Consider the following 72,089-nt stretch of genomic DNA (forward strand, 5'->3'; position numbering starts at 1 on the left):
TGAGAGTAACTCAATAAGATTCCCATTTTGATTTTATGCTGCTAAGTTTTATGATATAAAAGCATTACGGTTTTATAAACCATGGATGAATGACCTATTGGAATGCTTCTAAAATATTTCCATCATAAGGAACTTTTGAAATGCCTCTACATGTTTCATTACAAGTATGTAACATATAGACATCGGCTTATAGCCTTATATACTGATTGGGAATGGAAATGCTAGAGTTTCTTGATTAACTCGGAATTAGATGAAATATTGTTGATAACAATAAGAAAAAAGTCTTTGATATCAAATAGAACCGCACATGGTTTGATTGTGGACGCCAGCTGCAATGGGCAATACCAACTATGAAACCTTTTTTCAAGGATTAACCAAAGTACTTTATAATCAAATTGCTTAATTTTCATAGTAAACCACAATGAAAGATCTAACAACCCATATGTGGTCGTATTGCAATCTTCTTTTATTTGAAGCCTTGTTATCTGTTTCAAAAGTTTAACATGATCTATTTAAAGAATTTAATTAGTTACATTATATAGCAGTTGCAATATTATGTTCCTATCATTGTTTGTTGGCTTTCTTAGCCATAAAAAGATGTACAGACCTCTGCTAACTGCTGGAACTTCTTTCAAATAGCAGTGACAATCGCACTGTTAGAGAAACATAACTGACATTTTTTTAACTTTATGCACTTGAAGGTTCTTAACAGGGACATACCATGGGAAACTAACGAGTCTACTAAGCTCATTACGGGCACACATCTTCAGTTGTTGAGATGGTATGACAAAAGATTATGAAGCCAAAATGCTTCTTTACTTGATGATGTAAGTAAGTTTGTTTCCTTCTTCTTATACTGTTTTACTACTGTCAAAATTTGTGTTTGTGTTTGTGTTGTAGTACTATGTTTCACCATCAACCTTAGCCTTTTTGGACTCAATGCAGTGACAATTCTTTTTTTCACATTTGATTGTTTCATGTGTTGAATTTTGTTTTAAAATTCAAAGCATTTTTTTTTTTTTTGGTAGTGTTTTTAGTCCCACATTGTTAATTGGAAAAGCTTGGAAGGGCTTATATAGGAAGCCCTTTCATCCTTGCTTAGCAATGATAAGGGGACCTACATGCATGCGCGGGCCAAGCCCAAATCGAGTGGATTTGGGGGGTTCGAGCCGGAAATCCATAAATCGGACGTCACAGGGGAGGGTGCAAATCCCCAGCCCGTGGGCCTTGCGCTCACGGGCGGCCCGGTCTGTTTTTGCTGATTTGGTTCATTCTGAACCAAACCAGTTTCTGTTCCGGTTCGGTCTGAACCAAACCAGAGTTTGGTTTTTGTTCCGGGCGTGAGGGGAAGGACGCGTTTCCTCGCTAGCGAAGCAGTGCTTCGTACCTTCTCGGAGTGAATAAAAGGGGAGCAGCAGCGCCTCTATTACTCACTCAAGCCTCGAGCTCTCTCCTTCTTTCTCCCTTCTCTGTGCGATACATTTTCTGCACAGTTTTTCTGCCTTTCTTCTCGTCGAGTTTTTCGCTGCTTTCTTGTCCTGAGGCTTAGTCTTTCGGCGATCTGAGGTTGGGTCCGAGTGTCGCGTCCGTTTTGGAGTGCACCTACGGACGAGACGAGCGGTTATCGGATCTTGGGGGAGTTTTTGCCAGGGAGCCTTTGCACCGAGAGGCGGCAATAAATTCTCTAAGGACAGTCGGCGTGCCAACGCTTCAACCGGATAACTATATTCTAAACCCGACTCCTTTATTTATCAGTCTATTGCATGCTATTTTTTGTGCAAATATAATACTGCTTTTATTGCTTTGTTTTAAACATTCATAGAGAATTTATTGCTTGTATCAATAGACATGATGAATGATAGGGTAATAGGATCTGATGAGGCTAGTGCTAGACCCGAGAAATTTTACGGGCAAAACTTCAGACGTTGGCAACAACGGATGAAATTTTGGCTTACTACCCTAGGGCTATTCTCCGTTATAGAAACAGACCCTCCTTCACCTACTGAAGAGGAACCTGCCCGTAGTGCTGCCTTAGAGAGGTTTAAGCAAAGGGATTATCTCTGCCATGGGAGAATCCTGTCTGCCCTCTCAGACGCACTATTTGATGTATACTGCTCAACCTCTTCAGCTAAAGAGCTGTGGAAATCTTTGGATAAAAAATATAACTCCGAAGATTCTGGTTTAGAAAAGTATACTGTGGCAAAATTCCTGAACTTCAATATGGTTGAAGGCAAATCTGTGGTTGAGCAGACACATGAATTCCAAGTTCAAATTCATGGTCTTGCTAAAGGAGATATGCCATTACCTGAAAATTTTCAGGTCTTGTCTATCATCGAAAAATTGCCTCCGAGTTGGGAAGATTTTGGCATGACTCTTAAACATCGGAGAGGTAAAATCTCTCTAGAAGATTTGATGATTGCCTTAAATATCGAAGAAGAACATCGGAAGCAACATAAAAATGATGATACAAGAATGCCTATGGATTTTATTCCAAAGGCAAATGTAGTAGTCTCATCTGACAAGAAGAAATTCAAAAATCAGAAAATGAAGAACAAGATGAAACCTAACCCAAAGGTTCAAAAGAAAACTGGAACTAAACCTAAGCCTTGCTGGGCATGTGGACAGGTTGGACATTATGCCAAATTCTGCCCTAAGCGAAAGGACAAGAACCAAAGCAATACGTCCAACACCAAGGCACAAGTAAATGTCGTGACTGCTAGTGACGACACCAGCGATAGGTTTGTTACCTTCAAACCCGAACTAAACTTGATCTATCAACCCAATGAATGGTTAGTTGATACAGGTGCTAATGTACACTGTTGTGCTGATCGATCTGCCTTCCTTACTTATCAGGTAATTGAAGGCACTTCAGTGACCATGGGGAACCATTCTGCAGCCAGGGTGTTTGGGATAGGACAAGTTGACCTGAGGTTCACCTCTGGAAAAGTCCTGTCACTGCATGAGGTGCATCATGTTCCAGCGGTCCGTCGGAATTTGATTAGCGGATCAAAGTTAGTTCGTGCTGGTTATGAGTTGAACTTCAAATGTAATAAAGTTGTAATATTACATTTAGGAACTTTTATTGGAAAAGGTTACCTTAATGAAGGTTTATTTAAACTCAATGTAGAAAATGCTACTTTAAATAAAACTTCTAATATTGGTTGTTCATATAACATTGAGTCTTATGATATATGCCATGACAGATTAGGACATGTCAATTTTAATACCGTAAAAAGGATGATGAATCTTAACATGATCCCTAAGCATGTTATAAATGATAAGAAAAAATGTGAAATTTGTGTGCAATATAAACAACCCCATAAACCCTTCAAATCAGTTGATAGAAATTCTGATATTTTAGAATTGATTCATACTGACTGTTATGAGTTTAACGGTGTAATAACGAGAGACCATAAAAGGTATTTCATTACCTTCATTGATGACTACTCTCGTTATTGTTATGTTTATTTGCTAAAAACCAAGGATGAAGCTTTAGATAAATTTATGATTTTTAAATCTGAAGCTGAGAATCAAACCGATAAAACTATTAAGAGGTTAAGGTCTGATAGGGGTGGAGAATTTACCTCGAACCTGTTTCAAAAATTTTGTCAAGATACAGGTATAATCCACGAGGTAACTGCTCCATATAGTCCTCAATCCAACGGTATAGTAGAACGAAAAAATCGAACCCTTGAAGATATGATTAATTCCATGGGCAGTTCTGGGTTACCCAACTTTATGTGGGGGGAGGCTCTATACACTGCATGCCATGTGCTAAATAGAGTCCCAATGAAGTCAAGGGATAAAACCTCATATGAGCTTTGGAAAGGCTGAAGGACAAGTTTGAAATACCTTAAAGTGTGGGGGTGCCTGGCAAAGGTACTAGTACCTGAACATAGAAGAAAAAAACTTGGTCCAAAGACCGTAGATGGTATCTTCTTAGGTTATGCTCAAAATAGTGTTGCATATAGGTTCCTGATTATTAAATTAGAAATTCCTGGAATAGATGCAAATACTATTGTAGAACTTCGCGATGCTATATTTTTTGAGGATATATTTCCTATGAAGACGAGAACACCTCAATCTAATATTTCTACTAGAAATGAGCCTTCTTCCGTGGAGGTCCCATTATCCGTAGTAGGTACACCTTCCTCAAGTCACTCTAGACTAGATGAATCTAGTGAGTCTACAGAACCGAGAAGGAGCAAGCGGCAACGTGTGTCTACGGATTTAGGCCAGGACTTTATCACCTATAATATAGAAGGTGACCCTGTGACATATAGAGATGCTATGGCTTCTCCTGAAGCTAAGCACTGGAAAAAGGCCATTAAAAGTGAAATGGACTCTATTATCTCTAATGCCACTTGGGAGTTGGTAGATTTACCTCCTGGGTGTACCACTATAGGATGTAAATGGGTGTTTAAGAGAAAACTAAAGCCTGATGGGTCAGTAGATAAATTCAAAGCCCGCCTAGTTGCTAAGGGATTCAAACAAAAAGAAGGGATTGACTATTTTGACACTTATTCTCCTGTTACCAGAATTACTATAATCCGAGTGTTAATCGCATTAGCATCCATATATCATCTTGAGGTCCATCAAATGGATGTCAAAACGGCATTCCTAAATGGAGATTTAGAAGAAGAGATATATATGGATCAGCCTGAGGGATATGTAGTCTCTGGAAATGAGAATAAAGTCTGTAGGTTAGTCAAATCTCTTTATGGTTTGAAGTAAGCCCCAAAGCAGTGGTACGAAAAATTTGATAGAGCTATGCTATCGTTTGGCTTTGAAGTAAATGACTCTGATAAATGTGTGTATGCTAAAATGAAAAGTAATAATTGTATTATCCTATGTTTATATGTAGATGATATTCTACTATTTGGAACTAACCTTTCTATTATTAATGAGACTAAGGCCCTCTTAAGTGGTAAGTTTGATATGAAGGATATGGGTTGTGCTGATATGATTTTAGGGCTGAAGTTGACTCGTTCAACTGATGGAATAACAATTTCTCAGTCACTCTATGTTGAGAGAGTATTAGAGAAATATGGTTATAGCCAAGTTAAATCTGTTGTCACACCATATGACCCTTCAAAAACTCTCCACAAGAATAATAGTGGTGTGGCAGTGTCTCAATTAAGATACTCACAAATAATAGGTAGTCTAATGTATTTAGCTAATTGTTCTAGACCTGATATTTCTTTTGCTATAACGAAATTGAGCAGGTTTACCAGTTGTCCGGACAGAACGCATTGGGATGCATTAGACAGAGTACTCAAATACCTGAAAGGTACTATATCCTTGGGCTTGTGGTATGGGAGATTCCTTGCAGTCCTGGAGGGATATAGTGATGCTAGTTGGATAGCAGACACTGCTGAGTGTAAAGGCGTTACTGGTTATGTCTTTACACTTGGAGGCGGTGCAGTTGCTTTGAGGTCTGTTAAACAAACGATTATATCTCGTTCTACATCTGAGGCAGAATTGTGTGCTTTAGATACCACAGTAACTGAAGTTGATTGGCTTAAGGGTCTTCTTTCAGAAATTCCCTTGATGGTAAAGCCAATACCTTCTATTTCAGTACACTGTGATAATCAAACAACATTAGCTCAGATTAGAAGCTCCAAGTATAACCAGAAACAGAAGAGACATGTACGAATAAGATTGAAGTCTATTCGTGAGTTAGTGTCGCTTGGAGTGGTATCATTAGACTTCGTAAGTTCAAAAGACAATATTGCTGATCCACTCACAAAAGGACTTGATTCTGAGAAAATCAAGAGATCCAGTAAGGGAATGGGACTGAGGCCTATCCTGGTTTCATCTATAACGGCAACCCAACCTATCTGATTGGAGATCCCAAGAAGTAGGTTCATTGTGGTATAAACAAGTTATAAGGGTGAACCGTAAGCATCAAATTGATTGAGATGTAATCTCATAGTTTCTTCCCTGGATAGATGATTGACTGCTAGTAAGGATGAGCTTGGAGGCTCTTAATGAGTTCAAGGTCTTATTGACAGGTGGCTCGCAGTACATCCTTGGAGAACTCACCTATGTAAGTGTAACTGTGTGACCGCAGTGTGGGGGGTCTAGGCAACTTTCCTTAGCACTTATGAAACAAGATTCGGTGGCATGGCCGTAATGCACCAACCCAGAAGGACTCAACCGTCGCCCGTGATGAGTTGTTACCAATTGAATTCACATATAAAAAGGTTTAAGTTCAAGACCTAGTTCACTTCAAACCTATGTGAATAAGATTGGTATACTTAGGTGAAAATTCAAACTGGAAGGTATTTTCACTAAAAGCTCATTGCAACCTAGCCTCAGGACATATTTTTTTTTGTTTTGTTTTTTTTTTGTTTATAACCGAAATGATTTGAATTTGTGGGGGATTGTTGAATTTTGTTTTAAAATTCAAAGCATTTTTTTTTTTTAGTGTTTTTAGTCCCACATTGCTAATTGGAAAAGCTTGGAAGGGCTTATATAGGAAGCCCTTTCATTCTTGCTTAGCAATGATAAGGGGACCTACACGCATGCGCGGGCTAAGCCCAAATCGAGTGGATTTGGGGGGTTCGAGCCAGAAATCCATAAACCGGGCGTCACGTACGCGATTAACGCGCGCAGGGGGGGTGCAAATCCCCAGCCCGTGGGCCTTGCGCTCACGGGGGGCCCGGTCTGTTTTTGCTGGTTTGGTTCATTCTGAACCAAACCAGTTTCTGTTCCGGTTCGGTCTGAACCAAACCAGAGTTTGGTTTTTGTTCCGTGCGTGAGGGCGTGAGGGGAAGGGGGACGCGACGCGACACTGAGACGCGTTTCCTCGCTAGCGAAGCAGTGCTTCGTACCTTCTCGGAGTGAATAAAAGGGGAGCAGCAGCGCCTCTATTACTCACTCAAGCCTCGAGCTCTCTCCTTCTTTCTCCCTTCTCTGTGCGATACATTTTCTGCACAGTTTTTCTGCCTTTTTTCTCGTCGAGTTTTTCGCTGCTTTCTTGTCCTGAGGCTTAGTCTTTCGGCGATCTGAGGTTGGGTCCGAGTGTCGCGTCCGTTTTGGAGTGCACCTACGGACGAGACGAGCGGTTGTCGGATCTCGGGGGAGTTTTTGCCAGGGAGCCTTTGCACCGAGAGGCGGTAATAAATTCTCTAAGGACAGTCGGCGTGCCGACGCTTCAACCGGATAACTATATTTTAAACCCGACTCCTTTATTTATCAGTCTATTGCATGCTATTTTTTGTGCAAATATAATACTGCTTTTATTGCTTTGTTTTAAACATCATGCATATATATTTCATGGTTTTTATATCATATAATCTTGCTTACTTGAGTGATGTTTATTCTAGACTTGTTATTCATGTCTGTCTGTGATGTTTACTACAGCTTTTTGTCTCAGTTTTGTATCTTTCCTTCTGAAAGATTTAAATGTCGAAGAAGTAGTGTTTTTTAGATAAGTTGCTGCCTACCTCTTTTTCCAAATGATGGTTTGTCATTTTTTATTTACAAATGACAATCATGAAAATTTTAAAGCTAGGCATTGATAAAATTTAAACATCATCATATGTGTGTTAATGTTTATGGGCATTGATGTGAGAAGGAAATTTTATCCATACCTCTGCATCTATGTAACTGAATATGTTTCTTGCTTCTAATGAAGAGGAAAGAAAAACTGCACTTCTCCCACTCCTAAAACTAACAGAAAAAAAAACCACTTCTGAAATTGCCTAATTCCAACAGGCATATTCCAATAGTACGAAATATCTATGAGTTTCCATATTCTATATTTGAAAGGTGATTCACCATGCCTTAGCCTAATCTAATTTAACTGAATCAAAACTACAAATATATAATATGAAAATCATGACTTCTGAATTGCCTAATTCCAACATCCATGCTCCAATAGTACGAAACGTCTATGAGTTTCCATATTCCATATTGTAAAGGTGTTTCGCCATGCCTTATCCTAAATTTAACTTATCTGAACCAAAACTTCTCATTCAGCATCTCAGTTCCAGTTCAATCTACTTCATCATCAGATTTTTTGGGTATAGAGCCACTTCTCCTTTTAACATGAGTTTAGCTAGCATTATATTTAAATCTCCAACTGTTGGAACTCAGAAGCCATTGTGCATGTGAAAAATTTTCATTGATTTATGTTGCATAGTTTCCTGTATTTCTGCCATTGAATAATTGTTCTCCACCTCTCTTTTTCATTTATTGGACCTTATTTATGCATCTACATATCTAATTGAAATTTGTTATTAATATTGTTCTTGCTTTCTTGTGTATTTAACTAGTTCTAGGTAGGGCTGACAGGGTTACGCGTAAGTTGTTTTCACAGGGTGTAACTTCAGAATTTTTCATGTCTATTCACTATTTTAATTTACAACACCTAAAATTGTACTGAACTGTAGAAAACTTAGGGTGCGTTTGATTTATGTATGTTCCATTTTCATTTTATGGAAAACGCGCGTTTTCTAGAAAATAGAAAATGACTTTTCGTTATTCTCTATTTTTTCAGAAAATATTATCTATTTTTTTTAGAAAACAGACATGGAAAATACAAACTAAACACCACTTTTCAGAAATGCGCATTTTTCAAAAAATGAAAATGAAAAACGTGCAAATCAAACGCACCCTTATGTTGTGCGAATAATTTTGTGCACTTTCCATTCAAATCTTCAAAATTTACAGGATGGACCAGCTTATCTGCTTGTGTTCACAAACATTTTATGTGATATATCAAAGGAAGAGACAGTGGAGTATGTGCTTGCTCTTATTGATGAAATGCTTACAGGTAAGAAAAGTGTATTTTGAGTTTTTGACCTCTCATGTTAATTATCCTAATAAATTTCATTCTCTTCATTGAAGCAAATCCAAAGTGGGTCAGACTTTTTCACCAAGCAAGTGAAGATAGTTACCATGCTTTCATAAGTTATGTTTTTGATAACATTTTGCTATCACCAGTCATTGAATAGGAAAATGGTGATTTATGCTTCTCTTAAGTTGTCGGAACTACTTATATCCTTTTGTAATCCTGTTGGATGAATCTTTGAGGATCCTTTGAGGGAGCAGGAATTTATCTAATCAGCAGGGTATTTTTTGAAGTAAATGTGTCTTTATTTAGTGGTTGTAGTAGTTTAATGGTGAAAATTATATCTAGCAGTGCAGTTAGTGGACTTAATGGTTTCTTGTGTCTAGTTCCTATTTAAAGACATCTTATGTAAATACAAATTGAATTTTGAATGATATGATGCTTCTGGCTTCATTTGTTGCTTTGTTACTGACATTGATATGTTCAAATGTTTTTATATTGTTTTATTCTTCCTTCCCTGAAAAGAAATTCCGCCTTCTATTTCCCTACAGAGCCGATTCTTGTTTATAGAGAGTCTGTTTTTCTTTAATGATATCAATCTTATTTTATTCACACAATGCTCTTCCAATCTTTCAGATGGCTTCAGGAAGGAAATTGGTTCATACAAGAGAAGTGTTGTAAAATATTGACTCTTGTAGTAAGGTACTCTCAAACTCAATTTGCACAAATACTAAATTGATAGTTTAAAGTTCAATGGAGGTCTTTAGTTAATTTTCCTTTAGTGTTTGACCGAAAGCTCTAGATAGCCTCACTACAATAGGAACACCCTCATTCAAAAAGTCAGATCTCAACTATTAAAGATGTTTTAAAGGGACTACTTGATTGGCTCTGTTTTGACAATGTGACAGAATGTGCTTTCCAAGACTCACATGATTTATTTATTTTTATTTGAAGTGTTTTTTTTTTTGTGGTTCATGTCCATTGACAATGTTAGCTTATATCATTTTTTTCCTTAATCAGTAGCTGTTTATTTGAGTTACTCTTTGCTGATAAAAGTTGCTTTTGAATTGGAATTATAATTGCCTCAGGCTTTTTAAGTTTAATTTGATCTAGAATTTGGATGAATAGAAATTGATCAACTAAATGAAAATTTGGAGCATGTTTCCTAGACCTATAAGTCGATAACGGTTCTTGTTGGTTGGATATTACAGTGGATGGATCACCCACCTGTTGTTTCCTTAGAAAAACAATGACGAAGACTTCCATTCTTAGTTGCTATTCACCTACAAGTCATTGGAGTCTACTTCAACCATATGTCTGTAAAACCTAGAAACTATTTCAATATTGCCTCCTACCTCCTGACCACCATCCTTTGTGCCAGCGAATTTGATACCTAAGTCTCCCCATCCCAACCAATGCCTCAGCCAACCTCTCCATGAATCTCATTGGTGTGATACTCATTATCCTTCTCCATAGCGTCAACGACTATCCCTTCACCTTTGGCACTTAGAAGAAGCTAGTCCTTGATGCCATGGAACTCAGCGGTCTTGAGATCAGATCTAGCATAAGCCACATGTTTCAAGCTCTAAATTATGTAAGCATGGGAGATGGAGAATAAATTGTGTAATTTGAGGGGATAAAAGTTTATGAATCGATAAAGAAATTGCAGTTGGCAAAATGCTCCATATCTTTATTTTTCTCCTATTAGTTAATTTTTATAAATAATGTTACTTGCTTAACCGTTTGAAACACATTTTGATAAGTTGAAGTAGTTATAGCCATGGAGTGAAATGTCGTTCCATGTCAGGCGGCACGATATTTATCGTTCTACCGCTGAGCGAAACCGACACTTCACGTGCCGAAGTTTCATGTGGTGTGGAGAGCTGCGGGGGGCGTCTGGCAGCGTTGGAAGCATCCCGCGAAGCTTTCTGAGCATCCCGCGACTCCTTCAACACTGCGATCCGTGATCCCCCGCAGCGCGATTCGCATTTTGACACAGTAAATTAAATATTTTATTTAATTAATTTAAATAATTTCCAAGATATGTGTGATATTTCGAACGGATTTTTATAAATCCTAATTAAATATATAAAAAATATATTTAAAATTATTTTTTAAAAATTAATTTTATTAATTAATATTCTGAAAATTTATTTTTTTAATATTTTAAATTGCATTTAAAAATTCTAAAAAATTATAATAATTCAGAATTATATTCTAATATTTTTTATTATTATTTTAAATTTCATTTAAAAATTTTAAAAAAATCTAAAATATTCTAATAAATTAGATTTATATTATGATAATTTTTTATTTTTATATTTTTTTTACTGTTTTATTAATATTTTTTTACTATTTAAAATATATATTATTTAAATTAATAATTAATTAAATGAATAAATAATTAATTTTATTTAAAAAAATATATTTAATTATTTTTTCTAACCATATTAAGTTGTCCAATAATTGAGAATTTATATAAAATCAATATACAACTTATTTTTAAATTATAAACAATAATCATATTTATCTAATAATTACTATATATAAATAAAAAAAATACTGAAATCATATCGGTATGGCACGATACAATATCGAAACCGTATCGTTCTAGTCTGGGACCGAAACTTCGGCACCGGTCGAAATTTTAAACCATGGTTTTAACTTTATAATTTTATGAGCTTCTTGTTTCCCATTTTGGAAAACTTCTAATATATGTGTACTAAACAAACAGTTGTGTGATCAAATTCATTGAAACTTCATTAGATTAATCTACCAATGTGTTGTTATTTACTGAAAGTTGCATTTGATTTTCAGCTGATGCATCCATCTCATCCAACTTGTTCTATACCTTTCGCTGTAAATTACCTAGCCAATTTGCTGAGAGAACCTTCTATGAGGGTTTCATTGGTTCAAGCAGATGGTGTTAGTTTGCTAATTCCTTTCACCAGCATCGAATCAGCAGTCCATCAGGTCAAGTAATTTTATTTCTTTATATATATATATATATATTAAAAAAGGTTGATCTAGATATGTTTGTTGACTACAACTTCCAGTAGTCATTTTTTATGCTTTGCTGTTAATTGTTAACTTATGCAACATTTCTTTTTGACCATTGCATTTTAACAAAAGATAACTTCCTTTGGGTATAAATTCTGACATCACTTTTATGCTAGGTACAATTTTCATATTTTAGTTACTGCATAGTTTCATGATTTCATATCACTTTCAATATTTATTATGACATTTTCAACAAATTATTGCAACACTGTGAAATATTTACCTCCAGGCTTGTTATTTGTTTTTGTTTATGTAATGTGTACTCAAGGGTACATGCATCTTCTCTCTATCATGTATATCCAAAAGTGAAATAGTTTGTTCAGTGGGTGTGAGAACCTGAGAGATGCCTGCATTTATGTGGAACCTTCTGATGTTGTACCATAAGGTGAGGAATTGGCCACCAGGAATCTGAGAATAAGTATATGTAGGCTCTTACCCCATGGCTAATTACACCAACATTCCTTTGTATAAATAATTCATCAATTTTTACATCTTTTCTTTTTGTATATATATTTTTTTAGTTAACGCTAGGTGTCCAACTTATGCCGACTATTCCTAGGTGACCGGCCCGGCCCATGGAAGTTTTCCACCAGCCACCAGGGTAAATCGGGAAGCGCATGCAGTGGGCAACCCATCAGCCCAGTATTCTTAGGTCAACCACCCATTAAGGAAATTGTTTCCTTCTTCAGGCCCGGCTGAAGGCATAGGCCAATAAGGCCAATGCCTAGGGCCTCCATATAATTGGGGCCCATTAATATTATATTTTTTAAAAATATATTTAATAATTAAAATTTAATTTTAATAAGAACAGACGTTTCATTTCAAAAAATGCTGCTTCGGCGCTTCGATTTCCGTGCAGGCATGCACCGCTGCCGCTTTGATTTTTTACTGTGCACATTGTACAAAAGCTGCCGCTTCGTTTTGACGTTTTCCATTTTCCATGCACAGTAATACACTGTACAGATAGTGCATTACTGATGAAGGCTGCCGCTTCGTTTTCCATTTTCTATACACAGTAATATACTAGCCACCTATTCCAGCCACCTATTCCAACGAAAAATAAAACTTCAATTAATTATATAAAATAATTCCCCTAGAATTCTATATAAAACCACTATAGTCTACAGAATTGGATTTACTCATATTTTCATCCTCTAAGTCTCATTCATCCTGCTCATATTTTCACCTCTAAGTCTCATTCATCCTGCTTATATTTTCATCCTCTAAGTTTCATCCACTGTAATTTGTATTTTTTATTCCTCATCATCTCGATGGTGATTCTTTCAATCTCAGAATACTGAATACGACAAAACGCCCTTCACATTCCTTAATCATCAGGTAATATTTTTTTAATTTTTTCTTCATTCTTGAAATATTCTTTATTTATTATTCTGTATAAATAAAAAATTATTGATGAAATGGACCCAAATATGAAATATGATTGGAAAAATAGATTATTAGCAGTTGTATGGAATTTTTTTTCTCATTTTTCCTCTCTCGCAAGGAAATTACTACCATCGCAAACTTGATTTATGCACTTATCTCATTTATTATATATTTGTTAAGTATAGTTTATTATAAAATATAAACTGCTTAAATTAATCGATTCAAATCAAATTTAATATTTTATATTTTTTATTATATTTGTATTATATTTGTGTAGGTAATACTCAGTAATCAGTTTGAAATATCATCAAATTAAAACTACATGGCGTAAATCAGGTTTTATTGTTCATTTAATTCTAAGTAATTTTATTTTGATAAAATAATAGAGACTTATATTTTGATTATTTTCTTTTCTAATATTATTTTAATATAAATATGTCTATGAAAAAAATATGAGTAATGAAACGTATGAAAAAAAAGAAAAATAGAAGAATTAATTCAATCTCAAAAAGGCGCACTCGATAGATTTATTATAAATAATCAAAATTAAAACTCAGAAAATAATATAATTGAAAATTTAAATGAAAAACTAATTGAATTTTAACCGGAAGATAATACTATAGGACAAAAAGAAATCTATCAAGAACTTTCTAATGATCACAAAACAAATTCATCAAATATCAATATTAATGAAGAAAATAATTATAATTTAGAAGAAGAAAAAGACAACTTAATAAATCATGAAAATATTTTTTTTAATAATATTGATGAAACTATTATTCAAAATATATATGATCCAGCACAATGGAAAAATATAAATACAAATTTAATAGATTTATTAGTTGAAAAGGGTCCAATTAGAGAAATCAATATTTCTTTTCCAAATGATGAAAATTCTAGACATTTTTCTATGATTCATTACATTCGAAAATTACCAAATGGAGAAAAACATGATAGAAAATGGTTAATATATTCAAAAGAATTAGATAAAGTATTTTGTTTTTGTTGTAAATTATTTAGTCAAAAATCAATTACAATTCAATTAGCAAACGAAGGGTGTCGTGATTGGAAAAATCTTAGTGCCAAGCTTAAAAGTCATGAAACAAGCAGTGAACATATTATAAATATGAATATTTGGTTTGATATTGAAATGAGATTGCTTAAAAATAAAACCATTGATCAAAATTTACAAGAAAAAATAAATAAGGAAAAAGAACATTGGAAGAATGTATTAATAAGAATTATTGCTATAGTTAAAAATCTTGCAAAAAATAATTTGGCATTCCGTGGCACAAATGAGAAAATTTATCAAGATAACAATGGAAATTTTTTAGGTTTAATTGATAATCATAATCAATTTTTTTAGGTTCAAAATGGTAAAATTCATAATCATTATCTTGGTCATAATATACAAAATGAGTTAATAAATATATTAGGAAAAGAAGTAAATAATATTATAATTAAAAAAATAAAAGAAGCAAAATACTTTTCAGTTATACTTGATTGTACTCCTGATGTAAGTCATCAAGAACAAATGTCTCTTATGTTAAGATGTGTAGATATTTCAACAAGTCCAATCAAAATAGAAGAATATTTTATAGAATTTTTAAAAGTAGATGATACATCAGGAAAAGGTCTTTTTGATACACTTATTAATATACTAAAGAAAATTGAACTGGATGTGAATGACATAAGAGGACAAGGATATGATAATGGAGCTAATATGAAAGGTAAACAACAAGGTGTGCAAAAGAGATTGTTAGATATAAATTCTACGGCTTTTTATACACCATGTGGTTGTCATAGTCTTAATTTAGTACTATGTGATATGACTAATTCTTGTCCTAGTGCTATAACATTTTTTGGTGTGGTACAACGTATTTACTCATTATTTTCTTCTTCTACAAAAAGATGGAAAATTTTACAAGACCATGTTTCTAATTTAACTTTTAAACCATTATCACAAACACGTTGGGAAAGTCATCTTGAAAGCGTTAAAGCAATAAAATATCAAGCTCCACAGATAAAAGAAGCTTTATATAAACTTGCAGAAATTAGTGATGATCCTAAAACAAAAAGTGAAGCAAATTCTTTAGCAACATATGAGTTTGAAAATTTTGAATTTTTATTAGGTATAGTTATTTGGTATGATATATTATTTGCAGTTAACACTGTTAATAATTTTTTACAATATAAAGATATGAACATTGCTATTGCATTAGATCAGTTAAAAGATCTTGTTTCTTTTTTTAATGATTATAGAGAAAATGGATTTATATCTGCTGTGATTTCTGCTAAAGAGATTGCAAATGAAATGAATATAGAACCAAAATTTTGTGAAAAACATGTAATTAGAAGAAATAAACGATTTGATGAGAATAAAATTAATGAAGTGAAGCTTTCACCTGAAGAATATTTTAAAATTAATTACTTTAATTATATTATTGACCATGTCATTTCTTCACTTCAAAGTAGATTTGAACAATTTAAAATATATGAAGATAATTTTAATTTTTTATATGATGTAGAAAAGTTAAAATTGCTTGATGATGAGTTTTTAAAATAAAATGTTTAAATCTTGAAAACTTTTTAACACATGACATGTTATCCGATATTGATGGTTTAGATTTATTTTTAGAATTAAAAGTTTTAAGAGAAATAATAAATCCAAAATTAAAAACCGCACTTGAGGTATTGAACCTTATAAAAAAATTAAATTCTTTTCCTAATGCATGGATAGCTTATAGAATATTATTAACTATACCTGTTAGTGTAGCTTCAGCAGAAAGAAGTTTTTCAAAATTAAAATTAATAAAGTCTTATTTACGTCCAACAATGTCTCAAGAAAGATTAAATAATCTAGCAATTTTATCAATTGAAAAAAAAATATTATCAAAACTCGAATATAAAAATTTAATTAATAATTTTGCATCTCAAAAAGTTAGAAAACTAAATTTTACATAAAAAAATTATTTTAAATTAATATTTTATTTTTTAAAAAAAATTTTTTTAAACCCACCATTGTCAGTCCCAAGTTCGAATGAAAAAGGTGAGGAAATTTTTTTTTTTTAAAAAAAATATTAAAGGCCTAAATATATTTTTTTTGCCTAGGGCCTCATAGAACCTTGAGACGGCCCTATCCTTCTTTTTGTATATTTAGTATTCTGGCTAGGTGCCCAAGCCCTCAATTGGATGTGAGGCCTAAGTGTTTCAGATGGGATGAGGAGGAATATCTTCAACCATGATTTTAATTCTCATTGTAGTGCTTATACCAAGCCTTCATCTCATTGTTACAATATTGGGGGCATATGTTTTCATGCATGCTATGAGTGTTTACATCGATACTAACTATTTTGATGGTAGGTGTTTCTTTTATTCTCCGCTTTATCCCAAAATTGTTATCCAGCTTTGATGAAGGAAAATAGTTGTATAAGTTTAACTTGAACAACGAAATGTACAAAAGAGGATGTTTTCTTGTTTCCTTGCACCATTAGCTTGTCTTGACCTATATGGCGTAGGATTATTTTGAGCAGATCCTAGCCAATTGGTTCATCCTACTGGTCATTAAGATTATAAGACAATTTAAAATGTACACTGCTTTGGTTTCTAATGCTACCAAACTCCGTTCTTTTATGTTAAACCCAGAAATCAATGTTTGTTTTTTTGGCAGCTTCTATCTGAAACTTGCCTTTGGATTTGGCTCTTGTCCTATTATGATGCAGCAGTTGATTACTTGGCCACTGTTAGGGTTCTGCCAAGGCTTGTTGAGGTTGCAAAAGGTTCAACCAAAGAAAAGGTTTAATTCTGCCAATGTTTCTCCCAGTCTTTAAACTTGGTAGCTGGCAAAATTTAAACTATCTATACTGTGCAGCTTGTGAGGGTCATTGTACTAACATTGCACAATTTATTGCCAACGCCAGTATGTGGGGCACAAATGATTGATATTGGATTATCACAGGTCATCCAGTCTCTAAAAGCTCAGGCTTGGAGTGATGAGATTACACTTGTAATCCCCTTGATACCAGTTGTGATACAAGTTAGTGTTAAAATCATGATATATGTGATTCAATGTTGTTAAAATCATGATTATATGATTCAGTACTGTTAAAATCATGATATATATGATTCAATGCTGCTACACACTGATTATTGCCTAAGTTTTGAACAATATTGAATAAGTCTTGAACAATATTGAATTTTTAGTGATCCATGGTAGAGAAGCTATGTAAAAAAAATATGAAGCTATGCATAAGAAAATACATCTATCGGCACATTAAATAAATCTAAATTCAACATGGATTGACTCACTCAGTTGTATTTGTGGCTGCAAGTTGCAAAATTATAATTATTAAAGGCCACAGAGAAATAGCAGAAATGTTGATAAGTCTGTCTTTGAAATGGTGAAAGTGCATGGTTACCTTTATGTAATTGTTCATTCCAAGAGACTTACAGGGGCAATGAAAATGATTTAGTCTTTATCAATGCGCTGAGTGCTGGGGGAAAAATGCCCTTTACTATTAATCTGGGACACCGATACGGTGATTGGTGATCCTTGACCTCCATATATATTTGCCACTTACCCAAATACATTTTATGTTGTTGCCACGCACTGTGTTGTTGTACTTTTCCCTTTACAACTTTGGAATTGAATGAGCTACCATTTAAAGCCAATGTTTCTGTTTTATTACAACATTTTTATAGCAATTTCTTATGGAATTGGATATTGTAGTCATCCATGTAAAATTTTTCTTTTAGTTTGCTAGCAGCATATGAGCCTCATTGTTATTTATCAGTCCTGCACATCTTTGGTATTTACCGCGCCAGCAATAACAACAACAAAGAAATAAATATATTTAGTATTCACTTTTATTTCTTAAGTGACCTGAACTCTATGCTTATCAAACCATACCAGTGATATGGAACCACACACACTGACACTTATCACTGAGGATCCCTTGAAAAATGGTGGTCCTCCCACTCTTTTACTCTGACCCGATATTGCTCTTATCAGTCAGTATGGGATGAGATTATAAACATTTCTTGCTTGTATTTATTCATTTAGCTTTCTTTGATCTAAGTTTATATGATCGTGATGCAGCTTTCTTGCTTGTATCTAGGATTTATTGGATGGACTGAATCAACTGGAAGAGGGACTTAAAGAACACATTAAAACTTTTGAGTTCCTTTGATAAGTATAGCAGGAAGTCCTTGTGGGTCATCCTTATTGGTATCCTGTGCACAAGGATCCAGGCTTTTGGCAAGAGAACATTACAAATTTTGAAGAAAATGATTTCCAGGTAATTTATGCTGCTATCAATTTTTGAAAGAAAAATTGCATGAAGCCCTTGATCTAATTGCACACGTGCATTAGTGAACTAGCATGGCTACTCTATTCCTTTAGACTTCATTGTGGACAAGGGGCTTGTGCAAGAGCTAAGGACACTTCCAAATTAGCTAGATGGTTGTATCTTGTTTTTGAATTGTCATTGTTTTTTTAGCTGTTGCTGATGGTCTTAAAGTTAGTATTAATTGTATGTTAAGGGTCATGGTTGTAGAAATGAAAAGGGAAAAAGGTCTTCCATATGATATCCACAAGTTACTGTCTATCAGCAAACTCACACTGGGGACAGTAGCTTCAGCTGTTCAGCATGAAAAAAAATCTTGATTCACAATGTAAATAAGAGTTGGGGGAAAAGTTCCATGTAATTGAATCCAGCTATCACTAAGTTTTCAAGTCATATGCCCGTATGCTTGATTTTGTGACCGAATGCTAAATTTTTTTATAAGGAATCAGTTCATGGCTTTATACGAGAGATCTCAAACTGTAATTAAACTTGATCTTTTATCCTCATGACAAAATATTCCAGTATTTTTACCTTGTTGAACAAAAATTGATGATTTGAAATTGTACCATATTTGTGAATAGTAAGGAGATAAAGGAGCTCTGGCCAGAACGTTACTCCAGAACATTTTGTGCAAGTTCTACGTGTCCTTGTTACTATCCTTGATACTTGTACTGATGTTCCAGTCCTTGCTGTTGCTTGCTATGATCTGTCTCAGTTTATTCAGTATTACCCTGCTGGAAGAATCATTGTGTCAAACCTGAAGGCTAAGGATCGGATGATGAAGCTATGAATCATGAAAATACTGAGGCGACAAAGAATCCCTTCTATGTATCCGAAGTCTTTTTCTTGGTGCCAAATATGCTAGCTTTTTGCAGGTTTAAGATAACGGTCCCTACAGTGAACCCTGATGATTCAATTTTATTTAAAATTTTTTACTGAAATACTGTGGCAGATGGATACAAAGAGTATTGTTTGTTTTCCTCTCCAAGGTGCCTTCCTCTTCTCAGATTGGTAAGCTTTGCCATTCTTGCTTCGTAAATAAATTGTATTCTCCATTTCAAATGCTCGAGCGTTGTATTTGGAAACCAGAAATAAATAACTCAATTCTTATGTTCTTTAGTTTTCCATTCCCTTCTCCAATCTTCTACAATGGTTTGGAATGGAAAATACATCTGCAAAGAAAGGAATGGATAGTAACATTGTCATTTATTCTGTACCTTATCTTCATCAACATTTTCCTGGTCCCATTTGGATCCATTCATCCATTTGGGAATATGTAATAGATAAAATGATTGGTTGCATTAGTCAGCATGCCTACTGTTGTTCATGTCCTTTTCTTCTATTGTGCTCTTCTGATCAAAGTTTTGATGATTTGTTCTAGTGAAGCCAATGTTCTTTTACTCGAATATTCCAAACTTGCTGATGTAGGATTTCTAATAGCAAACTGGATTTCTGTAACTATTTCTTGTCCTCAACTGAGGACCCAACCCGAATTTTTTGGTTGTCACAGAGCTGATCCGGACAATTCTTGTGGGTCCTCACCCCAAAATCAGGGAACTAAAACTGAGGATTTGACAATTACACCTATGTTTTTTTTTTTCACTGGTATTGTTGTGGCTCAAATTTGTAATGCAAAAAAGTAGACAAATATTTAAAGAATGAACAATCACCAAATGATTCTTCAGCGATGAGAAGTAAAAAGGAAAATGGGAAAACTTTCATTTTCTATTCCACATTTTATGACCCCTTCAATTTTTGAGAGTGAGATGAAATGCTCTAAAAAACTGTCAAGAAAGGATCCAGTTGACAATCATACCTTCTACCAAATCTCTATCTTGTTCACTTGGTTCAATCATTTACTTTATTATATCCAAATACCTTGAGCATATGAAGAACCACAACGAGGCATAGTCTCAAAAAAAAAACTTGTAGAAAAGCAGCCACAAGAGATCAACACTTGTTACGCCTACTTCAATTCAACTACTGCTGTTCTTCCTCTTCTGGTGCGGCCATTACCATCTTACTCAGAGGACTCGGCCCAATCTTCTTCCTTCTCATGGCATTCCTCTTCCTGATGAACTCCATTTGGTTCCTCCTCCGCATCTGCATCATGGCCTCCTCTTCCACAACAAACCTCCTCATCAAAATATCATCTGTCAATGACTTCCCCCTGAACACTCTCCGTCCTTCGACCGACGCCCTTGTGCTCAAGATCCTCTCCGACGGCACATGCGCGGACGATTTCGACCGGGGGTAGCTGTAGCTCCTTCTCGGGGGGACTTCGGCTCGAAACACCTCGTTGTACGAAGAGATTGGAGCACAGAGACACACTCTAGTGAAGGAAGAAGCCACCTTGAGGGAGGTGCATTTGCTCAGCCTCTCCCTGGCGGAGTACTTTGCATTGACTCCTTCAGGCTTCTGCGGCAAAGGCTTCAATGCAGGCTTCCACAGAATTACGAACTCCATCACTCTTCCATACCACCTCTTCCTGCAATGCTCAATTATGCATTCACTCGTGAAGACACACCGATTTAAGAAGTCAAGTGGAATTGCAAAAGCAAGAAGAAGAAGAAGAAAACAAGTACTTGCCTTTTTTGTGGGTGCTTCTGCTCCTGCATGAACAGGGAGTGGAGAAACATGGGAGAGTTTCTGTTAACCGAATGGCAATATGGCATCAGCTTTGTTGCTGCACTTGTTAACAGATTCTCCAGTGACAATGTGGTAATTTCCTTCTTCCTTTTCTTTATTGGAGGGCACTTTTGCTTTGGCAGGATTCCATCTGAGAATGAGGAAGAGATAAGCCTTGCTGTAGACGGGATACCAATTTGAACTGGCAGTGGGAAAAGTGGGTGCCCTTCGCCTCCCTTTAGAATGAAGTGGAAGGGTGCCCTTCACTGGCCTAATGGCCTTGAGATTGTGTGAGGGAATAGATTAATGCAATTCGGGTCAAGTCTGATGACCCCAGCGGTCAAAGTTGTCGGTGTAACCACAAACACCTGTGAAGGTTTAGTGAATAGCCATAGCAGGGAATTGGCCCCTCACAAAGGCGGTCTTCTCGGCTACTCTTTTATTGAAAGGACTGAATTATAGTTCCAACCATATCAAATGTAAGGAGCTGTTGTTTGTTATATTTTGTAGCTCATCGTGATTATCATGTCGACAGCTACAATGCTGTCGGGACACATTTGGCATACACGAGCTAGAAATTATAATCTGTCCGGATTGATCACGGGCTGATAAAAAAAAACCGAGCTGATTAAGTTTTTATAGTCTACATGACTAAATTTTTCTTTTTTTTCCAACAATATTAGCCGTTGCCATCTATCTTCTCCTCTCTCACACATGTTCTTCTAATTTTTTTCCCGTAGCAAATCCAAACCGTAATTCCTTCACTTGGGCCTGTGAGCTACAGCCTATGGCTAACACATGGCTCTGTCCTGGATTGACATACAAGGTTAGATGAGGGAGTGATCGCTCATTCAATAACTTCAATCTCAACAGGTTAGGTATAAATAAGTAGTCCCCGGGACTATGGTGTTATGGTAAAATATCTAGGTTATCATTCAAGTATCTATGGTTTAATCCCTAATTATGATGTATTTGTAGAATTTTTTCTCCAAATGGGAGACACAACCAAAGGATGCTAGGCTTCTGCGTTGGTCGCCGCTTACGCTTCTTAATTTACCTTGATGGTCGGTAGAAAACTTTCGTGGGGCCGGACTGGTTACCCTAGGGATAGTGATCAATGAGCTAGGCTAATTGGAATTATCATTTTTAGATATAAAACAAGTCAGCTTGAGTCGTGCCTATCTTAGAGCACCCGTCAGATTTGGGCCAAGAACCAAGGTGACATTGGTTCACTCCTAGGAATCGGAATAAGAATGAGTATCATAATATTATGGAATGAGAATGAGTATGAGCTTAGGTATCATTCTTAAAAATAATGTTTGGTTAGTTGAATATTTTCAATCGAAATAAACCTAAATTTACTGTTTTACTCTTAGAGGAAAATAAGAGAAAAAATTAGATATGAGAAAAAGTTGAATGTGAGAAAAATATGATGAGAGAGAATGATGAAAGAGAAAGTGTGATGAAAAAGAAAGTATGATGAGAAAAATGAAGAGAGGGAAAATGGTGTGAGAGAAAATGAGGAGAGAGAGTGTGATAGGAGAGATTGAGGAGAGAAAAAGTACGATGAAAGAGAAAGTGTGCTAAGAGAGAAAGTGTTATGGGAAAAAATGAAAAGAGGAAAAGTGTAATGAGAGAAAATGAAGAGAGATTGAGGAGAGAGAAAGTATGATGAGAGAGAATGATAAGAGAGAAAGTATACTGAAAGAGAAAGTATGATGAGTAAAATGAAGAGAGGGAAAGTGTGATGAGAGAAAATAAGTAGAGAGAGTGTGATGAGAGAGAATGAAGAGAGGGAAAGTGTGATGAGAGAAAATAAGGAGAGAGAAAGTATTATAGAAAGAAAGTGTGATGAAAAAAATAAGGAGAGTGTATAATGGAAGAGAAAGTATGATGAAAGAGAATAAAGAGAGAGAAAATGATGAGAAAGTGTGTGATGAGAGAGAATACAGGGAGAAAATGATAGAGAATATGTTGGTGGCAAAAGGCAAATACGCTCGCCCCCAGCGTCTCCACCAACCCATCCCAAGGCCAACACGGAGAAGGTAAATCACGGACGGCTACTAGCCTTTGGAATAATGACTAGCACATAAGGAAGATATTTACCTCGGCTTTTGCCGAGATTCGAACCCCAAACCTCATTGGTGGCAACACCTAATGTGATAAGAGAAAATGAGGAGAGAGAAAGTATGATAAGAGAATGAGGAGAGAGAAATTATGATGAGAGAGCACATGGAGAGAAAAAGTGAAATGAAAGAAAAATTGAATAAATATATTAAGATTATTTTTGTCCAAAACTTAATTTTATTCTTATTCCTATCAAAACCCAAGGGAAGAGGTGAATTTCATCAATACCTAAATTTTTAGGGTTCACTCCAAAATCTTAAATCCATTTTCATCAACCTAACATAAGATTTGAGAATGAATCTATTCCCTCATTCTCAATCTCTCAAACCAAATGCCACCTAAAATTATAACTTAGAGGCTCATTCCTAAATCGAGACATGCTCAACTAGGCTGAGTCAAATAAAGTAATAATAGAAACAACTCGTGTTAGGGATCATGGTAGAGTAGCGAGGTGCAATTTAAAGCCGTCCATAATGAAGGTTCAACATTATGTTAAAATTGAACCACGGAATTGAACTAACTGAAACAAAATTAATCAAATTTAATTTTTTTAATAAACCAAACCGATTAAGGATAAATTGAACTCATTTATAAAATCAATTAATTCAATTGCTTATTGAGTAATAGATTGATGTTACATTATCAGTCGATTATTATGTGGACAATCGATTATATCCTGACTATGTATATATTTCTTTAAGTTGTCAATCATAATGTATCAATCCTTTAATTGGTTTAAATGAATTTTAAATTTTAAAATTGAAACCAAATTAAATAAAATTGAATAATTAATATTTTTTTTAAAAAAAATGAATTTTCAAATTAATAATTTTAAAAGTTAAACGGTTCAATCGATGATTTCCATTTAATCAAGATTTGGCTTCTCCTTAAAATTATTGGAAATTCGGTCGTAGTTGATTGATGCTGTATTATCAGCCGGCTGCTACTTGGATAATCAACTGCACAATTTGACTATATATTTCTTTGAACCGTCACAACTCATAAATTTGATTTGGCAACCTATCGATCATAATACATTAGTTGGCGATTGACCATTCAATTTAATCGGTTTAAATGAATCCTCAAATTGAGATGAGCTAAATAAATCAAAATAATTGAGAGTTTTTTTATTTTATTCATCTTAGATCACAACGTCCAACTAAACTGTGAACTAGGAATATTGATATTGAAGACTGGAGTGGCTTTTTCAGGATTCATTCCCTTTCGCTTTAATCTCCAGTCTAGTCTGACTGTCTGAGAAAAGTGAAGGAAGGGAGAAAGAGAACTTGATTGCCGAACATGGGGTGCTTTATATATCACAATTATGATCTCCCCCAATCCTCTTTAATATTCCCCAAAGCAGGATCCATCAAATTAAAGGCTGCTGAGTGCTGAACACATTCGTGTTAGATGTAAACATTTGTTTTTTTGGTTTCAAATTCAATATTAATTGATTCATTTTGTTTAGCTACTGTGTTTTAGTCTCACAAATCAATTCCTTTTCTGCTTCCTTTTAGACCAATTAACTTCTTAACGAGAAGGCATAACCAGCCAGTTCGAATGAGCTGAATGACCCTATTAATTAGCCGATCAGTTTATCACGTCAAATAGACTCGAAAAGACAGGTGTTTCTGCTTCGCCAATCGTACTACTGCCTCAGCGTCTTCTCCCTTCTCCTCCTGCCATTAATTGGCATCATGACAAACGCATGCCATCATTCAAATTTCGTCTGGAGTCACCCGTGCCAACGGCCTTGTCTTCCGCACGGGCGCCCTCGTGTCTCTGTCGATTGCACGCTCGCTTGGTACGGGTAGTGGCAGTGCCCAGTGCTGCCTGCTCAGGCAGTCGGGCTCAGGCTCAGGCCAAAATTTGAAGGCAGAGGGAGGTTCTTCCAGAGCCACGACACGAGATTGAAACAAGTTCAAATTCTTTTGAGCTAATGAATGAAATCCGATTTTTATTAATCGCTTTAAACATTTCCGATTGGGCCCCTGAAGCATATTGGGCCTGACAAAACTATTTTGTCGTATCTTCATATTTTTACAAGTCCAGTCCGTTAGAAAACGTGACTGGGCCAATCGGACATTCTTGAAGTTTAAACAAATTCGATGGCCTAAAAATTAAATAAAGCAATCTTCCAATTGCCTTTTTTGAGCTAGCAGAAACTAGGAAAACCAGTTGACTCCCTTAGTTTCATCCAACCCGATCCATTTATTTGCCAATTATAAATGGATCGCGACTTGACCTGTAATTTTAATGTTTGATTATGGTGTTTAAGCTGTAGATATTGAACCCGAACGGGATGACGTAGACTTGATCTGATTCGAATAGTATTCGGGCTGCATCGTAACACAAAATGACCGATAATTAACTCTGCTGGCAAACTGTTGATGCCGATTAAAATATCGATTCCCAATCCCTCTGTCTCTCCCAATTAAAAAACACCAACGCAGAGCGGAGGAAGGAGGGGGGTAGAAGCAGGGAAACCGCATAGCCCCACGGCGATGGAACACGCCGATCGCTTCTCCGCGTGCGCGACTCTTCCGATCTCCTCCGTCTCCAGGTACGCCTTCCTCCGCTCAATGCTCGCGGCACTTCGACGCTTCCGCCGCGGTCGCGGTATCTTTTTTTGTCGGTTATCGCCATCGATTCATCGCGCTGTCCCTGGAGTTCTTGAGTTTTCGCCGATCTGAATCGGGGCTCTGTAGGAAATTAAGTTCCGCCGTGCTCATCGTATCGGTCTATTTCGATTGTCGATCTTTGATTTCTTGTGATTCGATCTGGATGCCAACTGAACGATGATTCCTTAGACTCGATATTGCAGTAGTTCGATTCGGGATTCAATGGTTGTTGGGTGTGGACAGGAAGTGAGGAGGAGACGACAGTGACCGATACAAAGAGTTGATAATGTCTGTTGACGGAGAGGATACAAGATGGATGTGCGGCACGTCTGGTATGGTGAGCCTCCACCGGGTCAGTTCTATCGTGAGAGAGATTGGAGAACCGTGCCTGTATCACTCGCCCGCTAAGGTTGGTCTTGGTTAACTTCTAAGCAATTTGTATTCATGAAAACAGCTTCTAAGCAATTTGTTCCTATCTCTAGCTTCACTTGTTGTGAGTTGTATGACTGATATATGCAGTAAGACAGAGTGATTTAATGTATTTCATGACTTGCGTGATTGCAACGAAAATTTACTCACTCTTGTTACTATCGCTTATCATTTATGATGTTTAAGGGTCATGTGAGGAGATCACCTTGGGTGGCTGTTAAGGGGCCAAGGCCTCGAAGGCTCATTCTTTTTCAGAAGGAAATACTTAAACTATTATGTGTCCTTTCTAAAGATCAAAGTAAAGAGTCTAATAGTTTGATTCAAGAAATACAAGGGTGTGAACCCTACTTTGTAGTGTACCATGGTAACGATAAGTGATCCCACTGTTCAAAACTTGAGAATTCTATCATGTCCTGCGCTTTGAATTATTTTCTAATGAATAATGTTTTATAGGATACCACTAAGGTAATTTTTTCTGCAACTTTTATAATGCAGAGAAACAAAATGCTCAAGCCAGAAAAGTGGCAAGCAATTTTTGACAACGATGGGAAGGTTATTGGTTTCCGCAAAGCACTTAAATTGATTATCCTAGGGGTAAGTTCTTAAGCACATGTTTGTACATATTTTGATTTGTGGTTACCAGTAAAGTCATGTGTAATTCTTCCATTCTTGGAGCTTATGGTTCTAAATTTTTCAAAATTTTTGGTTTGGCAGCTGTGTTTCTGTAGAAATAAATCGTAAAAGGAAATTCTAGCCAGTTGATAAATTAGGATTGTCATGTTAATTTCATGCATGACATATAAAAGGAAACTAATTTTAGTTTAATATTATGCATGAAAAGAGGAAACACTGGTTGTAGCTCTGAATGTGTAATTAATTGTTTGCTTTGTTACCTCTCTACATGCCTATGCTTGATGCAAATGGACTACCTATTCTATTACAATGTACTAGTCCTTCCTGGTACAGTTTATGACTCCTCATATTTTACTTCTTTTTTTTTTTGTTTTTTTGAAAGAGCAGGGTGTAGATCCATCTATAAGGGCAGATGTCTGGGAATTTCTCCTTGGTTGTTATACTTTGAACAGCACTGCCGAAAATAGGAAGCAACTAAGGACAGCGCGGAGGTATCATCGTTTGGCTAGATTTTACGGATGTGTTATTGTTGGACTGCTTTGCATGTTTGAAGTTTTAACTTTCAAGCTCTAAATTTTGAAAGTTAAACCTGTAGCCTCGAAATTTTATTAGTGACAGGAGTAAGCGCTATTACTACAAACTTGTTTTGACAGTCTGTAAGTGTATCAAGTCTACTTGTTTTTCTGTCTGCCAATATAGTCAGATGCTCTATTTGGTCTCCTCTTTTAGCTAAATGAACTTCATGTTTGCAGAGCTTGACTACCTTAATCCATCAATTTTGATGACAAACCATGTATTTCTGTTTAGTTCTGATAATTGAGTAGGAGATCTGACTTATTATCCTCAATATTGATATTCTATTTACGTGATCCAAGAAGTTAGCTATTAATTACTTAACTAATGCACAGACAATGAATAGTAGTTGGATATTGCATCTCTCATTATCTCACCTTACCTAAATGTGCACATTGTCTGAACATGTATAAAGGATTGTATCTGCATGACTCATAGCTATTAGATGACAAATTCCACTGTTTTTGAGGAATTTCCACAGTAAATGGTGAACTTTATTTACTCTGATGAGTCGACCAAATCGATTTCTTAGGAAATCATGTTAGTGATAGAAACTGGACTGCAATTTGAACCACATGAACTTTGGACGCTAGTTCAGTGGTCGGACCCATGGGTCAATTAGTTTAACTGCAGGTTAACCAGGAAATTGATCTGGTTTAGTTCATTGGCCAAACCAGCCTAGATCCATGGGCTAAAGAACAAATTATTCATTTTCTACACATTATAATTTGGTGACAATTAAAAGCAAATCAATTATATCCCAGAAAGCTAACCAAACTATTCTGTAACAGATTAGATGTACAATAATATGTATTCAACTGAATGGCTGACAAAATAGATAATTAATAAAAAGTTATACCTTGCTGAGATCATAGGACAAAAATAAATTGAATAAATGTTAAATAAATTTGTTTCCATTTATGCAACATGCATGCTTAGCACATCCACTGCTTGAAAACTAGAGCACGGTGTAATATGGTTAATGCATTGCAGGGAGCGGTATGAGGATTTAGTTAAGCAATGTCAAATTATGCACTCTAGCATTGGAACAGGCAACCTTGCTTATGTTGTTGGATCTAAAGTCATGGATGTAAGGACTCTATCAAAAGAAAATAGTGATAAGAAACTAGAAACTACAAGCGAGAAGAACTCTGGTACATCAACAGAGTTGGTCAGTGCCAGAATGAGTACTGACAGTGCTGCCTATAATTATTGCTCAAGAACCTCAGAGTGTGAAATTAATGAACTCCAGTATGACAGTGAGAGCTTTTATGACTTTCCTCCTCTTCCAGTAACTAATTTATTCCTTAAAGATTATGCTGATGAGAATGAAGGTTCAATGCATGAGGCAAATGGGGATAGAACTTCTATTTCTGAAAGAACAACAAGGTTGAAAGATCAACACGTGTATAGTTTCCAGATAAACAACAATGTGGATCTAATTATGGAATCAGATGTACCATCTACGAGCAACAGACAAAGTGATAACTTTCACTCAAATATTCCAAAATATGAAGGAGTAAAAGAAATGGCATATGAAAAGGATGTTGTTAATAGCTTGCAGATATTAGACATTCCAGAAGCACCTATGACAGACAAGACACCTCCAAATGGTTTGGTCACTAATGAAGATAGAGTTTCTGAGTGGCTATGGACGCTTCATCGAATTGGTAATTTATTTATTTTTCTATGATGTATTTGCAAGAAATTCTTGAATATTCCATGATATGAACATATATATTAATTTTCTCGTCTTATTCTTTAACTAAAATCATTGTTTTTTTAGTTGTTGATGTTGTGAGAACTGATAATCATCTGGAATTCTATGGAGACACAAAGAATATTGCTAGAATGTCAGATATTCTTGCTGTTTATGCATGGGTTGACCCAGCCACTGGATATTGCCAAGGTTGCCCCTTGATTTTCTAATTTGTATTGTATGTTTGAGTACAAAATTCAAATATTTATGATCTGGATACATGCTGACATTGTCATATAATTGACATTAGGAATGAGTGATTTGCTTTCTCCTTTTATTGTGCTTTATGAGGACAATGCAGATGCTTTTTGGTGCTTTGAGATGCTTCTTCGACGAATGGTATTGTGCATTTATATGATCCACCCAAAATTTTAGTTATTTGTGTTCAAAAGGTTAGAAAGTAATTATATCTTCCATTAAATATCTTGTTCAGCGGGAAAATTTTCAGATGGAGGGGCCTACTGGGGTCATGAACCAGTTGCAGACATTATGGAAGGTTTTGGAACTAGTAGATGCTGAAATGTTTGGACATCTTTCACTTATAGGTGCTGAGAGTCTTCACTTTGCTTTCCGAATGTTGCTGGTTCTTTTCCGTCGGGAATTATCCTTTGACGAAGCACTTCGAATGTGGGAGGTTTGTAACCTGAAGATTGTGGATTTTCCAAAAAATTGATGATCCTGTGCTTTGTGTTACTTTTGTATCCATTTGTTTGTATCATGCAATATTCTTAAAGTAGAATAACAATTTATCTGCACTCGAGTCATTGTATAGATCTAGGGCACTTTGGCATTGCTGACTGCCATTCTTTGCCTACTTTTTAATGCCTCAGTGAAAGAAAGACAACAATGACGTAAGAGGTAAAAACTAAAAGCTACAACAATTATTTAATTCTTGTTGTAATGTTATTTAGCCATTTGAAAAGGATATACATCTTCAAACATGAAATTCATGTCGTGACTTGATTGCTTATTATTCTTGCGGATTATAATTAACTTTTGGGACATGAGAATCAGTTTTGAGAGATCCTACACAACAGTGTGATGTAATAACATTCTCATTTGTGATGGCCAATTTAGGATTGATTAAAGAATTGTTTTCCAAAGTTCCTTTAATCTTTAGAGCACTTTGGGAGTGAGAGAAGATGCTTGTAACTGCATGTTCAAAGTCTTTATCTCAGAACTATCTTCCCTGAGTTATTATTCACAGTAGAATCTCTGTTTAATTCCATGTGAATATTTGTAGCCCTCCTCATGTTGATTTGTACTTCATGCAAGCACCTCATGTTACTGACGATTTCTTTCATGGATTTCTTCTCCTGCGGATAATTGATTCTCTCCTAAGAAGATAACAACGTAGATTTTTGAGGCTATGAAATTTTCCTCCTTTTGCCTCAGGCTGAAATACCACATGATTTTAAATTTCATCTTCAAATTTCTTTTGATCAATCTTGTATCTATCAATTGATACAGTGATTATTTACTGTCTATCTTCCAATATCTGTTTTCTTTTGGAATGGATACCAAATTTTTATTGACATTTCTGACATCCATCTTCTTCCAAGTAAAATGACTGGAAACTTAGTCTTACATTGTCAATCCTAATCTCATTTTTTTGTATGTAAAATTCTAAATCCTGTTACTAATTACAATTTTAAAACACATTTGTCAGTGTCCTTCACATCTTCTTTTGTCACAAGTAGGTGTGAGAACAAGGTTTTGAATGTCATGTTGTTTCAGTCAGCATGATCATAACATATCATTCTATTGGCCTACTGAAATGAGTATAGTCCAATGAGACGACAACAATGAAGAGAAGGTCTTTCCTTGTATCCTCGCCTCGTTGAGATATGACACTACTTTCTCTGAGAGCTTGTAGTGGTAGCATTGAGCCTGTTTCTTCACCATGGGATAGTGCTATGTATCCAAGTGGATGAAACAATGTTCGGAAGGAATCCATGTTTGAAGTGCCGAGCCGTGCTGCTCGAAGCTGTCGGAATTTATTGTTCCGGTGCGGAAGCGAAATCGGCACCGCATGCGAATAAATTTCACGTGCGTCATTTGCGCGCGGTCGACTATCGCGGGACGCCCCTTGCTGCCGGAAGCGCCCCCCGACACTTCTAACAGCGCTAGATGCGTTGCGGGATGCTTCCGGGATACTTCTGCCTCATTTGTACGGTACTAAAAGAAAAAAAATTTAATTAATTTAAATGATTCTCAACTGTGGTGGAATATTTGGAATAGACTTAATTAAATTATCCCTATAAAATATATAAAAAAATATATTTAAATTTTTTAAAAAATAACAAAATTATTAATTGATATTATAAATTTTTTTTTACTGTTTAAATTTTATTTAAAAATTCAAAAAATTATAATAAATCGTTTTTATATTCTGATAATTTATTATTATTATTATTTATTTGTTTACTATTTAATTGATATTTTGATATTTTTTTACTATTTTAAATATATATTATTTAAACTAATAATTAATTAAATGAATAAAAAACTAATTTATATAATTCTGATGTATGAATTTTAATTCGAGTTATTAATACATCTTTAAATAAAACTATATTAAATTATTTTTTCTAACCATATTAAGTTGTTCAAATAACTTACATAAAATCAATATACAACTTATTTTTAAATTATACATAAAACATATCTATCTAATAATTACTATATATAAATAAAAAAAAATACCGAAACCATATCGGCACGGCATGATAGTTCCGGTCTAGACCGAAACCTTGGCATGGGTCGAGATTTTAAACCTTGCAAGGAACAACACTTCTCTCTATTATGTTTCTTCTTCCTGCTCTTGTTCTTGTTGTTCTCCATCTTTGCCTCCTCTCTCCTCTTGATCAGTGCACCACTTTGTACTGTGTTGGTACACTATTTGGCACACTAATGCCATCCTGTTGAGGTCAACAATTGCAATACTGGTATGCATGAGCTGAATGGTACGTGCTGACCGATACAACAAAATTTTAAACTACAGTCTCGTCTAAAAACCTAAACCTACTGCATCATGTTTGGCTAGAGTTATGTTTAAGATTGTTTGTCTCCCAACTATTGAATGTTCCAGGGCTAAAGCATGTTGGATTTATTGTGATATGCATATTCACTGGTTTTACATTTGCATACTTTTTTTTAGTTTCACTGTTATTATTAGTTTTTGTTAAGTCCACTCAAATGAGTAACAAGATCTTTGTTTAATATATATTAAACACGGAAAAATATTTAAGAATTAGTGAAATGAAGTGAATGGTCTATTTTGTGACTGACATAACAGAAGAAGGGCTATGGCTGTCCTGTGAGGGTATTAGAGTTATTAAGTATTATGGCATCATAATTTATTTATATTTGTATATTGATGCAATACAATGTTTTTAACTAAAATTATCATGAAAGTATCCTTTCTTTCCTCCCTCCCTCTGTTTTTCTGTCGTTTGAGGTGTGAGCCTTATCTGCAGCCGGTGGTATTTTAATGTGATTATCTCTTCTCTGACATCTCCCTTGTGTGGAAGCTTTGATCGACAACTTGTCATGCCTCTCCCTATGATCGCACCTCATGCAGATACCTGATTCTGCACATTGCAACAAGCCTTAATGGGCACTAGCCCATGGTTCCTTCTTGCTACATGGTTCATCCACACCAAACATTCTATCACTGGTAGGCAGAAGTGGAACCATCCACTAACTTCTTTGTGCTAGTGGAAACCTTCCCTCATGGCTGCTGCTATGCTTTTGCGCGTGCTGAAACAACCTTCTGTGAGGAAAGAACGTGGATGTTGCTCACAGTTGATGCCTCCAGATTCCATATACTTCCTCTTGATTCATGACGTTATTTGGCAGTAAAAATGGTCTAAAAGCACCTGTCTCTCCCATTTGTGATTAGTGAAGTACTTTGTTGCAACTAAGTCCATCTCAAACTGAAACCAAGCCATGGGGAGCCCACAACATCTTTTATTAAAGTTTTTTTTTATTTAAAAAGGGTTGAAAATATTAAAATGAATCTGGGCATTGCCTTCTCTTTCGGCCACACCATACCTCCTTTGGACTTGTCTTGATCAAGTTGTGTCAGCAAGGGGGAATCTGTGGGCATCTGCCTTCATCTTTTCCTTTACCTATAAGTCTTCACATGATGAGCAGCAACAACTGCAGTATCTACAACATTCACATTCCGAGCATTTGTCTTCCTCTTTTGGTTGCATGTCTTCTGCTTCAACAGTTGCTTTGTACTAGTGTTGATCTTTTTCAAATTATTGCATAATCTTCACTCAATTATTTAGAGCTGTAAATGAAAATCTCCTCCTTTTCAAAAATCTACATTATTTTATTTATATGTTGCATTGTGCCACCTAAAATTAGTGAAGACCTAAACAGAAGAAATATCCTGATATCATTTTTGTACCTTTAGCAAATTATCAAGTTATGCTTTCGATCTCTAGTGAAGATCAACACAAAGAAAAAAGGTTTTTTTTTTCCCATTTTGTCACTTCTAGCAAATGATTGAGTTGTACTTTCGATCTCTAGGAATGGCAAGAACAAAAATCTTTTGTTCTTGCGGGTGTGGTGTAGTGGTAAAGCACTCAAAGTAACAATAAAGGGGACTAGTGTTTGAATCCCAAACGGGATGAATATTTTGGAGATCAGTTTATGAGCGTGCATAAGTTATACTTCTGATTTACCTGGTAGGCGAACCGGGAGAAGACCATCTGCCTCCGCCTACCAGGAGAAGACCATCTGCCTCCGGGGTTGGTCGGACGAAGCCCAAACACTTGGATTATCAAAACAAAACAAAAAAAAAAATTCTCTTGTTCTTATTTTTCTAAATTTGCTATGCTATTTATCTTTCCTCTAGGACCAAGGTATTGTTTTCCTTTTCTCAGTCTATTATGTGTTGCTAGAAAGAGTAGTCCACATGAAAGATTTGTTCTTGAGATGATTTATTCATCCTAGATTTTTATTTCCTCTTTTCTCTCTTAAGCCTCTCTCTTATGGTGTGTTGGTTTGTTTGAGGCCCAAGGAATTGTGGCTTGCATTCTCAATCAACTTTTTTTCCCCAAGCTTTGCTAATCTGAGATGGTTGTATGCTTTTCTAACTTAAATTATGTTTCTGCTTCATGTGAGTATTTCATGATAGCCACATCTAGCCTATGTTTTGCTTATTAGAGCTTGTCTAGTTTATGTAACAAGCTGGATATAGATGGTGTATGTGGTTTATCATCAGGAAGAGTGTTAATATTTCCTTTCCGTAAAATTAATACAGTCTTATTCTCTTATGATTCTTGTAAAAAAAGATGTTATATTCTTTCCAAGGTAAGCAAACATGTTATTTCCAAACTTTGGAATACTTTGGTAACCAACAAGTCATATGCCACATAGAATAACTTTTATATCAGAGAGAATTGGAATTGGAGTCTACAATTTGATCCAGATGATAGATTTTACCTTTTTTTGGAAGGGGCAGTAAAGCTGGTATTAATATCCTGTAAATGCAGAATAAACGATCGATCACTTGAAGCTGCTTGGATATCAGTTGTTGATAAGAATAAATGATATATAGATATCAGTAATTATGTTGTATTGATTCCTTGTTTATTAAGTCTCTTTTATTTATTCTATAGGTCTTGTGATCTATTCTTGGAGCCACTCAATGTGTCAATAAAATAGGCTGTTGGTTGCAATGCTGTTGGTCCGAAGGCTTCTAGATTATTCATAATATATATAATAATGGTCTTATTCAAGTTTTAAAAACAAGTAAATTTAGAGACTTCTATCTGCATCTTGAGAATAACAACTATTGCATGTCTAAATTTTCAACTACTGAGAATTGATTACATGAATCTCTGCAAGTAATTTATAATGTGTTTATCTCCATAACATACAACTTATTTGTTCTTTTTCCCAGATGATGTGGGCTGCTGATTTTGATGAAGCTCTTTGTGAGAAATTAGAGAAAGCTTGCCTGGAACCATTAGTTTTGAAACTTAGAAATAATGCTGGTGGAGATGTGAGATCAAATATCTCTGGAAATAGTAAAAGAAAACATAAGAAGAAACATTCAAGATCTAAAAATGATGAATCTCTTTCACGGAACATCAATGGGGCAAAACCTATTTCACTTGGTCCATTTTGTGGTCTTCCTACTGCTAATTGCTGGGCTGAAACTGATCAGCTGCAACCTTGCAGTTTGTCTGTACTTACAAGAAATAGTGATGATGAATTACAGGTCTTTTGTGTTGCAGCAATTCTTATCATCAATCGGCAAAAGATTATGAGAGAAACCCACTCAATCGATGATGTGATCAAGGCATGTTATAATTTGTAAAGGTTTCTAGATTTTGCTCATTTTTGTTCAATAAGTTTTAATTCGGAAAACATTTTATTAGCTGGTTGCTATTTTTTCTGTCTTGTCATACATTTTCTTGGCTTGTTATCCTTGTTAGTTTTCACTAAAATTTAGCAATAATTTGTGTTACTTTTTCACTAAAAAGTTTATAATTTGTGTTTAACCTTTTGCATTGATTATTGCACTTGTGACAATGTTATACATGTTATTGTACTAGCCATCCCAACCAGCTTTTGATGAAATTTGAAAAAAAAACAGTCTCCCAATTGAGATTTCTTGACCTCTGTTTTCTTATATTTGTAGATATTCAATGATAACATGCTGAAAATCCATGTAAAACGATGTATACGCTTGGCTATCAAACTAAGGAAGAAGTACTATTACAAGGTGCAAGATTTAGCTTCCATTCCTTCTTTCATTATTGGATTATTAATCTATATTATCAAGAATTATTTTCTTGTATTGTATACAGTTGATAAAGCAAACAAGCTCAGGGTGTTCGGAGTAGTGAAAAAGTATAACCAATGGATGCATCCTCCTGTGCTCTTCATGCTCTTCTGGTAAAGGCAGACAAAATAAGTAACTAGGATTTACTTATATGTATATAAATCTTGAAGTTTTGTGGCTTACTCTGTGAAACTCAAACTGTAGGCAATCTATAGCTTTTTGCTAATTTCAACTAGAAAGCATTTGATGTGCCTGGCAAAAAAGGTTAGAATATCTAAATCTACTTTAATTTAATATCTCATATCTTTTTCAGTAAATTTCTACATCAAGAATTTTTGTATTTGTTTAGTGCTTAAGAATTGCACATTTTATGTTTGCAATAAATTCTCCAGTAGGCATGTTCTATGGTTAGTGACAAATCAAGAGTGTGCTTTCCTTGAGAACTTGGATTCTTTTTCCTGATAAATATCTATGTCACGGTTATTTGCAGTCCTTTAGTGCCAATTACGTTTAGGTTTGTGCACAAGAGTTAAGTATGACAGGTTTTATTCATTTTAACGAAATTCTCCTATATGCATGTTTGGTGGTTGGTGAATAAATAAGAGTCTGATTGGTGAATAAACAAGAGTCTGCTTACCTTGAGAACCTCTTTTGTCGTTTTCTTACATATTTAATTGGTAGGTTTAGTTTCTTTTGATATATGGTATATGATCTGAAAAGTTCACCTTATTCTGACATGCAATATCTATTTTCCATACACAATCTAAAATGTAGTCCTGCATTGATCACAAGAAAAGAAAATTAAAGATCGATTTCCTTTACTGTAAACCAAACAACATTTAACAAGTTTTCATGTGAAATGTTTTTCGATTTACAATATTTTCATTTCATCCTTTTTGTTTTTGTTTCCTCTGATATCAACTTTGGCAATACTCTATCCTTTTCCTCTGGTGTTACAAAATGCAAATACAATTACGTCACCTTGTCTTGGATTTTTTTTTTGGATATTTTGCAATTTGATGATCAATTGTCACTAGTATGTTTAGTGTTTTGTGCTATTTTTTTTTAATGTAAGCCAAGATCTAAGATTCCTGAATTTCGGTTTTAACCATTTAATAGCATGCCCTTAATTTCTCAAAAAATGTAAACCATTTAGACTATGCGCTCACCGCTGTTTGTTCTTCATTTGTCTGAAGTACAACCATATAGATTATGCACTCACATACATTTTACTTGTGTACAGAAAATTGTACAGATTCTTCTTATATGATCAAATGCTTAGGAGCATTAGCGTGGCTGAAGTGGACACACCTATTCTTGTGACTAAGAATGCAGAATTAGCCAAAGCATTACCATCCAGCTGTTTTCTTCATGATACCAGTTGATTACTGATGAATACTAGTAGATAACAATTACTTATTTTTCACATTAACCTGCCACTACAGAACCAAGTTGAGGAAGATGCAAGTTATACCTGATTCATGACCTTGCTAAACCCCCCCCCCCAAAATATGTACTGTTTTCTAGCATCAAATGGATTTTTTTTTTTAAAAAAACTTCTAATCGTTCAATTCCTTCTTCCAATTCCTGCTACTATAAATCAGATATGTTTTTTAGGGCCTATTTGTACATAAATTCTACACTCATGCCATCTGCGCAAACTCTGTTAAAATATTTCAACGCCAGCTTTGTTCTCATGCTAATGATGTTCTTTTACAACTAATTTTTAAGGTTTGAATAGTTTAAAGGAATTTGATGATATTATCCTCCATTAAACATTTTTGATAAAGAAAGCTTTTTCAATCCTCTGAGTTTCAGCACGACTAGGGCGAGTGGTGCAGATGAAGTTTCAGCACAACTAGTAGCAGCGGAGTCATGGGTTTTTGGTTATAGAAAGCATTTGCAAAGTCACTGAATACTGCTTTTTAAATAAACCAGCCTTCCCTCTCCCTTGAGCTGCTTTTTTCCTTAGGCTGCTCGAAGTTTAACATGAATCGTCATATCTTCATCTGGCAACAAATTTAATATACAAGATGAGGCATCCTTTTAAATATTTAAATAAAATGTTATTTTAATTTTTGCCCAAACTACAATGCTTTTTCCGGGTCACAACAGATATTCCCAGATCGATATAAAAGTGATGAATTATGGAGGACTACTAGTCGAAATTTAATCTTAAACCTCACGCTGATAATACCATCGTGTGTTAATCAACTATCCGTCCGAGGGGCAACCACAATGCTCTGTACAGTTTTATGCTTCGTGGTCACACCTCGTTTGTGTTCGCTGGAGTCAGATTTACACATGCGATAGCCACTTCAATCTACCCGAAAAATCTACTAGTCCTGTCCCCATTCGTACCTTGTGGAACAGCAGTGGTCCAAGCTTGTTGTCCAGTCAAAACTCAGGTGAACACATTGGTATAGTAGGAGTAAACAAAATCTTATCCGATGATTATGACACGCTGCTCATGATCATCCATTAACTACCATCTCCGGCCCACGTAAACAAATTTCCACGGCGTTATATCGTTCTACCTGTTTTATTACCTTCCATTCCGTTCGCTAAAAGGCTCGGGCCCAGTAGAGGTCCTTACTGGGGCCTTTTATGGAATCGATGTTCACCCAAATTGTGTACTTATGGTTCATTAACCTTTAGAACAGTAACTAATACTTAAGGAAACATTTACCTCGGCAAATTCGAACCCCAGTGGCTGACCGTTCCGTGGGGGACGAATCGATGTTCATCCAAGAAATTACTCGATAAAAAAACAGAGAGAGAAAACCTAAATATAAATTAAATTAATATTAGGAGAGAAGAACAAAGGCGTGTTCCAGATTTTGAGTAGTCTCTCTAGCCCTGGTCATTCGCTTGCAACGAATTCGAGGTGAGAACTTCGCCTCCTTCCCCCCTTTGCGGCAAAAGAATGTTTGCATTAGCCACGGTGCGCTCGAGATTCTGAGAATTGGGGGAAAGTTCTTCGAGGTCTTGTTGTTGATGGGCGCCAGCGCGAACGCAGACGGGGCCAATGGCGGCCCCTTACCTGGAGGCGGCGGCGGCGGCGGTGGAGGTGGTTCGTCAGCTCCCAGAAACCCGATCGATGCCACCGCGGCGGCGGCTCAGGCGCTGAAGCATAACCCGGGGTTGTCGATTGACTGGTCCGCCGAGGAGCAGGCGACCTTGGAAGAAGGGCTTAGCAAGTTGGTATCCCGGGCTTTAATTCTTATGACTAGGTGTTTGGATTGTTTGCGGAGGATTTGTAAATTATTAGATCCAGAAAATCAGCTTCTGGGGTTGGAGATTTCCAGCATATATGTGCTTTGAAGTTCTTAAATTGAACAAAATATTCTCAGATAGCTTGATTCTTTAATAGGTATGAATTTCAGGTGGCAGTCCATGGATGTTTTACAAAGACCATTCAGCAATCTTTTCTTGAATAAATTGAAAGTTTCTGGATCTTCTTCTTTTCCCTCATAGATTTGTGCAATGGTATATTGTTCTTGATCCCTTGTAAGGGGAGCGGAGATTCACCCAAAACTTTGGTAGCCAAAACAACTTTATGTAATATATTTCCTCTTCCCCTTCTTTGTTTACTGTATGACCGGTCACAAATATCCTTGTACATAGCTGAGAAGTTAGGATGAGGTAGTGTAATTGTCTAATAATACTCAATGTGTATGGACAAGCAAATTATATGGTCCTTGATTTGAGAGGATCAGAACAAGCACTCATGTTCAGTTTCTTCCCTGTATTAATGACACATCTTGTCCATTGTCTAAGATCCTAAAGTACTACTTTTAAGGGGATGAATAGGATGAGAAAGTCACTTTTGCCTTTTAAAAATATATTATCACTTGCACATTTTCCAACTAGGTAATGACGTTTAATGAAGCACATTTCTTTCTAAGAGAGTCTGCTTATCTATCAGTATGATTCAGTGGATTGTAAATGCATGTTTGGATAGATTTCTGTTCTGAGGAGGTCTCCATGTTTGGAAACACAGTTTTTGATAGAGCAGCAAAAATCACACAATTTGAGTGAGTTGATACTTGACATGCTGATATTAATTCTGCTTGCTTCCCTAGGTATTCACTATTTATGCATTTTGCTTGTACCTGAATCTGCAAGATTCTTGTCCTTGCCTACCTCATTCTAGATTCCTAATGATAGTTGATATTTGAATAACCATACTATTTGTAATTTTCTGAATAATATTTCTTTTAATGTTTGTCTTCTTTTTTTACTTAATGTTGATCGTGACATGGATTTGCAGGTATGCTTCTGAAGCAATTCTTATCCGTTATGCAAAAATTGCCATGCAATTGCATGACAAGACAGTTCGTGATGTGGCCATGCGCTGTAGATGGATGACAGTAAGTATTAATGTATGCTTAATCATTCTGTTGAATATGTATGCTTTTCTATGCTTGTAACTGTGAACACGTGCAATTATTTTTTTTGTTTTATGAATATTCTACTAGGTCATCAGGAGTCTCTTCTTGAAAGATTAAATTTAAAAAATTCCAATAATATGATGGTTTTTGTGGTTTGAGATGCTTATGTGAAGTGGGCTTTAGCATGTAATGGAAAACATTAGCCTATTATTGAAGCGACAAAAACTTATATCATGTAGACAAGGATAAATGATTTTGGTAGCTGGTGACTTATCTATTTTTGGTGTAAATGAGGTTCACTTCTCAGTCATTGCCTAAAGGGTACTAACAGAGTGGCTAGAAAGAAATTGTTAAACATGTAGTCTTGAATAAGCTTGGTTTGGAAATTCTTGCAAAGACCATAAATTTCACATCTTTGTTTTCTGCTTGTGTATACACACCTGCTTGTCTTTCCACTTTTCCTGTTTGTTTTCCTTGAAGCTGCATCTTAACATGACTAAAAAGTTTATTTTAAACATTTCATAAGCAATCTACAAAGAATTTTTCATACACCAACTTGGACAATTTGTATTTTGAGCGCAGGATGTTTTTATGGTGTTGTATTGAAGAAATTAAATTCTTATGGTGTGCTCATAGCAATGCTATCTGGACCATTAGAGAGTTAATTCGAAATTTTATTTATTAAATTCTGTTTATCCTATTATCTCAACTTCAGTGAATCCCATTCTACTCAAAATGTTACCCGACTTGGGTGCACACAGTATGCTGAGATGCACAACAATTTTTTTTTAAAATGAAATTATTATCACACACTTGCAATGACAAGGAGCTCAATGCTGATGCTGTCGTTGCTAAAGCCATATGCTAACTTTGCCTAGAGTGGATTAATTTGTGCAGTTCCTAATCTTAATGCCTTTTTTCTCTGTAATTGGAAAGGAAAGATTTGATATGTATGAAAAATTAGTCTTTAGAATTTTGAAAACCTTAAATTTCAACTTTAGAAAAAAAAGTTAAAGATATTCCATTATGAAATTTATTTTGAAACTATGTAGATTTTTGTTTTAAATTTTAATTGTCTTTATATTTATGCATTGATATATGCTTCATGTTTCCCTGGTCAAGAACAAGATCGACCACAAGGGAACTCAGTTCATTCATCTATGACTTAAGTTAATAGCTTTTGAGAAAACACTGGTGACTGTGGGTATGAACTTTTTGGTTGATAAACAAGTTTATTTTTTCCAGAAAAAGGAGAACAGCAAGAGGAGAAAAGAAGAGCATAACCTCGCAAGGAAAAGCAAAGATAAGAAGGTAAATTGCTTATAGAATTTAGTTCCTCATTTTATTTCTTTGGTTTTGCTATTAAAAGAATCTGATTTAATTAGTGTGTGATATTCCTCTATACATAATCATCACTTCCAGATTGTTGAAAAGTTATTTTGTTGTGTTGATTTAGTTTGGTCATCTTTCAGTTTTGATAAATTGTTCTCACCATGGATCTACATATATGTGGAGACTTCCTATGATAATCCTGACCATTTTCTATCCCATCTCAATTGGCATCAAAACAATGAAACAATTCATCACTGACCACCCTCTTCTCTTTTGTTGCTACATGCCTGTGTATTATGGTACTCTCAGGATACAATGACAACTTTGTATTGTAGCCCACTCCCTTTTTTTTCCCCTTACCCTCTGTTTTCTTTTCTCTCACTAGTGTATCCTCTTGGGCCTTGGTCACCTTTCTTCTCTTTTTAAGGCTTATTGTTTTATAAATTATATTGCGTCTACCTTTTCATTTTCTCTCTTTTCCTCTTTCCCTCTTATTTGATTTTTGGATGACTAGTTAATGAATATCATTCTCTTTCTTTTGATTTTAGATTCTATTGCAATCCCCTCACACGGTTTTAAAATGCAAGAATGTATTTTAATTTTATATAATCCAACTAACAATATAATGATCATCATCCATCAGTCCTAAGGCAATCCAATTTAACAATATAATGATCAATCACATAATTGAATTATGATTAATCATATTGAAAGTGCAATATAGCACTTCAGTTGGATCTTATCCAAAATGGAAGGCTGATTGCCCAAGCTCAATGTTATCACCTCCTTCCTCTAAATCGTTGTTTCTTAATCTGAGCCTTATTTAGTTTAATCAATTCATAATTGAATTTAAGTTAATTCAAGTGAATCAAGCCAAATTAAATTATAGGTCCTAACATGGATATCATAAGTGCACTATGAATGTTGGAGATTGCCATCTTAACTAGCATACATTGATGTCCAAGAAATTCAGCACCCCACTCTTCAACTTGAAAGATTAACATGTAGATATCTTTCCAGGACGTCCTAATTAGGCATATTTCTTATTTTATTTTACTTAGCTGGTTATTTTAGCTAAAGGTGAGTGCTGATTAATTATTTTTCACATTTTGTTCTGGTTAAGTTATATTTAGATGTTGCTCATCAAGTGTATATATTTGATCTCTCTTGCAATGCATAAACTGCATTGCGGTAAATTTTTTTATCACTCATTTTGTCTCATGCCAGTCATTATTTTGTATCTTTTAATGACTATAACTGTTATGTAAACTGAATTTGCTTTGTCTTGAACATCTTTGAGAACCAGCATTGATGAAACTTGAAACTTTCAAAAAATCAGAATTTGCTTAGTCGTTATTCTTGAGAATGTCTTGTTATTTACCTTGACCTTCTCTTACTCTGGTTTATCTGAGCCTTACTCTCTTTTTTTTTCCTTTGTTTTTTTTTTCCCACTATTTTTGATGAAACTTGTCTAGAGAATTGTAGGTTTATAATTGGCTCTCCATCTTTAGGGAGAATTTGGATTTCTATGTCTACTACTACTAAGAGGGTGTTTGGCTAAACTTATTAAAAATAGCTTATAAGCTCGTACAACTTATAAGTTGTTTTAGGAGCTTATAAGTTGTTAGATCTTATTTTAAGAATAAGTTGTTAAAGTGTTTGGGTGAACTTATTACAATCAACTTAAAGGTATTGATGCGTTTGGTATTATAAGATCTTTTTATTAATAAAATTACCAAAAAGGGTATAATGCTATTAATAGAGGGTTTTGAGATTTTTATTAATAGAGGATTTTGGGCGAATTTTTGCACCGGGGGAGAGAAAATTAGAAAGAGGCATTGGCCGAGAAGATGATACAACGTTGGAAGAAAAGTCGGCGGAGATAAAAAGATATTAAACTTATAAAAATTTATGGAGGATAAGATGAGGATTTATGAAATTATATAAGGATATTTTAGAGAAAAAAATTATTAAAATAAGATCTTTTTTAAAAAAGTAGGGTCTTCCATACTTTTTTAAAAACAGCTTATAAGCTCCAAAACAGCTTATTTTGACAGCTTATAAGCTGTTCGAAAAAAATTTTACCAAACAAATTTGAAGAGCTTATAAGCTCCAAAACAACTTATAAGCTATTTTAGAGAGCTTATAAGCTCAGCCAAACACCCTCTAAATTGACCTTATGATTATTATGTAGAAGCTGAATCTCTGATGTCAGCTTGTCATTTTCACAGGAAAGGGTTTCAGATACTCCTGCAAAAGCGACAGGCCACCTTGGAACACGTCCTAATGTTCCTCCATATGCACCACCAATGCTCCCAGTCGATGACGATGATATTTCATATAAAGGTTTTGACATCTTCCTTTTTTCCATTTTCTATATTTATTGTGGTAAATAGGTTTTATGGATTAATTTCCATTGGAAACCATATTTTGATTAGGTAGAAAACTCATTGTGATTTACTTGATCTAATATTAGTAGACTTCAATGGAGAGACAACATTCATGTATCTGACCTAGTTTGGACAAAACATGCTTTGAAGATGATGATAAATCATCTAATTTTGGACATTAAATTTAATAGAATAGGTGATTGCCATTATTTGGATTAATATATTAACTTCAAGCAATGTAGCTTCATGAGGAATGTATCTTTCCACTATTGATTTTACTTGTAAAACCTTTTTTTTCTTGCACAGATATTGGCGGTCGAACAGGAGAGCTTCTTGAAAGTAACACAGAGGCCTTCACTAAAATATCAACAAACTTTACTAACTTAAAGGTATGTTTATAATCTATGTTTCACTTTTGTATACTTATTTTGCAACTTCTAGCAAAGTGAACTTATTAATGCTTTGGTGAACATTGCCTTTGTTGTATTGGATTATTAATTTTCTGCAGTATTGTCTAGCCTCAACTTCTATCTGTAGACATGATTACAGATTCCAGATTTGGGTATAATGAATCCAAGCATAACCAAGTGTTTGCTCCCTATTGCTCCCTATTGCAGGTACAAGACAACATCAACCTGTTTTGCCAGGCACGGGACAACATACTAGCAGTTTTGAAAGAGTATGTTTTTTCTTTATCAGAAACAATATGTTTTTAGATTTAAGTTTAGGGTTGCGTCCCAAGCCCATGATGACCGGTCATGGCCGGTCCCAAGCCCGGATAAAGGAGGAGGGTTGCGTTAGGTTGCCAGCCAGCGTCAAACTATGACAAATATTCAATGAATGAATCCATTAAACTATTGTGCTAATGCTAGGTTGTTCCCCGGAATGAACGTGTTACAGGGTTCGACTGTAACGTCTTGGCAAGGACCGCTACATCTCCAGAACTCGGGTGTAGTGATAAATATGCAAGAATTCGCGTTACAGGGTCCGATTGTAACGTCTCAGCAAGGACCGCACATCTCCATGAGAACTTGGGTGTAGTGTTAAATAGGCAAAAGTTCTCACACCATAGGTTAGATAAGAACAAATATGATAGGAAAACTAATAATCTAAGATTTGGAACATGGAATATAGGAACTCTCACTGGTAAATCAATGGAGGTAGTAGATATGATGATTAGGAGAAAAATTAGTATTTTGTGTGTACAAGAGATAAAATGGATAGGCGAGAAGGCAAAGATGATAGAGAACTCGAGTTTTAAGTTATGGTACACTGGAAAGAGTAAAGCAAGAAATGGAGTGAGTATCATTGTAGATAATTTGTTAAAGAATGAAGTTGTAGGAGTAGTTAGAAAAGGAGATAGAATTATAACCCTTAAGATAATAGTGGCGAAAGAAACTATGAACATAATTAGCGTATATGCACCACAAGTAGGATTAGATGAAGCTACCAAATCAAGGTTTTGGGAGGACTTAGATGAAATATTACAAAATATTCCACCAAATGAAATGATTTTAATAGGAGATGATCTAAATGGGCATGTCGGAGTGAAAAATGAGGAATATGAGAGAGTACATGGGAGTTATGGGTTTAGAATGAGGAATGAGGAAGGGAAAACTATATTAGATTTTGCGATAGCATATGACCTTATATTAGCTAATACGTTTTTTAAAAAAAGAGAAGAACACTTGGTCACATTCAAAAGTGGGAATAATAAATCGCAAATTGACTTTCTTATGGCTAGGAAGAAGGATAGAAAGATTTGTAAAGATTGCAAAGTCATCCTTAACTACCCAACATAGGGTAGTAGTGTTGGATATACGCCTCAAACATAGTATCAATAGAAAGAAAATATATACAATTCCTAGAATTAAGTGGTGGAAGTTAAAGGATGAGAAACAAAATATATTTAAGGAGAAGGTAGAAGTACAAGCATTAGGTGAAATATACGATGACTCTAATACAACATGGGATAAGATGGTATCAAAGTTGAAAATAGTAGCTAAGAGTGTATTTGGTGAGTCAAAGGGACATGCACCACTAAGTAAAGAATCTTGGTGGTGGAATGAGAAAGTACAAGAGAAAGTGAAGGAAAAACGAATAGCTTATAAGGAATTATATATTTGTAAGAACGAGGAAAACTTAAAAAAATATACAATAGCCAAGAAAGAAGCTAAGAAAGTAGTGAGTGAAGCAAAAAATGAAACTTTTGAACGGTTATATCAAAAATTGGATACAAAAGAAGGGGAAAGAGATATTTATAGAATAGCTAAAGTGAGAGAAAGGAAAACAAGAGATCTTAGCCAAATAAAATGTATTAAAGATGAATGTAATAGGGTATTAGTAAATGATAGAGAAATAAAAGAGCGGTGGAAGAGGTATTTTCATCAACTTTTTAATGAAGGTTTAGGTGACCAACTTAACTTAGGTAATTTAATTAGGTCAAATGAGAATAGAAATTTTAATTTTTATCGTAGAATTCAAACTTCAGAAGTAAAACAAACTTTAAATGAGATACAAAATGGAAAAGCCGTTGGACCAGATGATATTCCGATAGAGGTATGGAAGTGCTTAGGGAAACAAGGTATTGAATGACTTACAAAATTATTTAACATGATATTGAAAACGAAAAGAATGTCTGATCAATGGAGGATAAGTACTTTAGTTCCCTTATATAAGAACAAGGGAGACATACAAAATTGTGCAAATTATAGGGGTATTAAACTAATGAGTCATACTATGAAACTTTGGGAAAAAGTAATAGAAAAAAGATTAAGGAAGGAGACCACAATGACAGAAAATCAATTTGGGTTCATGCCTGAAAGGTCGACAATAGAAGCTATACATCTCCTTAGACAATTAATTGAAAAATATTGGGAGTAAAAACAAGATCTACACATGGTATTCATTGACTTAGAAAAAGCTTATGATAGAGTCCCAAGAGAAATTATATGGAGAATTTTAGAAAAGAGAGGTGTTAGCGTAACATATATTGAACTAATTAAGGATATGTATGAGGATGTAATGACCAGAGTAAAGACTTCAGGCGGAGTAACTGAAGCATTTTCAATAAAGATAGGGTTATATCAGGGATCAGCCCTAAGTCCCTATCTTTTTACACTAATTATGGACGAACTCGCTGCGCACATTCAAGACACAGTACCGTGGTGCATGTTGTTTGCAGATGATATTATTTTGGTAGATGAGACACGTGAAGGAGTAAATGCTAAGCTAGAATCTTGAAGGGAAACACTAGAAGGGAAAGGTTTTAAGCTTAGTAGATTAAAGACAGAATATATGGAATTTAAATTTAGCAATATTAGAAGTAATGAAACAATTGTTAAGATAGGAGAGGACGAGTTGTCTGGAACCGAGAGATTTAAATATTTAGGATCATTTTTACAAAATGATGGAGGGATTGAGAGAGACGTCTTACATAGAATACAAGCAGGATGGGTGAAATGGAGGGGAGCGTCGGGTGTTTTATGTGACCGTAAAGTACCTCTTAAACTTAAAGGTAAGTTCTATAAAATCGCAGTTAGATCTGCTATGTTATATGGAGCTGAATGTTGGGCTATGACTCGAGCACACGAGCATAAGATGAGAGTTGCAGAGATGAGGATGTTAAGGTAGATGTGTGGACATACGAAGATGGACAAAATAAGGAATGAGAGCATTAGAGAGAAAGTCGGAGTTGCATCTATTGAGGATAAACTCTGAGAGACACGTTTAAGATGGTACGGACATGTACTTAGACGACTAATAAATGCTCCAGTTAGGCGATGTGAAACTATGATAAACATGCATATCAAACGAGGAAGAGGAAGACCAAAAAAGACTTGGTTAGCAACAATAAAACAAGATAAAATTTATTTAAATATAGATGATGATATAATAGGAGATAGAGCTCAATGGCGTAAAAGGATTCATACAGCCGACCCCACCTAGTGGGAAAATGCTTGGTTGTTGTTGTTGTTGTTGTTGTATTTAAGTTTTTCAACCTTTTATTGCCAATTTTTAGCATACCCAGATATGTGTTAGTTTATAAGGAGAATTGTGCATCTTTTTTATGATAAGTTTGATGATATGGATATTATACGCTATGCATTATGAATTTGATTGCCATGTTTTGTAACATGGATGTTATACTTTTTGACACTCGCTATCTTTGTTTTTTTCTTTAAAAAAGTCAACTGTGTTATGAATTTATAACTCCAACAGGCATTCAATTTGTACAATTTATTGTTGATCTTTTTGCCCGTATGGGAGTTAATCAATATATGGTAAAATATGGACTGCATACTAGTTTAGCATGATTCTGGCAATTTGACTGATGTTGAGTTGGAGCAAATCAAGTGCATCCTCTATTCAGGATTTCCTTGATCCTCTTGTTCTTTTCTTCACTTTTCCCATTTTTGTTTGATACTTTCTTGTCTTCTTCCTGTATTGCTATGGCTCCCCCTCATGGAACCTTGGATGGATCTATGTTTCATAATCTGCAGTGAGCTTTTGTGGATGAAGCTCACTGCTCACTCACGGAAGGGGACTTTTTCTTCTTGCAATAGACGAGTGCAATGCTGCTTCTCCTAATTATCTTCCTTTTCATGTCAACCAGTACAGATCCCTCTTAGCGCACAACTCAACACGAGCTGGTAACTGATGGATCAGTTTTGAGATTGAATATGTTGAAGTGGATGTGTGAGGTCACTAGATAATCTAAAATACCAAAAGTAGCTTTTGCATATAATTAAGTGGGGAATATACAGTGTATTGGCGTTGAATGGACGCTGTAAGTTGTACAAAACGATATGAGGAAAATAAATAAATGAATCAAACGTGATCAGTTTCTGCTAGATTTTCACATGTACTGCACATCAATGTTTCCTAGTAACGCATGCATCATAGGGACATGTACATCATATTTGTGGGTTAAACTTGCAAATTATTCAAATTCTGACCATGACGTGCAAGCTGCATTTGGAGGCTTTGAGCATGCATCCAAAGAAATTTAATGCAGCCTCTTTCTGAGAACTGAGAAGAAACTATTTAAAGACAATTATGTGATATTCTATTTGTTCAAGATATTTTATCGAACTAATAAACTTCCAATCTCTTTGCAGCTTGTCTGATATGCCCGAAATAATGAAGCAGATGCCACCATTGCCAGCGAAGTTGAACGAAGAGCTTGCCAACTCTATCCTGCCGAGGCCAAACTTGCCTATGTAGACTCCTTGGATGATCAATCCGTCCTTGCTCTGTCCTATGAAGCGAAAGACCTACCTGATCAACATTGGTAGTTAGTACTAGTGGTAATCCTATCTGTCGCCCTGCTCGTTGGACCTTATATAATGTTCATGTTCTTTGGCCAGCTGATTAGTACATATCGTCTACAGATAACCTACGCACTGTATCGATTCTTGTAAAATTGGTGATTAATTAGATTCATGCACAGCCAGTAAGTAGCCTTCACTCCATGTGTTTGCTCAGACATTGTAGGCACTTACCAGAACTGTGAACCTAAACGTTGAAAAGTACCTTTAATTTATACTGCACAGTCAATGCTCTGACATTGTAGGCACTGACAGATTAGCGAACTTTAACGTTGAAAAGTTCCTCAAATAATAATGTCTTTATATTTTATTGTCATTTTACCAAGATAATTGCAAGAAGGCATATGGTGTCTGAAACTCTGGATGAAAACTTTTAGCTTGTCTATTTACTTTGACTTTCCCATTTTTATTAATATTCTATGATTTATTTTTCTTCTTAATTATATTATATGGACCAGGAAATTATTTGATAAATAAATTTGTAACTAATTTGCATAAATTAGCAATGTAAATTGGCAGCCATGCGCAAACAAGGTCTTAAAGTGGAGAATCATTTTTACCTTTATACATAATAGAGGCGAAAATGATAGGTGAAAAAAAACTTCTTTAATTCAACAATACTACAGATAAGATTGATTATATGAGAGAAAATGTTTGCTTAAATTCTATTTTTCTTCTACGCCTTAGATAAGCAAAATTAGGCAGAGATATCAATTTGATGGTAGGTCAGTACCAAATTTCATTATCTACATTTGATAGTACATCGGAAAATGCTCACGACATCGTGACCTATAAGTTAGTAGTCAGTATACTATGGTTAGACCCCCATTTAAAAAAAAAAAACTTCTTTACAAATATGTTATACATAGAGACCGAATCACTAATGTCTAAATGATAATTTAAGGCCCTTGCCCATGCCCGGGGTAATTGTTGCAACCAATAGTTATATAAAGAAGAGCCGGATCATTCTTTCGTCTATATTTATTGTTGCAGTCAAATTATTTGATTGGCTATGTACTTAATTCAATAGTTATGTCAATCGTCTCTATAGGAGACCAAGATTTTTCAAAATGAACATCTTGATTAGTTACTCCTATTCTTTTTTTAAGGATTTTTATCTTTACAATTGATCTGTCTACCATACTTCAGATGAGTAGTAGTCTCATTAATTGATTGTCCAATTTGTACATCAATATGAGTCGGAGCATTAATAGATGTTATATGTGACTTAGTCACTCTTTTCAGGTCAATGAATGCATCATGCAATTGATTTGCAATATTTTACAAATATATTATTCTTTGAAGATCAAGTTCACATTGATTTGTACAAGAATCAAATTGCAATAATGATACATGCCAAGTGACTTCTTTGGGAAACTCTTTATTTTCTTCCCTTAACTTTGAAAAAATTATTTCATTGATGTGATAGTCGACAAATCGGGCCATAAAGACATCTCTCATCATTAGTTCCAAATATCTTATAATTGAAGGAGAATCATATCCAATATATATTTTCAATTTCCTTGCGGCCCCATTTAGTTCATTGTAGTGGACTAATTGGTGCATATACCATACATCCAAATATTTTTTAATGTGATATATTAGTCTCCTGACCAAATGTCAATTATAAAAGGAAGAATATATAATAACTAGCTGGCTTGATACGTATAAGTGTTGTTGCATGTAAAATAGCAAGTCCCCAAATAGATATAGGGAGTTTAGTTCTCATAATCAATAGTCTAACTATTGACTGGAGGTGTTCAATAAATGATTTAGCTAAATCATTTTGTGTATGAACATAAGAAACATGATGTTCAACAGTTATCCCAATAAACATACAATAGTCATTAAATACTTGGGATGTAAATTTACCAGCATTATGAAGAAGTATTTTCTTGATAGAATATTCTAGAAATTGTGCTCTCAATTGAATTATTTGGGCGAACAATCTTGCAAACGCCAAGTTGCGAGTTGATAATAAATATACATGTGACCATCTTGTAGAGGCATCAATTAGAACCATAAAATATTTAAATGGTTCACATGGTGGGTGAATAGACCCATATATATCACCCTGTATATGTTCTAGAAATGCAAGGGATTCAATTCCAACTTTAGATGGTGAAGGCCGCATAATAAGTTTTTCTTGAGAACAAGTAGCACATGAGAATTCATTAAATTGAAGAATCTTTTAGTTTTTTAATGGGTGTCCATGTGAATCTTGATCATTTTTTGAAATATTATAGAACCAGGATATCTCAGTTAGTCATGCCAAAGTATAAAATCATTTGAGTCAGTAAACTTCGAGTTTACTATTACATTTGTTTTCTACAGCATTTATTATTGTGTAGTACAAACCAGATGAGAAAGCGGATAATCTTTCATATATGTGTTTCTTACCCAACATTAATTTTGTTATATAGAGATATTCAATATTCTTATCATGTGTCTCAATGTGATATCCATTTTGGCAAATATCTTTAAAGCTTAGCAAATTTCTTTGAAACTTAGGAGAGAACAATGCATTGTCAATAATACATTTTGTTCCTCCAAATAATGATATATTAGCTCTTCTGGGGCCTTCAATAATATTTGTACTACCATATATTATATTAACATTACTTTCACTCATTTCTATATAAGAAAAATATATTTTATTTCCTAAATATAGAATGCGTTGTTGCACTATCAGCAAGATATAAATCTCCATTATTGAATCCAAAAGTCATGCTATTCTTTTTAAAACAAAAAAAAAAATACATAATAAGAAACAACTAAAAGATTACTAAAGAAACATAATAGCAAACAAACTAATTTATTTTAAAATATTTGATCATCTTAAATATTTCCATAAATATCTTTATTTTCAATCGAATTATCTATTCCTCTATCATAATATGCAAAGAAATCAGAAACATTCAAATGTGTTATCATAAAAGAACCAAGAATTGTGTCATTGTCTTGAAAGACAACATTTATCTATATATCTTTTACTTTGCCCTTTAAAGATGCTTGGTAGAGATCAGTAAGGTATTTTGGCATACAACAATTATGTGACCAATGTCCTTTCATGCCACATCTATAACATAAATTTTTTAATTTCTTTTCATCATTATCTTATCCACTTTGAACTCTTTTACCATTGTCATTTGTGTTGGGGTTGTAAGGTTACAAACATAGTTCCACATTGAAAACACATGGGAAAGATTATGAGTTTATAAGAAAAAGATATCTCCATTGGTATGAGGTATTTTGGATAGAGCTCAAAAATAAAATCATAAGAACTTAGGCTTAAAGTGGACAATATCATGTCATTGTAGAGATATCTAAATTCGTTTTGGTCATAACAATTGGTATCAGAGTGAGCTCGCTTTTCATGTGACTAACCACTAGAAGAAGCATGAGCCAGAGCAATGATCCAAGATCGAACCATGTGGGTGAAATCTTAAACAAAGTAGGGGAGGCCCTGAGCAAGTCAGTGACCCGAAGCTTAAGATTGTAAACATAGTATTACATTGAAAACACATGAGAAATATCATGAATTTATAAAAAAGAAAATATCTTTATTGGTATGGTGCCTTTTGGATAGAGCGCAAAAATAAAATCATGAGAACTTAAGCCCAAAGTGGACAATATCATGTCATTGTGGAGATATCTAAATTCATTTTAGTCCTAACAATTTGTCCACTTCTGGTGGACATTATTGTTAATCCACTTCTGGTGAGTTGATTTGTTTCTTTTATTATAACCACCATGATGTTCTTGAAATTGATCATTTTCTTGTCTATAACTACGACCACGACCCCGATGAAATTTTTGTCTATGCTGTCGTTTATCTTTTTTACAAGTTATCTTATTCACTTCAGGGAATGAACTAGTATCAGTTGGGCATGTCTTATGATTTTTCATCAAAAGCTCGTTGTTTTCCTTAGTCACAAGAAGACATGTAATCAATTTAGAATATTTCTTGAAATCTCTCTATATATTACTGATGCAGGAGCATGTTAGATGCATGAAAGGTAGAATATGTTTTTTCCAATATATCTTTATCAGTAATTTTTTCATCATATAATTTTAATTTTGAGATGATTTTAAATATAGCTGAATTGTATTCACTTATAGATTTAAAATCTTGTAAACGTAAATGAATCCATTCATTACAAGCATTTGGAAGAATCACAGTTTTATAGTGGCTATACCTTTTCTTCACATTATTTCATAGCTCAAGTGGATCTTTGATCGTCAAATATTTGATTTTCAATCCTTCATGAAGATGGTGACGAATGAATATCATTCCTTTTGCACAATTTTGTAAAGATTCCTTATTTCATCCATTATAGTGTCTCCAAAACTCATAGCATCTAAATGAATCTCCGCATCTAAAATCCATGATAAATAATTTTTTCCTGAAATGTCAAGAGCCATAACTTTGGAAGATTAAATATAGTGAGAACTAATACAAAGAAAACTAAATCATTAATAATAATGATCATGCATGTATATATTTATTAACAAATGATAAAACATGATATAATCAAAAAATGATTTTATAATACATAACTGCAAAATATTTTTGAAATATTGCAAGTCATGCAAATAAATAACTAACTAATAGTTAATTGGACAATAGCTAACCAAACATGAAGGAGCTATAAATTTAACTTCTTACATGTAAATAATTTTGATAGATAAAAAAATATATGTATATATATAAACAAATCTTTACATTTTTAGATATTACCTATAGCTAAAATTAAAAACAAAATAAAAGTATTGTGTTGGTAGCGTGTTGTGAAATTATATAAGCAATTACATATGAAAAGGAAATATTATTAACCTTTTCTCTTTCCCTTTCTCGTTCTCTTACTCTTATATGAGAAGAATACATACATGGGTATTTATAGATACATAACCATCTTGAAACTCTCATGCGCATGTGTTTACATAAATTAGGAGGTTATAAGAGATGATAGGTTATGAAACAATAATGGAGTTTATGGAATATTAGGGTTTCATTGATATCCTGTACACCCTGCGTACACCTAATTTTTTTTATAACTTAATACTATAACCTAATCCTTAAGCTTTAAAACAAAATCTTATTAGTATAATTGGGAGCTTAAAAAATAAGAAAAAAAATAACATTTATGTAGCTATGAGAAATGTTCACAGTTGTCGCTCACGCTTGCCGCCTAGGGTATATATATATATACCCCAGGCGTCCATAGGGTGTGCAAGGTGTCAGGCCCATGAGCACTTAATGTATTTTTTATTTAATAACTCAATTCCTAAACACTATATATATATATATTAAGCCCAAAATTAAATTACATTAATATCTTTTTCTTTTCACACTGAAAATAAATTTAATGCTTATTAGTAATTTTTTTTGGTTGTCTTTTATATAAAAAATATGTACTGCCATGTTCTCTTTAGTACTGTTGGTGCGGTTAGCACTAACGATCTAACTCAGGTTTTGATGAATGACAAAGTAGGTTAAGTTAGTTTCATTATGATTTAACCCTTTAACTGAGTGTGCAGGAGAAGTCCAGCTAGATCGACGGGCCGACCGGATAGCTGGCACGAAGCCCAGACAGGTCGACGGGTTGATCGGATGTCTGACACGAAGCCCAGCTAGGTTGACGGGTCGACTGGATAGCTAGCACGAAGTCCAGATGAGTCGAAGGGCTGACCGAACGTTTGGTAGGTAAGTTAAGGTAAGTCACTAGAGGGGAGTGAGTGTGAGGACGCGTTCCCGAAAATGGAACTTAGGCGCCGATCCAACTTAGAACCATTTCGGAACTCTAAGTTGAGATCTTGACTAGATTCTGGTCTCGGTGAGATGGAATCTAATTAGTACTTGTTCCTTATATAAATTGTGCTAACACTTTGTTTTGCAGGATTGTATAATTTATATTTCGCCTCGGACTAACGTTTTCTTGCAGGTAGCTGGAAAATGAAGGTCCGGGCGCTCGGAGGTCCGGACGCTCGGAGTGCAAACTTTATCTTCTCGCCGCGTCGCCACGTGGAGCTCTATGGTTGGCTGGGCTACGTCACACTCCAGGTGCCCGGAAGGGATCTGGGTGCCAGGAGCCTCCTATATAAGGAGGGTGAGCCCTAGAGCAAAAGGCAATTCACTACAATGTCATCCAACGCTTGCTCTACCGTGCTATGCTCCTGCGACGCTGAAGCTTCTCCGACAACGCGCTGTTTCTTCTTTTTCTTTCTTAATTATTGTCAGTACTTCATTTTTTTTAGCATTCTTGTACTTTCACTTTGTAATAACCATTTTTGAATTGCTAGTGGATTGCCCAACGAAAGCACTCAACGAGTGCGAGCCTTGGAGTAGGAGTCGATGAAGGCTCCGAACCAAGTAAAACGGTTCATGTTAGTGTTGTATTTTTATTTTTTCGCTGCGTACTCATCTTTCGATCGATATTCACCCCCCTCTATCGACTTTCATGATCCAACAAGTGGTATCAGAGCAGGTACCACTCTCATTTGGTGCAACCACCAATCAGAAAAGGGGGTGAGATTTTTTTAAATTTTTTTCTGGTTTTCAGTTTTACTTTACAATCCAAACTGATATCATTACCTTTTTTAAAAATTTTCTCGTAGAAATTAATCTGAATTGGTGTAACACTAATTTAGTTTTAGATATTTTTTATTTTAAATACCGCACTACTAATCCAAGACCAAGTCTTGGGATCTCCTGTTTTGTTTGTGTGTGTGTGCAAGGTAAAAATGTCTCAAATCGAAGGTTTCAGCACAGTCTGTTCTCCTTTATTCAACGGGGATGACTTTCCCTATTGGAAGAAGCGAATGGAGGTCTACTTGAAGACTGACTTCGACCAGTGGTTTAGCATCACTAGAGGCTACAAGGTGCCGGTCGACAACTCCGGAAATCCACGGGACCCGGAACAGTGGACTCCTAACATGAAAAAGAAATCCTCGACAGACTTCAAAGCTCTCAACACACTACAATGCGGGATGATGAGGGAAGAGCTGAACCGAGTAGGACCGCACCAAAATACGAAGGAATTATGGGGACAAGCTGGTCGAACTACACGAAGGAACGAGCAATGCCAAGGTAACTAAGTGTGATATCCTTCTAAATAAATTATTTAATATTAAAATGTAGGAAGGAGAAACGACAAATCAACTTCATGCGAGGATCAAAGACATCCTCAACGGACTTCACGCGATAGGCCACCAAATGGAGAAATCAAGTACGCCTTAAACGCCTTTCCTCGAAATACATTGTGGGCATCCATCGTGGATACCTACAAAATTTCGAAGAATCTCTCTAAATTGAAATTAGATGAGTTATTTTGCGAACTAGAGTTACACGAGCAGACTAACGCCAAAATCGAGAAAGGTATCACTTTGTTTGCAGGTTCCTCCAAGGAAAGCACAAAGACGAAGCCTGAACTTGAAGATGAGTCCGACCAAGATTCCGAAGACTAAGAGTACCTGGTGAACCTGGTAAGGAAGATGTTCATCAGAAGGAAGAAGAACTTCAGCAAAAAGGACCTGCAGAAGATCAACTCCTCGATTGAACCAAGGAACGTGACTTGCTTCGGATGCAATAAGAAAGGCCACCATAAGAACGAGTGTTCGAGATTGAAGAGCGACAAGTCGAAGACATCCAAGAAGAAGGCTCTCTAAGAGACCTAGGATGACTAATCCTCAGAAGAATCGGAGGTCGAAGATCAGAAGCATCAAAACCACCTCGCGTTGATGGCTCGCGAAGAAGAATCGGAGGACGAATCGGAAGACGGGTTCGAACCCGAATCGAGCCACGAGTCCATACTCGTTTCCAAAGGTCCCGAAGAGGTATATCTTAATTTGAATAAGAAATTTTTTAAAATTATTGCTTGTTTAAATAAGAAATTAACTGCAACTGAAAATGATGATAAATTGCTCCTTGAGGAAAACCAAAGCCTCAAGGAACAAATCATAAATTCTAATCCAACTCAAGACCTAACACTTGAGGAGGAAAATTCAACATTAAAAATAAAAAGTAATAAATTAAAAGACTTTTAGAAAAATTTACTACAAGATCTAAAAATTTAGATCTTATTTTAAATAGTCAAAAAGCAGTCTACAATAAAATCGGACTTGGCTACAAGTCAAGTTTAAATAAAATGTTTAAATCACTAATAACCCAACATAAACAACAAACTAAAGATTGGGTTCCAAAAGCGTGATTAAACATGCAAGTAGGAATTAACCAATATTACATACCCAAAGATAAAATATACTATATAAAATCTGATAAACCAAATCAAAACTTAAAACACAAACCTCGACTAACTAAATCAAAATTGAAATATTTTAAAATCCACCAAAAGTTAGACTATCACCAAGTTAAATATAATTATAAAAGTAACAGAAATAAACCTAGAACTAAAACTGGAAAATACAAGCCAATAATTCAGGGGGAGACTCTAGAATAGCTGGCACCTCCAAAACTAACCTACCCAACAGAATAACCAAAAACCAACCTATCTGGCAGGGTAATTAGGACTAGTTTAAAGGGATAATAGTTTAACTTGACCAACGACACTGGTGAAGTTTTGGATGATAGTACGTTAGGGAAATTTTGTCTATGCATGTCTAGGAAAATATGACTTCGACCTGGTGCATTTGGCTTAGTGGAACTAACCAAAGTTACCCTTTACTAATCCTAACCTGTTAGACTAAGGTTTCGTATTAAGTTCAGTGGATAAGACTATTTGGAAAACCTCGAAAGCATGGTTACTCTAATGATGTCCAAGTGACTCACCATAGCCAGAAGTTTATCCAAAGAATGCCTATTTGTTGAGCCCAAAGCTAAACCTGAATCTAACACAAAGTTAAATCAAACCCTAAAAATTGAACTTAACTTCATCTCACAAAAATTATAGGTTTCCCTGATTGAAAACATAGATCAGGTGAGATGACTAAGGACTTCGGATCGAACCAAATCGAATTAAATCAAATTTAATTAAATCTTACTAAACTTAAATTAAATCTAATTAAAATTAATTTAAATATAATTAAAATTAAATTAAATCTAACTAAAATTAAAGTAAATCAAATTAAAATTAATTTAAATCTAATTAAATCAAATTAAATTAAATTAAAAATTAAATTTAAATAAAAATAAAATAAATTAGAATCAAATTAAATTAAATCAAATTAAAATTAAATAAAAAAATTAATTTATCTTAAAAATGATTTTAAAAAATATTTTAACTTAAAAAAAATTATTTTAATTGTTTTTTAAAAAAATAGTTTAACTTAAAAATTATTTTAAAAAATTACTTTAACTTAAAAATTATTTTATCTTAAAAATTATTTTAAAAAAATTAATTCAACTTAAAAATTATTTTAAAAAATTACTTTAATTTAAAAATTATGTTAAAAATAATTTAAAAAATTAATTTTAAAATTATTTCAACTTAAAAAAATTATTTTAAAATCTTTTTAACTTAAAAAAAAACAGGTAAAAAACTAGAGGCAGGCACCCCTAGTATTGCCTTCCGGGACGCTCGAAAGGCACTCCGGGCGCCTCGCCCCGACTCCCATTTCGGGCGCTCAGAGTGGATTCGGGCGCCCGGACCACCCTATATAACGGGCGGAAAGGGCGCCCCCTCTCCTTGCACCTCACCCTTCCATTTCTTGCAAAAGTTCTCTCCAAGCCTTAACGCCAGAGGGATTGACAATTAAAATTTTCCTTCCTTCTTCGGTTATTACGCCACTGCTAGTCAACTGAGGTCGTCATTTCTAGTATTCTTATTCATGATGCCTCGGTAAATTCTTTTTCCCTTCCTAAATTTCTAAAATGCTTCATTTTAATATTTTATGCTTAGTTTAGTTTTTCTTTAATAATTTAGGAAACGTTCTAGATTTGGTGCTGAACCCTCTACTGCTAGTACCGACCCTAGATTCTCTATTGACGAACTTAGGATTAGGTTTGAGTCTACCATTTATATGCCTATCTGGACTAGGTGTTTAGATAGATAGTTTTTCTTGCGCTCCTGCATTTTAGCTGTAGAGGTCATTGACTACTATAGATTGCAGAACTTTGTTTACTGTACCAATTTAGTAAACATTAGTTTGTGTACTGAATTGTACAACAACTTAGTCAGGTTAGATGATCTTACATATACTACTAGAGTAGTTGGTACTGATATCACGCTATCCCCTACCATCATCCGGACCTTTTTAGGCATACGACCATCTACGTGCACTTTTCAGTGCTACCCTCCTAGGGATTTACCATTTGGTGATCCTTACTCGCACATTACTCTTGATACGATTTATTCATATTTTTTTAGGAGAGAGCGAGTACCCACTATTACTATGTTAAGGTTAATATCCCTTCGAGTTCACGACTATGCACTCTATAGGGTTTTAGTCTCCTGCATTTTGTCGTTGACCACTCGCGACATCGCGATGATGCGTCCATTTCATTCTTTTCTCCTTTATGCCCTTTGCCATAGATTAGATATAGACATTAGTCTACATATCTTTCAGACTATTATCTACTCAGTTAGAGTCACCACCAGCGCATGAGTTCACATGTCGTATTATCACATTTTGACGGCATATATTGCCTCCCTACATATTGACGTCATCAGAGGTGATGTCCGAGTCATGACTGAGTTTAACGTTGTAGGATCTAGGAACTTATCTTTAGGAGGTATCCAGATAGATGATGAGGGTGTCCTATCTTGGCGGCGGCGGCGACGGCGAGGGAGGGGGGGGGGGGCGCACAACACTAGCTTGACATAGATGGCCAGGAGGAGGAGGCAGAGCAGGATGAGTTTATGTAACACCCGAAAATTCTCAAAATAGTTATTAAAAATATCCTAGTATTTTCTGGAATTTTAGGATATTTTTACAGAATTTTTAGAGTAGCGGAGGTAGCAAAAATAAATAGAATCGTAAAATAGCCTACGCGGGAATTGAACCCGAGACCTATTGGGTCCTACGACTTATGGTGGACTCTAGTAACCAAGTGAACCCAGCAGGGCCGTGCTGAAAGAAGAGGGAATCAATTATATTTATGATTGAGTTGGGGTGAAATTAATCACTTAATATAAATAGGAAACTTAAGTGGGGAATTGTTTTAATGCAACTTCCTCTCCCTCAAACCCTTACACGCCGCCCCTCTCCTTTCTCTTCTTCTCTCGGCGCACCAAGCCAAAGGGGGCTAGGGTTCCGTTCCGAGGGCTATAGGAGCACTTTCCGGCGACAACTTCGGTACGAGGACGCTCCCCTCGGTGAGAAGAACACAAAGACGTAGGAGGATCGTCGAGAAGATCGTCTTACCGAAAAACCTAGCGATAGGATTGTAAGAAAAATTAGCGCAGGAGGTAAGAAACCCCTCACCTGTAGTATAAGTAGCTCTTTCGAGGTTTTATGCATTAGTTTAGTTGTATGCAGAATTTTAGTACGTAGGGTGTGGACTAGTGCACACCATATGTTTGATAAAATGTGTAGCTCAGTTAAATGCCACCATAGGCATTTTAATAGCTCAGTAAATGCAATAGAAGTATTTTTACAGTATGCTCAGTTTTAATACAGCTTTTATGGGACTATGGTCCAATGGGCGGGCTCCCATAGTCGCCTCTAGGTTCAGATAACCTAGCTCTAGGTTCAGATAACCTAGAAATAACAAGATAAGAAAATTTAGCTATATCCAGTATTTTATTTTCAGCAGTGGCACTGTATTGGACTAGATGTCCATTGGGTTGGGCTCCCATAGTCGTCCCTAGGTTTAGATAACCTAGTAAACCCTACTAGATTCGGAATTTGCAACCCCGGGTTTAGTTAGGGATGTGCGCATAGTAAGTACGGTTGCCGGGCCCATCAGCAGCATGATTAGTATTTTGATCTATTATTATTAATAGTTTTTTTTCAAAATCTCACAATCAATTATATGAACATGATTTAAATTTAGTATTAGCTTAGTTCAGTTCAGCTCAGGGTTATATCAGTTTAGTTTCTTTCCATTAATACCTGTGATAGTTTCATGCTTAGCTCTTGATAGTCCATGTCTAGTTTTGATGCCATGTTTTAGTACCCATGACTAATAACTTCGGTATTTATATTTCAGCATGTCAGCATGTATTTCAAATAGCATGGTTTAAAAGCATGATTCCATCGTATGCATGTTTTGTGAGGTAGATGGTTTCTTACTAAGCGAAAGCTTACATATACTTCTTTTCCTTATACTGCAGATAAGGGTAAAGGAAAAGTGGACTAGCGGAGGCTGGAGGACAATGCTACTAAGATGTGTGTGGGCAGAAACCTGGAATAAAGATCTTAGGGATCCAGTGAACTTTGTTTAAGCATTTGAACTTTTAGCACCTTTTTTATAATTCTGCACTTCTAGTTGTTTAAACGTCTTAAATCACGATAGATATGCTTAGATTATATGTGGTCAAGTAGTCTTGTTTATGCTTATAGAGTTAATACATGTGATTTTGGCACGAACCAGTGCTGAAATCAGGCTTTTGGTACGAAATTAGAAACCCCGATCGATCAGCCGATCGATTGGAGGCTTCTCAATCGATCAGCTGATCGATTGGGCAGCTTGTACCGTGAATGGTAAGCTCCTGGATCGATCAGCCGATCAATCCAGACATGTTCTGCCGCGAACAGAGAGCTCTGGAATCGATCACCGGATCGATTGACTAAGTTGGATCGATCAGCCGATCGATCCATTATTTCTTCCGTGTATAGTAGCATGCTGAATCGATCAGTGGATCGATCAACCAGTCTGGATCAATCAGCCGATCGATCCAGAGTTTTTCCCAAATACAGTAATGAGCTGAATCGATCTGTGGATCGATCGGAGGGCTGATATCAGCTGTAAACACCTCAGTTCAGCTCTTGAGGATAGCTGAAGCTAAGAGCACCCTCTTTAGCATAGCTACTACAATTCAAGATGTAGTTCAGACATGAATTTTATATTTCATAGCGATTATCAGAAGAATTTACATTAGCTTAGCAAAATTTTAAATCAGATCAGTTTTTCCGCACATTAAGAATAGTTAGCAACAGTATAATGTGACGATCTGGCCTTACAGCTTAGCCAGTAGAAGGCGGGTCGTTACAGAGTGGTATCAGAGCAAAGTTCTATACTCCTACACACACATCAGCATTGAACCTGCAGCTTCCAAGTAAGAACATCTCTCACTTTATATATGTTTCATGTTTTCATGTTAGAGATAACTAAAGTATGTTTATTTATGATAGTATCTAACATGATAACCATAGTTATACGAATATGATTGTCTTAGTTATGTATGTCCTCTATGTCTCTAGAAATGGCACGAGGACACCCAGCTACTGAGCCCCAACATGAGGCAGGCAGTTCAGTGCCTTCCCCAGACCTTACAGCAGTAGTGGCTCAGTTACAGAAGCAACTAGCTGAACAGCAACAGGAGATAGCCACCCTCAGGGCTAATCAGCAGAACACTCCCACTGTCACCCCAGAACCCAATTTAGCGACCCCAGTGGTGATAGAGGTTCCACCAATCCAACCTGCAGCACCAGTAACCCCAGCATTAGGGGCAAGGGGGGAAGCCTACCTGATCCAGTGGCAGAGAGTTAAGCCAGAGAACTTCTCAGGCACCAGTGAACCATGGGATGCTCAGGCCTGGTTCAAAACACTGGAGAGTACGATGGAGCTTCTGGACTGGTCAGAACACGAGAAGGTGAAGTGCGCCTCCTTCTGCTTAGTAGGAGATGCACGCATGTGGTGAGAGAGAATTAGAGCGAAGCGCCTAGTAAACCAGATGACATGAGCTGACTTCGAGAAAGAATTCTTTGAGGAGTTCTTTCACATGCGGGTCACAAACCGTCACTACGACGAGTTCACTGAATTTCGTTAGGGCAACCTTTCAGTCGAGGAGGCTGTGAGGAAATTCAACAGATTGGCTCGTCTATGCCCTGAACTAGTCAGCACTGAAGGAGAATGAGTCCGGTTGATGCTCAAGATGTTAAGGCCGGAAATAGCAATGAATGTGGCCAGCGGTGTCCGTAGGCCGCAGACTACGGAAGAACTAGTGAGTAGTGCTTTAACCACTGAGCATTATCAGAACAGTATCAAACAGCAGAAGCAAGTTCTCTCAGAATCCAAAGGCCAAGGAGGCTCAGGTACTCAGAAGCACCAGGGCCACAACTCCCACGGCTCTAACTGGAAAGGGAACTCCAGCAACAAATGTAAATCAGGGAGTTACCCAAAAGGAGGACTAGCTAGTAAACAGCCTAGTTATCCCAAATGTGCTACTTATGGGAAATTCCACCCTGGAGTTTGTCGTAAGGGCACACGGGGATGCTTTGAGTGTGGTGTAACGACCCAATTTTTCCTATTTCAAGTTCTAAAAGTCCATAAAAATATTGGTAAATACCTTTAAAATATTCTAGAGATTTTTAGGAATTTTTAGAGTATTTTTACGTAATTTTTGGAGATCGTTTGGTATTTTTACTAAATGAAAGAAGTTTAAGCAAAAAATAATATTCAAGCCGAGATTCGAACCATGGACCTCGGACTTGAACTGAGCCTTAACCGAACCAAGCCAACCAACTGATCCGCGGGTATTTCGTGAAAAGATATGAAACGAAATATGTTTAAGTTATAGTAAGGATCAGAAATTAAACCTAGTTTATAAAGGGTTAATTTCTTTCCCCGAGCCCTAATCCCTTTTCTTCTCGTTCCTTTCTCCCAACGCGTGCGACGGCGCTGTGCTTGGGCGAAGACGAAGCCGAGTTAGGGCGCTTCCTCCGGCGGCCGGCGAGGGGTTTTTCCGAGAATCCTTCTCATCCTCGTGACCTCCTCGACGTGAAGAGTACGTAGACGCGAAGAAAGCGCGGTGATTTCAAGTCTCGCCGAACCCTAGCAGCCCTCTCCTTCGGTTGTAAGTGCAAGCACATCGCGGTAAGTACTACTCACCTGCGGTAGGAGTTGCTCCGATCTTTCGGTTTTCGTTTCCTTGTTTTCCTGAGTTTCTTGAATCCGAAACATGCTATAAGGATTTTGGCTTTTGGGTATTCTGCCGTGAGCTTCACAGGGAAATCAAGGTTTCGTTTAGGTTAGTTGAGCATGTAGTATGATTCTAGTGCCAAGTAGAATTGTATGCATTCTATCCTTAATTATTGCTAGGGATTTTGGCCGTGCACAGTGGAGTTTCGGTTGATTCCTTGCTGCCCTGTTTAGGATCATACCGAACAGATCATTATAGTTATCCCATGTCGCTGCCATGAGTTCACTTAAGGATGCATTGTCTTGGCTTGCTGTTGAATGCTTTGAGTTGTATGTTGTACATGAATTTCCTTGCTTTAAGGTCATGTTGTACATAGTTAAAGTTGATTAGAGATTTGTTTTTACAGCATGTTTAAGAAGTTGAGTAGCATTCTATGTCTGTTTGTTTTTACAGCATGATTAGGATCACTAAAGGTAGCATCCTTTGTCTATTTTACAGCATGCTTAAGAAACCCTAAAGTAGTATTCTTTGTCTATGTTTTATAACATGATTAGAATCCCTAAAGTAGCATTTTTGCCCTATTTTACAGCATGTTTAGAAAGTCCAGATTTGCTTTCCTTTGCTCTATTTTATAACAGGCTTAGGGAGTTCAGATTTGTTTTCCTTTGTGTTATTTTTTTTATATATAGCATGCTTGGTTAGTTGTAATCCTATACTTGTTAGATATATATCTAAAAGATTCTAATAAGCTCTAATAAAGGATTATGAGAAGTATGAGTAAAGAAAAAGATCAAGGTCTAATTAAAAAGAGATAACAAGTAAATTAAAGTAAGAGGCTAGTACCCGACATCCAAGAGCTTGTCGTTAAACAAATCCAGGTGACCATTTCCGAGGTCTTGGCCTTGGTAGACCGAGGTCTGTTCTTTTAGGATTGGTGGCTCGCAACCCCAACCTATTAGGGAACGCGCATGAGTTGGTACTAGGCCTGGGCCCAAGAAAAGAAAACCTAAGAAAAGAAAAGTTAAGTAAGAAGGAAGAAAGAAAGAAGAAGAAAGTAAAAGATTAATTTCTAACACAAGGATACAAGAAATGAAATAAGTTCCAAGCTTAGAATAAATAAGAATGGTTAGTTTTCTTTGATTCTAAGTTTACATTGTTAGTTTCTTGTTATCCTGCTTGATACTGAGTATGATTTGTATTCTGTTCATTTTCTGTATACCATGAGCACATGCAGATAGCTTTATTATTTCAGTTTCAGCACTTATGCATTTCGTTTATGCATTTCGAGTTTTGTGAGATAGATTAGTACTTACTAAGCGTTTTCGCTTATAGATCTTGTCTTCTTTCCTCCTACTGCAGATAAAGGAAAAGCTAAGATATGAAGGGAGGCGACAGGGTGGTGGTGATGATGGATGTGTGTGGTGACTGAACTATGGAGAGGTCCAGAGGGGACTAGCAAGACTTATTTATTTAGAGTTTATGTCTAGTTTATTTTCCATATTTCTGTTATGAAATTATGAGTTTATGATTGAGTTTGATGTGCATTGTAGCTTATTATGCTTCATTCTGGGAGCTTGAGTTTAGTTCATGTTGCTAGATTAGTTTTTGATTATGATATGATTTATTACTGCGTGGTTGTGAATAAATTGTGATCCAGCCGCATGTGGCTGTGTATATATCTTGTGTATTATAGATTTGGTCACCGGTACAGGGGAGACTCTGCCGAAATTTTTTGGTAGGAATTTCTCTGAACTGTGATAAATCTAAGTGTCGCTAATAATAGCATAAGTGACACTAGTAAGTAGAGTAGGAGTTAGGTAACGGTACCCTTAGAGAGTAGTAGTAAGGGTGGTTGTTACAGTTGGTATCAGAGCATTGCTCCATTCTCCAGCATCACACACACATCAGCATCATCCTTGCCGTCTCCAAGTAAGAAAGTATTTAAATCCTTTCTTTGTTCTGCTTTCCTTATTATTAACTGCAGTATAGAGTACTTGTTTTTTTTTATTACTTAAGTAAGATCAAAGATTTAGTTTCCCTTTTCTTTATTCATATTTAAGTATGATTAGAAGGGTTAAAGTAAGATATCAAGCCTTTACCTTGAATAAATAGATGGCAAGAAGAGGACGTCCCCGTGCTACTCACACTGAGGAACCAGCTCAAGGGAACGAAGTGCCTAGAGCAACTGAGCCCAACCTTTCTGAAGTGGTTGCTCAGCTCCAGAGGCAAGTAGCAGAGCAACAGCAAGTGATTGCCAATCTGATGGCAAACCAGCAAGCAGTTCCTCCCCCTCCTCCAGTTGTCACTGCAGAGACCCCAGTGGTAACTGAGACTCCACCAGCTACTCAGGGAACCGTCACAGCACCCCAGAGACCAGAAGCTTACCTTATACAGTGGCTAAAGCTGAAACCAGAGAGCTTCTCAGGCACGACTGAGCCCTGGGATGCCCAGGCTTGGTTTAAAACACTAGAGAGCACTATGGAGCTTCTTGACTGGCCAGAAGTCGAGAAGGTCAAGTGCGCCTCTTTCTGTCTGTCTGGAGATGCTCGTATGTGGTGGGAGAGGATAAAGACCAAGAGAGCAGCTGATCAGATGACCTGGGCAGATTTCCAGTCAGAGTTCTATGAAGAGTTCTTCCACCTGCAGATTACCAACAAGCACTACGAGGAGTTTATAGAGTTCAAACAAGGTGACTTGTCAGTGGAAGAAGCAGCCAAGAAGTTCAACAGGTTAGCTCGTCTCTGTCCAGAGCTAGTGAGTACAGAGAAGGAGCGAGTCAGGCTGATGCTCAGAATGCTGAGACCACAGATAGCACTGAATGTGAGCAGTGGAGCTCATCGGCCCCAGACTGGCGAAGAATTGATCAGTAGAGCATTAATCGCTGAACATTACATGAACAACATCAAAGCACAGCGAACACAACATCAGTCAGTAAAGACAGAGGACAAGACAGCAGGAAGCCAGAAGTCACAGCCAAGCAAGCAGAACTGGAAGGGCAAAGGTAAAAGGAAGCAGTGGAACACAGGAGGTGGCCAGAAGGGAGGACCAGCAAACAAGCAGACCAAGTTCCCTCCCTGTCCCAAATGTGGGAGAACACACCCAGGAGCTCGCCTTTTGGGTAAACTGGATGTTACTCCTGTGGTCAGGAGGGACACATGGCTAAAGAGTGTCCTAACAAATTCAAAGCACCTCAACCACAGCCATTGCAATATGGAGGCCAGCCTGCACAGTTGCACCACATGGGAGCGGCATTGGAGGGACCCTACATCAGCCAAGGAAGGTTAGAAGCCCCACCAGTTCCAGCCTTTGATGGTGCCAGAGTATTCTCCCTCACCAAAGAAGAAGCTGCTAGTGCCTCCACGGTCGTAACAGGTCAAGTAGTTATTTTCCAGCACATAGCTACTGTACTATTTGACACTGGGGCAACCCATTCTTTTGTATCGATACCTTTTGCCAGTAGTTTACAGGTGCCTACAGAAAGTATGAACTCCAAGTTCCTGACAACCCTACCTTCTGGGGAAGTCATGGAATCCAATCAGTGGCTTCGAGCTGTACTGGTTAGAATTGCAGACCGAGAGTTATATGTAAATCTAATAGTCCTCGCCATGCAGGATTTCGATATCATTTTTGGTATGGATTTCCTCAGCAAGTACAGTGCCTCAGTGGACTGCCGCAGAAAGAAAGTAAATTTTAGTCCAGAAGGTGAGTCAACTTTTGAGTTCACCGGAGTGCCAAGGAGGAAGACCCAGAAGCTCCTCTCATCCCTAGCAGCACACCAGATGTTAGCTAAAGGGTGTACAGGTTTTCTTGCATACATAGTAAAGGCAGAAGAGGAGAAGGGACTCAAGCAGGAGGAGGTCCGGGTAGTATGCGAGTATCCAGAAGTATTTCCAGAAGAGCTACCTGGACTACCTCCCAACAGAGAGGTGGAATTTGAGATTGAATTGGTTCCTGGAACCGGTCCAATTTCGAAAGCTCTGTATCGCATGTCTCCAGCAGAGCTGAAGGAGTTACAAGAGCAACTACAGGAGTTATTGGACAAAGGCTTCATTCGCCCTAGTCACTCACCTTGGGGAGCTCCTGTGTTGTTTGTCAAGAAGAAAGATGGGACAATGCGGATGTGCATAGACTACAGAGCTTTGAATCAAGTGACAATCAAGAACAAGTACCCTCTCCCCAGGATCGATGACTTATTTGATCAGTTAAGAGGAGCGACGGTGTTCTCAAAGATAGACTTGTGCTCTGGGTACCATCAGCTGAAAGTGAAAGAAAGAGATATACCCAGAACGGCATTCAGAACCAGATATGGACACTACGAGTTTGTAGTTATGCCATTTGGAGTGACCAATGCACCTGCGGTCTTCATGGACCTAATGAACAGAGTGTTCAGAGAATATCTTGACAAATTTGTCATTGTATTTATCGATGACATTCTGGTCTATTCAAGGACCCCAGAGGAGCATGACACACACTTGAGGATAGTACTGCAGACTCTTCAGCAGAAGCAGCTTTATGCTAAATTCTCAAAGTGCGAGTTCTGGTTAAATCAGGTGGCGTTTTTAGGTCACATTATCTCTAAAGAAGGTATTCAAGTGGATCCAGCCAAAGTGGAAGCGGTCAACAACTGGAGTAGACCCAAGAACGTCAGAGAGATCAGGAGCTTCCTTGGTCTAGCAGGGTACTACAGGAAGTTCGTGGAGGATTTTTCCAGGATAGCTTCTCCGCTAACAGCCCTCACCAGAAAAAACAAGAGATTCGAATGGTCAGATAAATGTGAGCAGAGCTTCCAAGAGCTAAAGAAGAGACTGATCAGTGCTCCCATTCTGACTGTTCCACAGAGCGACAAGAGTTTCGACATCTACAGCGATGCTTCCAAGATGGGTTTAGGAGCTGTACTCATGCAAGAAGGAAAGGTCATAGCTTATGCTTCCAGACAACTCAAAGACTATGAGAAGAACTACCCTACTCATGATCTCGAGCTGGCAGCTGTAGTTTTTGCACTTAAACTCTGGCGACATTATTTGTATGGAGTCCAGTGTAGAATTTTCACAGATCATCAGAGTCTTAAGTACTTCTTCACTCAGAAGGACTTAAACATGAGACAGCGTAGGTGGTTGGAATTGGTCAAAGATTACGACTGTGAAATTCTCTACCACCCAGGCAAAGCTAACAAAGTGGCGGATGCACAGAAAATCTAGTGCATCACTGATGTCTTTGTCATCACTAGCCCTGCCACTGCAGAAGGAGTTGTCAGATTTTGGGCTTGAAATTATCGAAGGACAGCTCTCTACATTGACCTTAGAGTCTACACTGCTTGTGGAGATACAGAGAAAGCAAAGTGAAGATCCGGACATCCAGAAGATCAAGCAAGGGATACAGAAAGAAGACAACTCAGAGTTTAGAGTGACAGATAGCGGAATTCTTTATCAGGGGAGTCGCATTTGCGTGCCCAATGATGAGGAACTGAGAAAGAAGATCTTAGAGGAAGCTCACAGTACACCATATTCCATGCATCCTGGTTCTTCCAAGATGTACCAAGATGTGAAACAGAGGTTTTGGTGGTCAGGACTCAAAAGAGATGTAGCTAAGTATGTCAGTACCTGCTTGACATGCCAGAGAGTCAAAGCAGAACACCAGAGACCAGGAGGAGTTCTTCAGCCTCTTCCAATACCAGAATGGAAATGGGAAGACATTTCCATGGACTTCATAACAGGTCTTCCAAGAACCACCAATGGATATGATGCGATATGGGTAATAGTAGACCGATTGACCAAGTCTGCTCATTTCCTAGCCATCAAGGTGTACCACTCCATAGAGCAGTTGGCCCAGCTATATGTTAAAGAGGTAATCAGACTTCATGGAGTTCCTAAATCTATCGTTTCTGATAGAGATGGGCGCTTCACCTCACACTTTTGGGAGTGCGTTCAGAATGCACTAGGCACCAAACTCAAGTTCAGCACAGCTTTCCATCCGCAGACTGATGGACAGACAGAGCGAGTGAATCAGATTTTAGAGGACATGCTCAGAGCTTGTGCGCTAGATTTCAAAGGAAGTTGGTGCAAGTATTTGTGCTTAGCTGAATTCGCTTACAACAATAGTTATCAGGCCACCATCAAGATGGCACCATATGAAGCACTATATGGCAGGAAATGCAGATCACCCATATGCTGGCAAGAAGCAGGAGAGAGAAAAGAGATAGAAGCAGAGTTGGGCATTCAGACAGAGGTGATAGACGAGACTACTCAAGCAATCCAGAAAATCAGACAGAGAATTGAGACTGCCCAGAGCAGACAGAAGAGTTATGCTGACACGCGCCGTAGGCCATTGGAATTTCAAGTGGGAGATTCAGTCTTTCTCAAGGTTGCTCCTATGAAGGGAGTGATGAGATTTGGCAAGAAGGGCAAATTAAGTCCTCGTTATGTAGGACCTTACCTGATCATAGAGAGGATTGGAAAAGTAGCTTACAAGCTGGATTTACCACAAGACATGTTAGCAATACATAATGTATTTCATGTCTCCATGCTAAAGAAGTGTCTCCATGACCCGAGCCAAGTGATTCAGCCTCAGTCAGTGCAGATCCAAGAGGATCTTAGTTATGAGAGCAGACCTACACAGATAGTGGACAGAGCAGTCAAGAGATTAAGAAACAAAGAAGTACCACTAGTGAAGGTCGTCTGGTAGAACCAGAAGCACGAGAAAATCACTTGGGAGCGGGAGGACAGTATGAGACAGAAGTATCCAGAGCTATTCTAAGTTCGAGGACGAACTTTTTATAAGGTATGGGGGATTGTAACGACCCAATTTTCCCTATTTCAAGTTCTAAAAGTCCATAAAAATATTGGTAAATACCTTTAAAATATTCTAGAGATTTTTAGGAATTTTTAGAGTATTTTTACGTAATTTTTGGAGATCGTTTGGTATTTTTACTAAATGAAAGAAGTTTCAGCAAAAAATAATATTCAAGCCGAGATTCGAACCATGGACCTCGGACTTGAACCGAGCCTTAACCGAACCAAGCCAACCAACTGATCCGCGGGTATTTCGTGAAAAGATATGAAACGAAATATGTTTAAGTTATAGTAAGGATCAGAAATTAAACCTAGGTTATAAAGGGTTAATTTCTTTCCCCGAGCCCTAATCCCTTTTCTTCTCGTTCCTTTCTCCCGACGCGTGCGACGGCGCTGTGCTTGGGCGAAGACGAAGCCGAGTTAGGGCGCTTCCTCCGGCGGCCGACGAGGGGTTTTTCCGAGAATCCTTCTCATCCTCGTGACCTCCTCGACGTGAAGAGTACGTAGACGCGAAGAAAGCGCGGTGATTTCAAGTCTCGCCGAACCCTAGCAGCCCTCTCCTTCGGTTGTAAGTGCAAGCACATCGCGGTAAGTACTACTCACCTGCGGTAGGAGTTGCTCCGATCTTTCGGTTTTCGTTTCCTTGTTTTCCTGAGTTTCTTGAATCCGAAACATGCTATAAGGATTTTGGCTTTTGGGTAT

The 72,089-nt window shown here is 36.3% G+C and overlaps 3 protein-coding genes and 1 pseudogene across 5 annotated transcripts; 3 read left to right on the forward strand and 1 right to left on the reverse strand.

The window, feature by feature from the left end:
* The first annotated feature begins 619 nt into the window (after positions 1–619).
* On the forward strand, positions 620–19,575 carry LOC122001046 (annotated as a pseudogene).
* Positions 19,576–20,434: 859 nt separating this feature from the next.
* LOC121999941 lies at positions 20,435–21,480 on the reverse strand. Its single transcript, XM_042554551.1, has 2 exons — positions 21,181–21,480; positions 20,435–21,079 (listed from the first exon to the last, which is right to left on the reverse strand). The coding sequence occupies exons 1-2, from the start codon at positions 21,264–21,266 to the stop codon at positions 20,572–20,574; spliced, it is 594 nt and encodes a 197-aa protein (XP_042410485.1). The 5' UTR covers positions 21,267–21,480; the 3' UTR covers positions 20,435–20,571.
* Positions 21,481–25,747: 4,267 nt separating this feature from the next.
* LOC122001047 (rab GTPase-activating protein 22-like) lies at positions 25,748–37,815 on the forward strand. Its single transcript, XM_042555605.1, has 13 exons — positions 25,748–25,909; positions 26,211–26,376; positions 26,892–26,990; positions 27,417–27,520; positions 28,596–29,272; positions 29,389–29,511; positions 29,612–29,700; positions 29,795–29,995; positions 35,282–35,683; positions 36,026–36,109; positions 36,195–36,282; positions 36,374–36,433; positions 37,413–37,815. Exons 2-11 carry the CDS (start codon positions 26,254–26,256, stop codon positions 36,228–36,230), a joined length of 1,938 nt encoding a protein of 645 aa, XP_042411539.1. The 5' UTR covers positions 25,748–25,909; positions 26,211–26,253; the 3' UTR covers positions 36,231–36,282; positions 36,374–36,433; positions 37,413–37,815.
* Positions 37,816–38,953: 1,138 nt separating this feature from the next.
* LOC122001048 lies at positions 38,954–49,931 on the forward strand. Of its 3 annotated transcripts, none has more exons than XM_042555606.1 (7): positions 38,956–39,369; positions 40,443–40,554; positions 41,809–41,874; positions 44,127–44,241; positions 44,592–44,674; positions 44,903–44,964; positions 49,406–49,931. In XM_042555606.1, exons 1-7 carry the CDS (start codon positions 39,167–39,169, stop codon positions 49,509–49,511), a joined length of 747 nt encoding a protein of 248 aa, XP_042411540.1. In that variant the 5' UTR covers positions 38,956–39,166; the 3' UTR covers positions 49,512–49,931. The 3 variants fall into 3 exon arrangements, with proteins under 3 accessions (XP_042411542.1, XP_042411540.1, XP_042411541.1); XM_042555607.1 differs by having other exon boundaries at positions 38,961–39,369; positions 40,443–40,542; XM_042555608.1 differs by lacking the exon at positions 44,903–44,964 and having other exon boundaries at positions 38,954–39,369.
* Positions 49,932–72,089: the final 22,158 nt, after the last annotated feature.

Source organism: Zingiber officinale, chromosome 7A (assembly GCF_018446385.1).
Source record: "Zingiber officinale cultivar Zhangliang chromosome 7A, Zo_v1.1, whole genome shotgun sequence".
NCBI classification, from domain to species: domain Eukaryota; kingdom Viridiplantae; phylum Streptophyta; class Magnoliopsida; order Zingiberales; family Zingiberaceae; genus Zingiber; species Zingiber officinale.

What these genes read in the sequence shown, in the direction of transcription:
- LOC121999941 (XM_042554551.1), bottom strand. Translation starts at nt 21,266, where the DNA reads ATGCCATATTGCCATTCGGTTAACAGAAACTCTCCCATGTTTCTCCAC. An exon ending in CAGAAGCACCCACAAAAAAG is followed by an intron (nt 21,080 to 21,180) that starts GCAAGTACTTGT and finishes TGAGCATTGCAG; the next exon opens with GAAGAGGTGGTATGGAAGAG.
- LOC122001047 (XM_042555605.1), top strand. Translation starts at nt 26,254, where the DNA reads ATGTCTGTTGACGGAGAGGATACAAGATGGATGTGCGGCACGTCTGGT. An exon ending in TGTATCACTCGCCCGCTAAG is followed by an intron (nt 26,377 to 26,891) that starts GTTGGTCTTGGT and finishes TTTATAATGCAG; the next exon opens with AGAAACAAAATGCTCAAGCC. An exon ending in AAGCACTTCGAATGTGGGAG is followed by an intron (nt 29,996 to 35,281) that starts GTTTGTAACCTG and finishes TCTTTTTCCCAG; the next exon opens with ATGATGTGGGCTGCTGATTT.
- LOC122001048 (XM_042555606.1), top strand. Translation starts at nt 39,167, where the DNA reads ATGGGCGCCAGCGCGAACGCAGACGGGGCCAATGGCGGCCCCTTACCT. An exon ending in TTGGAAGAAGGGCTTAGCAA is followed by an intron (nt 39,370 to 40,442) that starts GTTGGTATCCCG and finishes ATGGATTTGCAG; the next exon opens with GTATGCTTCTGAAGCAATTC. An exon ending in CAAACTTTACTAACTTAAAG is followed by an intron (nt 44,675 to 44,902) that starts GTATGTTTATAA and finishes TCCCTATTGCAG; the next exon opens with GTACAAGACAACATCAACCT.